General features: G+C 44.2%; 2 protein-coding genes across 2 annotated transcripts; one reads left to right on the top strand and one right to left on the bottom strand.

The window, feature by feature from the left end:
- Positions 1–12,384: 12,384 nt before the first annotated feature.
- On the bottom strand, positions 12,385–19,980 carry FKBP14 (FKBP prolyl isomerase 14). Its single transcript, XM_054384702.1, has 4 exons — positions 19,784–19,980; positions 17,797–17,948; positions 13,200–13,327; positions 12,385–12,759 (listed from the first exon to the last, which is right to left on the bottom strand). Exons 1-4 carry the CDS (start codon positions 19,978–19,980, stop codon positions 12,601–12,603), a joined length of 636 nt encoding a protein of 211 aa, XP_054240677.1. The 3' UTR covers positions 12,385–12,600.
- Positions 19,981–20,794: 814 nt separating this feature from the next.
- PLEKHA8 (pleckstrin homology domain containing A8) lies at positions 20,795–51,905 on the top strand. Its single transcript, XM_054384839.1, has 14 exons — positions 20,795–20,834; positions 31,932–32,048; positions 32,734–32,889; positions 35,912–36,036; positions 37,509–37,667; positions 38,999–39,039; positions 39,764–39,921; positions 41,803–41,962; positions 42,346–42,431; positions 43,032–43,090; positions 44,297–44,427; positions 44,947–45,017; positions 49,390–49,451; positions 51,681–51,905. Exons 1-14 carry the CDS (start codon positions 20,795–20,797, stop codon positions 51,876–51,878), a joined length of 1,563 nt encoding a protein of 520 aa, XP_054240814.1. The 3' UTR covers positions 51,879–51,905.
- Positions 51,906–69,975: the final 18,070 nt, after the last annotated feature.

A 69,975-nucleotide genomic window follows, 5' to 3' on the forward strand; every position in this document is an offset into this window, starting at 1 on the left:
GGCGTCGGTGTGTGTACCCACCCTCAGAGACCGCACCAGGGCAGAGGCTGCAAGGCATGAGGACATGAAAAGTGTCAGGAAGCATCCACGTTTCGCCTGCATGGGTGGAATGCAGTGCACGCAGCCTTGTTTCTCAACCCATTGAGGGACCAAGAGAAGACACATGCTCCCTTCACATAAGGCAGCGCTCAAAGAGGCTCATTTGTTCAGATTTAGTCATAACTGGACAGGTAACTTGTGTTCCTCTGTCTCACACAAAGGATAAGTCACCAAACTTTGCAAATCTGAGGGCATGACCTTGCAACAGGAGACTTTATGGAATCACAGAATCAACCAGGTTCAAAGAGACCTCCAGGATCATCAAGTCCAACCGATCACCTAACCCTATCTAATCGACTAGACCATGGCATTAAGTGCCTCATCCAGTCTCTTCTTAAACACCTTCAGGGACGTCAACCCCACCACCTCCCCAGGCAGCCCATTCCAATGGCCAATCTCTCCTTCTGTGATGAACTTCTTTCCAAGATCAAGCCTAAACTTCCACCTTCACAGTTTGAGACTGTGTCCTCTTGTTCTGGTGCTGGTTGCCTGGGAGAAGAGACCAATTCCCACCTGTCTACAACCTCCCTTCAGGTAGCTGCAGACAGCAATAAGGTCTCCTCTGAGCCTCCTCTTCTCCAGGCTAAACATCCCCAGCTCCCTCAACCTTTCCTCACAGGTCTTCTGGTCCAGACCTCTCACCAGCTTTGTTGCCCTTCTCTGGACATGTTTGAGCATCTCAACATCTTTCTTGAATTGATGGGCCCAGAACTGGACACAAGGTGTGTCCTAATTGGACTCAAGGTGTGGTCTAACCAGTGCTGAGTCCAGGGCAGAATGACTTCCCTGCTCCTGCTGGCCACACTATTCCTGATCCAGGCCAGGATGCCATTTGCCTTCTTGGCCACCTGGGCACACTGCTGGGTGCATGTGAATCATCATGGTGGGCTTCTGCCCTTTCAGCAGCTGACCTTCAGAGGACTTCTCAGCTCTTTGGGTGCACGAGCACCCACACCACCAGGTCCAGAGGAAGACTACATTGACTGTTCCCCTGAGGCCCTCTGCAGAACACAGCATCCCTCAGCCCTGGTGCACGGAGCAGTTGTTATGTTCTGTTTGCCAGACCCACTCAAAGGATAGAATCGTAGAATGGGGCTGTCCTGCATTCCCCATCGTCAACACATAATCTGTGCCTCCACACAGGTGAAAATAGTTTCCCTGTTAGCTGTAATCATGCAGATGTCCTGTTACCTGGTTAAACAGCTCTGGTTTAGGATAACAAGCATGGTTTGCTGGTGTGAGGCAGCATCTTTGTCTGTCTGTGTCTGTGTTTAAGGAGAGGAAGCTTGCTGCATGCTCCACCAATGCTGCCTCAGATCAGACAGTGTGAAGGGACTGACAAGTGTTTAATTGCGAGACAGTAAGGTTAAAAGGAAACTGGAGAGGAGGTCAGAAAGGCAAAGATGAGCCAGTAGGCAGAACAAAGAGCGTTAAAAGCTTGAGCTCTTTGAAAAGACAGAAAATATAAAAATCTATAAAAGAGCTTTTTTACTGAAGTCCAAGGAGTTTATTTGCAAATATTGTCTCATTTAACAGGTTTTAATGCTTTTTGCCAGCAGAACTAATTACTGAAAGTACCCTGTCAGCATGTCCTCCATAGTAGTGCACAACTTGGTGGGCAGAGTTGAGTTCCTTAGAATATTTTTCTTCCTCTCTCTCTTCAGGTGCTCAACTCATTAACATGGGCCAAGCCAGCTTAACATATCTGCAGAATCAATTGCCATAAAAACCACAGAACTGACAGTCACTCCAAATTTCAGTTAGTACTGCATGTCATGCACTCCTACAAGGTAGTAATCAAGGCACTTAAATATCACACTACTTATCAGATCAGCAGATCTAGTTTAGTAATCTGACAAAAGGAGAACTAAAAGCCAGACAGAATCTGCATAAAGGACCCTGCATGAAAAGGAAACTTAGAAGGAAAAATTCTGGAACCATATGCAGCCGAAAGAATTTCCTCTTATCACCACAAGAAGCAGATGAATCCATGGGTCTGTATGTGCTTAGAAATAAGGATAAACTTTGGCCACTTGCTGTCAAATGTAACTGAAAAGCAGTTATTATACAACCGAGAGAAAACAATTTTGCTGTTCCCATTCTAAATCTCAGTGAAGGTGAAATTTTGGCATCTGCACCTTTTGAGAGTTTATCAGTAACCTGAACAGGAATTAATTTAGAAGTCATTATTTAGGCTCAATGCTTTTGGTTAAAAAGCAGGGCTCATCCAGCAGCATGGAGCCCTTTATACCCTAATATCTTCCATTATGTATTTTAAGCAAGACCTTTGTTTTCCTCTACTATTAATTTGCTGTGATCAGAACGACGGTGTATTTTGCAACAGAAAAAAAGGCAAGATATCTCCTTCTTAAAATATCCAGCTGAAAGGTGATTTGATTCACAGAAAAGCTGATGAGTTTATACTAATTTAATGGTAACAACTTCAGCTGAACATAACAACCCAAATTCCTTGCTCCAGAGTTACATCAAGGATGAACTGCGTCATGTGCAGCTTGCTTCTTAGAATCAGAAAGCTAGCGGATGAAAAGAGCAGGTGCAATTTAAAAGGGAGTTTAAATTATATTCTATAACACTCCACTTGCATTACCCATATTATGCTCACTTAGATGACTAAGTCTGTTCTCTAATTACACTGGAGATGATTATGGCTGAGTATAATCTACCTAAGAATTATTACACTGTATACAGGATGATTACACACTGGCAACAGAGAAATCCTTGATGCTTCTCTTCTGTGTAAGCTGTCCTGAACTACATAAAGCAGCAAGGATGAGTGGCTAGAGCATGGCCCTGGGAACATGGAGAGCCTGAGGTGTATGCCATTCTGCCATAAGCTTGCTGCTTGTCTTTGGATACATCTAGTAACCTCACAGCATCTAAATTACCTCATAAATTAAAAGGGGAGAGTATTTACTCACAGCTGCTATCTTTGAATGGAGATTGCTGCATAAACAGAAAGTACAAAATCATAATAATTAGGACAAAGCCACAGTGCTCATCTATTGATTATTTGCTCTTTTTCTTTAATAACAGCAGAATTTATGAATATTTTTGAAGGTTTTTCTCCTGTGAAAGATGAGTTTCCAATGGGATACAACATCAAAGAAAGACAGCAGGAAGGATGTATCTTTAGAAAAGAGAATTTCATAGAACCTTTGTTCCGTGTTTTCTCTGTGAAAGGCAGAGAGCAAAAGGCAAACACAGTATCAACTGGCTTGGCTTAAGTTACAGTTTATTTATTTATGTTTTTTTTCCCCTCCAAACACCTCCATAGTTGCAGATCCAAGCCTATTTAGCAGAACTAGTACCCCAAATCCTCAAGACATTGCTGTACTAATCTTTGATTCATCATTTCCAAAATACTTTCCTCTGTAAGTTCAAGACAGCTGCCATGCAGGCTTACAACCTATGGAATTAGCTTTCACAGCAAATGTAGATGTAAGTGTTGAAATGATATTTTTAAAGTGCACTATGACAGACCTTGGTGAAAGGGGAGTGCAGTCAAGAAAGTTCTTTTATTAGTATTATTTTTTAATTATTATTTCAGGTCACCATCTTAGTCTTGTTCTCTCTGGTTGAGCACTTATTTGGAGTACCTAAAAATGAGATGAACTGGGGTTGTATAGAACATTTGTTGCTGCTAAGTCAGAATTCTAAGCCTATACCCATAAAGTCATTCCACAAATCTTAAATGATTCCTCTTGCCTCTGCCACCAGGGAGTCCCCAGGGTCCTAAAGTGTGGCCAGGGAGCTTCTCAGGCCCCAAAGATCCCACAGGGAGCAAAGTGCCAGACTCCCCCTATCCCAAACGATTCTCCCAACAATCTTGAGACACATATATAATGATTTCCGGTCCCTAACATTGAAAAAACCTTGTGAGATGCTAAGACAATAGTTGTATCTTAGGCCAGTAAGTTTAACTGATACTGTAAAACAAATCTAAAGAGCAAAAAGTATCAACGTACCTGGCTGGTTCATTTTTTGTACAGTCAGGATAGGGGAGCAGGGAGTTGAGAATACTTCTCCCACACTCATCACAAAGAAAGAGCATGGCAGGTGCAGTATTCTGCTGTGAAGTAAAGATGCCACCTGCTGGGTTCAGTGGATGTTCCAGATTAAAAAGATAGGAAAATCCTGCCCACAGCTCCTTTATCCAATTATACCATTGAAGATTAATCCATGGAAATGGCAGCAGCTGTACATAGATGTCATTGCAGACACAATGGCCGGCTTAGATGCTGAGCCCTTATGCACCACAGAAGGTGACTGATTTCTCCATTGCACGAGGGACATAACAGAACACAACCCATCAGCCTGTGCCACAGGCACAGAAGACAGTATGCTGCAAAGACTGAGCATGCTGCAGTTACCCTCAGTGTCTAGAAGCCAATCAGGCACAGCAATGAACCACAAAACAAGCAGCAGCTTCTTTGTTTTAATTTACAGTAACTTGTGGCAGGCAGCATACTTGTTTTCATAACTCTAAGAGGTATCACAGGACAAATTTATTTATTATTCTCATAGAAAATCTGTGAGCCTGGAGCTTTTTTTTTTTTTATTGTGTTAGAACAGCACCTGTAACAATGAGGCTTGACAATAGCTTGAGACTCAATAAATAGTCAAGGCAGGTGGAAGAGGGTAATTTGTCATTCTGAGAAGATGAACCAGTAATGCCAACAAAGAAGCAGAAAATATGGACAACAGCATTACTTCCTTACACAGTGATCCTGTTTAATCTTCATATATGCTTCCATTGTTGCCATGCTGCCTGTACAGAAATGCTTGTAGCACAGCAATGAACTGTAAAAGGCATCTGACTTCTCTCTGCAAGAAATGTGCTATAGAAACCATGTGCTGTATAGTTTACCCTGGGTACAATTATATTAACATTCAAGCATTATTTTTTTTCCAGGCTTAGCAATACTAATGAAATTGCAACAGCCTGAACATCAAAAGATAAGGTGAAACTGTTCTGGTGTTATGCAGGTGATACAGGAGTTAATTAAGAGAGACTGCATATGTGAAGCTGTGTTCTATTTTATGTTAGTGTGTCATATCTATGTGTAGTCTATGTATAAATTGCTGCCAATTAAATCACTGGACTTAGAGAAAAGATCAGCCAGTAATACCACTACATGATTTATCAGCCATGTAGTGCAGCGTAAACAGCCCTCCTTCAGGGGAGGTTATAGTCTGAAAACTAGAATCTAATAAGAATAGTTACCACAGCAACAAGTCTGCTGAGTATGCTTAAAAAGTCATACATGCATCAGCGACCTTTTTTCTCCTCACATACACATCACAGACTGGGAGCTGTGAGCAGTGGTCCATCCTTCCTTGGCTATGGATGGTTTTGCTGCAGCACCATCCACTATTCCATTTTTCAGAAGATGTAAAACTTGGGCACCATTTGCTTTTTAAATATGACTTTAAGGAGTCCTAACTCAACTCCAAAACCCACCCCTTGATGACGAAATCACTTTCCTTATTCATGGCAGTGGTAGGTAGCTCAGATGAGAAAGGACCTCTGCTGGCAGAAATACTTCAAATAAAATAGAGGAAAGAAGTCCTTTTGGCTCCTGTAGTTGCATAAGGATGGGGGGAGGGGGGGGGAAATAACATCCACAACTGAGTATCCCTGTCATAAAAGAACCCACATTTACATAAATGTCCTTGTTCATAATGTACAACTGGGAAACAGTAGTTAAGAAGAGATGGGAACATGAACAAATCTCAAACCGTTGTGTTTCATCCCGGTTGTGTTATTCCTTATGTACATAATAACGAAATGTGAAAAAATAAATTACCCAGGAGTTTTCAAACTTCCTCACATTGTCTGTGGATGTCAGCCAAGATAAACTGGCTGTTACTAAGAGCCATTCCCCCACCTATTTTCTCTACTGTTTCTCCCAGTGCCAGAGCTGTTGGTGTTTGCTCTGAGCTTGCCCTTAGCTTTACCCGCAGGCGGTGATGTGACAGTGGGAGCCTGGCTGGTGCCACTTCTAGTCTGTTCAGAGACACCAACACATCCCTGAGCTGCCCTCCTGCAGCTGCTTGCTCAATAAGCAAGGTGTGAAGGTTCAAAGCCAGTGGGGGTCTGACAGCACATATTAATTGATGTTCTGGAGGCCACCCCATCAGCCTGCCTTCATACAGCCTCTCCACTGCATGAGGCTGGCTGTGGCTGTTTTGGAAGCGTGCCATGTTGAGCTGGACTTGGCTTAGTTAGCAACAGGACATGGTACCAAACAAGAGCATTGGGCCATTTCTGCTCCATATGTGCTCCTACTGCAGTTTATGCTCATTTGTCAGCTGCAAGATGAGCACCACATGGCTGGGAGCTTTGCTTCAGACTGAGTTATGCAGGGGCAGAGCACTGAATTATTAGTCCATTAGCTACAGTCCTATAGATTCCATACCCAGAGATGGGCACAGGGTCAACAAAACCATTTTCCACTGTATTTATGGAATGAAAAACTGTTCCCTAAAACACATCCTGGCAGATTTGAGAAGCTAGACAAACTTTGCTATTTACTCCCAGAGAAACAGCATGCAAGCATGCAAAAGAAATAGGTATTACCTAGTTCTGCAGTCAGGGAAAGAGGCAGAAGAGGAAGCATCAGCTGCTTTAATGACATTTCAATAGCAACAAAATCTAAGAGGACAGGATTGATTTAATGCTTTCAGTCTGACTCCCAGATGAGGAATCAATTATCCTGCATCATTTAATCTCCTTAAACAGGTCATGACAAACTAGAAATTAGAAGCATTTTATCTAGCTCTTCACAGTAGTTAGCACCAGATTTTTTTATAGGAAAACATAATTGGGATTTGGGGACCTCTGAAGAGTTGGCTCCACCTGATTTCTGCTGCCAGATTCTAATATTTTAAAAGTGAGTTTGTTTACTGTTTACCTAATGGAGTTGTAGAACAGTTAAAAGCAGGAAAACAAAACAAATAAAAAACCCCAACCAAACCAAAACCAACCCCCCCCAAAAAAACAAACCCAAGCCCCCACACAATCCTTGTGGACAAACTCCAGCCCTCCAACAGGAACATGACCTTCAGAAATCTTGCAGAAAATACTTACCTGATGTATTTCAACCTATATCTTCATGACAAATTTCTCAGCTAAACCAAGCTCCTCCTCTTTTTACATCACTCAGGAGAACAGAGGGTACTTAACCAAGTACAAACCCCTAGCTAACCAGTCTGCTTTTGGAGCCGAACCTCCTAGAAGAAAGAAATGTGATGCCTGAGGAGGCTGGGAGAGTTGATAATGAAGGTCTTTGACCCTGTATACACAGAAATGCAGCTTCCTACTGAGATTTGCAACTACATTTCTTGTGTGAGACTGTTGACATAATCAAGCACTAGCATGAAAACAGAAGCAGGACAGCTGAAGAGGATCCTTATTTTGCTGGAGTTGTTTTTCCTACGTACCAGGAGAAAACTAGGGCACAGAATGCATGCATTATGATTAACTTCCAGGAGAGGCTAAAATTATCCAGGATTATACAAATATAAGCAGTTTTTGTTTTATTTCCTGTTACCAAAAATCAACTCAGTGTTGAAGACAAATGAAGCGTTTTGGAGTGGTAGGTTTTGTGGGTGGTTAGTTTTTGGGGTTTTGTCTGTTAAGTTTTTGCTTTTTGTAAAAAGCTCTATACTAAGGAGGATGTATTTTTAAGAAGCAAAACTCAACATACCTAACCTATTCCTAATATTCTTTAGTGGAACTTGGAAGTACAAATTTAAACTTTGTCATAAGAGTAAAAATCCATGCAGAAACTGGCTGAAGCAGTAAGCTCTAAGCAAAATCAGACTGGGAACCAACCTTATCTGCAGGACCTGAATCAGTGACTGCCAGTGTTCTTTCTTCCAAGTAAACAGATGGCAAAGAACCCAGGAAACAAAATATACTGCAATTCTCACACCACTCTGTGTGCTTCCACTCCATCTCACCCCATTTCCCCTAACTTTGCTCCTTTGCCCAGAATGCCTAAAGCACTGAGTTCTCCCCGTCCTGCTGATACTCTCCTGCCTTCTGAAACTGGGATTTCTGGGTCAATAAGGAGACCACCTGGTATCTAACAGCAGAAGCAATGGGGTGTGGGGAGCACAAATGACAAAGAAAATTGTTATGTAAAAGCTGATTTGTGCCACCTGTGTTTACACTGAAAGTACTCAGGAAACAGGCTATGGATCGTTTTCATTTTAAATGTCATGAAGAGAGAACTAGGGCAGCATTTTGTTCAACACATACTCAACACTGCAATTTTATTTTATGACTTTGTCACATACGGTACTCACCGAATCACCTCTCTACAGGAGATGCTGCTGGCAGCACAAGGACATAAGGCACTGAAAAGCAAAGATTTGTGACCCGATACAGTGGTTCCTTCATTTTTCAACAGTTGGCCTTGCCAGTTGATCTCCAAGAAGAAAGCATTAAAAAGCATTTCAGACAGTAAGCACCATTCCTGAAGCTTTGCCAAAAGCTTTCTTCTGCCATCGCATTGCATATCAGGAATTTTCAAATAAAAGGAGCTCTGAAGGCTGCTTCTGCACCAACAGAAGCACCAGCTCCCCCTGTAATTCTTAGGCAGTGGCTACAAACACCAAGCTGCAGTTGTAAAGATCAGTGCATATTTTCCTATATCACTGAAAAACAATGAGAAACCTGTGAGGAATGTGCTCTGCTTTGAGCCCTCTCTGCTTTTTCAAGTGCTGCATTTTACAGGCACACAGTGGGTGTTTGTTTCTTCAGAGGATTCAATACACCTTGGACTTCACTGCAAGCCAGCCAAAATGTTGCTGACTGTCACTAACGTGCCAGTATTCCTCCTGTCCTCAGGGGACAGGCAGCTGCCTGCCTTTGATCTCCTGCAGCCAACTAGCTACCTGCTGCTGGCACTGCAGCAGCATGTCCTGTGGATTAACAAGCAGATGCAATGGAAGTTAATACATGCAGTGCTATTTCTACCTGAGAAATCCCTTCATCTTCACAGAAGAACTTTAATGGTAGCAAATAGCAATAAAGCTGAAGAGGATTCTCAAGTATGCTGCTGATCCTACACTTTTGAAATTGTTGTGGTTTTTTTTTTTAGTTCAATTTCAGAACTTTAATACTGCCATCAAGAAAAGCACTAACAACAAAAACTATCCACTCATCATCTGGCATAAACCTACACACACCAAATAAAGCATCTTGGTCCTGCAGCTTTAATACTCTGCTGGCCTTGAACTAACTACATGTTCACCTTAAGTTATTTTTATGAAATGCTTTAGAAAAATCAAGCAGGAAATATGCACAAGTGACAGCATTTGCTGAATCTGCACTCCCATTTAATCCGAAGAAACCAACAGTTGGCCTTTACTGAAGGCGCATACTGGCACCCCACTGTTTAAGCTTAACTTTCTATATATTTGTTCAGTAATCTGGGCCAGGTTTTATTTCATGCTTTTATGCTTTCATTTCCCAGCCAGATGTTCAGAGAAGCAGCTAAACACTGCAAACAACCATCTAAAACCCTGTCAGACCTGATGCAAGTCTCACTTCTGCTCTTCCCAGCAGCACATGCACAGTATTTCCCCTTTGATTGCTTGGGTACCTGCCAGTTCCAGCTTCCTGGGCAAGACTGCCTTAAGAATCAGCTTCATATCCTATCAGCCCTCCTTGGCCTAGGATACGCTAATTTTCTAGGCTTCCTATGTAGTCAATGGAGAAAGACAGGAAAGTTACTTGCTAAGGCATCTATCCCAGTACAACATAAACAATATGCATGTGATGAGTTGCCCCCAAGCTGCCCAGTGCTCTGGTTAATGCAGGGGATATCAAGACACCCAGCACAGAACATGCAAGCACCCTTGGGAAAGATGAATTCACACAAGCTTAATTTTCTTAAGTGAAGGGAAAAAAATTTTGAAACAAAATAAAGCCACCAAAAAACCCCAAACCATCAATATTCAAAATCACAATTGGTAACAACCACTAAAGGGTTAATGATTATTCACCACTTCCTCACAAGAATCAGGACAAGCAACAAGCCAAAAACCAAAAGGGAAGTATTTTCCTATGTCATTCTAACATGAAATGCACTGCTATAGAACATTATGGAAGCAAAAGTATAAATTAGTTCAAGAAAACTAGATGGCATAATTGAGCAAAAACATATAAAGGTTACTGAAAACAAAGTAGCCCTCCTGAGTGACAGGATGAGAGGAAATGGGTTTAAGTTGTGCCAGGGGAAGGTTAGATTGGGTATTAGGAAAAATTTCTTCACTGAAAGTGGTGAGGCATTGGAACAGGCTGCCCAGGGTGCTGGTGGAGTCACCATCCCCAGAAGTGTTCAAAGAGCATGTAGGTGTGGTAGTTCAGAATATATAGTTTAGTAGCCATGGTATTTGGGTTATTGGGTATTGAGTTGGACTCAATCTTAAAGGTCTTTTCCAACCTTAATGAGGGACTTGTTAGGATGTCAGGCAGTGATAGGACTACGGGGGATGGAGCATAACTAGAAATGGGTAGATTCAGATTGGATGTTAGGAAGAAATTCTTCCCCATGAGGGTGGTGAGACACTGGAACAGGTTGCCCAGGGAGGTGGTGGAAGCCCCATCCTTGGAAGCTTTTAAGGCCAGGCTGGATGTGGATCTGAGAAACCTGATGTAGTGTGAGGTTTCCCTGCCCATGGCAGAGGGGCTGGAACTGGATGATCCTTGAGGTCCCTTCCAACCCTGACAATTCTATGAAATATTTTCCTACGTTATTCTAACGTCAAAACTCACTGCTATAGAACATTATGGAAGCAGAAGTATAAATAGGTCCAAGAAAACTAGATGGCATAATTGAGAAAAAACACATAAAGGTTACTGACAACAAAACATGTGGCTACAGTTTCATACCAGAGGCTGTCAGGAACAAAATGCTAGATGCTGGTAGAAAAATAACAAACCAACAACAACAAAAAACCCCAAACAAACAAAAAATCCCACCCACCACAAACCTCTTTTTCTCCCCACTACTTTTTCTCCCCAAGAGAGTCTCTGTTGACAACAATCCACAATACCCATATACAGCTAAACTCTCTTCAATAGAAAGTATCATTCTAATACTTAACTGCAACACCAGGTGGTAGAGAAATGTCTAGCTCATCTACTGCATTGAGAGCCTTGAGCATGAGAGTCCCATCTGACAATAGTTAAGGAGTAGTGCAATGCAATTTTGATTTGCTTTGTGTCCCTGCATAGCCTTGTAAAACACTCTGTGCCAGAATACAGGTGAGTTCCTTCCCTCAGACACCTTGCCCTGTAAGAAACCATGGACAATGGCAAATTTTTTCTTCCTTTCTAGAAACAACTCAAAAAAAACCCAAACAAAAACCCCAACACACAAACGGCACCATAACATTTCCCTTGTGTCTCTATTTTTCTAAAAAGTCATTTCATTATTCAAAATTCATTTAAAATTTCTGAAAAGTCCTTTTATTATTTAAAATTCACATCCCTTGTATGCTACTTGCAAAAATACTGCAAAGGGGCAACGATGAAACAAGTTCTACAAAGGCAGTTGTGAAGCAGGCAATCCAAAGCAATTGTTTATCAGGCCATACTGATCCTCCTGTTGTTAACAGGAAAAAAATTTCAGGCTTCTTTCCTCAAGATCTTCCCCAAAACTTGGGAGGAGAAAAGCATGATCCTTCTTCATAAATGCAAGCTCCTGGTTCAAAACCAAAGTGTATGTGTACATACAGGATACATTCCTGCACTGCAGCACAACTGGCTCTTTTTCACATTACAGACAGTTCCTGGAATGCTGCTGACATGAAAATGAAAGTGACAGGCAGCTCCTACTTTGTTCACATAATTTAAAGAAAAATGCAGATAATTATTTGTATGGTTAGTAAGAGTCTCCCTTCAGAAGTGCAAAACCAGCACAGGCTAGTAATTTTTCTCACTCAGTTTTGTATCAGTTTCTCAGCTGTGGCAAGAGCTGCTGATGCTGCCTAGCACAACCTTCAAAAATCTGCAGAAAAAACCTGCAAGGTACAATTGCTTTTTAAGCAGTGATACACAAGAAAGATGATCAAGTAATTAAGCCATAGGCTGGAAGCTATACATTAAAGAGTCACTGGAAATGATCTGAAGACAAATCACAGAAAGGCACTGAACTGGCTTTTGATTTTTCACAATGTTTGGTAACTGGTAAGTTTGTTCCATTTCTGAAAAATAAGTTAATACAAAATTAAAAAAAAAAACTCACTGATGTGGAAGTCTTTGCTGCACAAAAGGATGTACCTTTTCTTTAGAATAGTTTAAAACATTTGTCCATAATGAACAAAAATTCTCTTTTACATAAACAAACAGTGTTTCTTGGCCAACGGCAGCTGTCAACTCCAAAACACAGAATTAGGATGACAAGACAACCAGGCAGTCTAAGTCACTGCCATTTTATGTCAAAACAATTATTCCACCCTTTTCTACAGCTCATCATGCTTGTATGTAAATTCCCTTGCAGATATAAACCCATCACTGTCTTCATCTTCTTTATCGAATATGTCTTCAACCAAAGCATCGTGCTGGGTGTCATTTACCACTGCTCCATGCTTTTCAAATTCTTTCTTCAAGTAAATTTTCACCTATTAGACAAAAGGTGAGAATTCATGTTTTTAGGTTAATGAAAGAATTGATTACTGTAGCATAAGTGGGGGTGACTATGTAGCATTAGACAATAGACACCTTTCCTATGCCACTGCCAGAATAGTACTTGTAGATTCTGCAGCCCAGCCCTGTTCAGTAATGAAAGACTCTTTAGCAATAGAAACAACAGTTAAACTAGAAGATCAGTTGCCACATCTTTATGGCATGACTGACAAATGAGCCACAAAAACTTGTCATCTGAAGTCTACACAGTGAAGTAGAAATAGCTAGGCAAAAGTCATTACTATCAATTGGTCACAGACACAAACAGCTTTTCTTATGTCCCAGCCCTTCCCTAACAGGATCCAGTTAACCTTGTCTTTCCCTTCCCACTCTCCTATCTTGTTAGATTTGCTCACAAAAAGGGTAACCCACCCACCTCTTGCTTGGACAGCTTCCAGTCATCATTAAGATCCATCTCTTGAAAGGACTCATGAGACCTTGGTCCATTCCTGATTTCTAGAAGGTCAATGTTGAAAATCAGCGTGCTCTCAGGTGGAATTTTTCCTGCCCAAAACAGTGAACAGGGAGAAAGGTTAAAAACAGCTTCATATTCAATGCCATACAAAATCCACATGCATTGGAATAATGTTCCAGTAACCCTACTACTTTCAAAGCACCCTGCAATCTGAGCTAACAAAGAAAAGTATCTGTAACAGTGATAACTAACTATTTCAGACTACAGCCTGGACACTGAGCAGCCCTTACAGCACATATGCAACTAATTTTGATGGATACTTGAATTTTTTATTTTTTTTCCATGGCCAGAGCCAGACGAAGTGACTGTACAACCAGCCAGGTGGCCACTACTGCAACATACAGCTGAGACTGATAGGGTAGCAAGATGGGAGACTTCAGTCCTCCTGACACACCATAACCCCACCAGCCTCCAAACTCCTGGGTACCACCAGCTGACACCTTGCACCTGCTATTCTGCCAATGGAAAAAATTCATCTTGCAGAGAAAGACAAAAGGGCAGCAATGCTGTCAGTATCCCAGAGCTATTTCCAAACACACAGCAGAAATGAAGTATATAGGCCTGCTCAAAAGGCATGTTGGCATCATGCCATTTTTCATGCACATGAACAGACTGACAATTTCCTAACAGTGCCAAAGACCACCTCCCCATGCCACCACTAGGGAAGTATTTCAGTTCATCAAGCATTGGCTTTTACAGTGATGTTATACACCTTCCTGCATCAGCTGCTGCCAAAGACCTTTTAGCACACCACTTTTCTCCTTATATAGGGAGAGGTTGAATAAGAGCAAATCTATTTCTATATTGGATGGCAACACTTCAAAAAATATTCCAGTGCCTTGAGAAGACAGAGAAAAAAATGAATCCACATCTGTTTTGAAGGTGTGGTGTTAAATTAAATATACATTGAGCAGCAGTAACAAACAAGCTTGTAACGCATGAATAAATGTGCAGAAGCTTCTGGAAACGCAGAAGAGCATAGTAAGTAGCCTGCTCAAAGTTTAAAACACAGGTAATATTTCTGAGTGTTACAGAAAAAGGCATTTCAATCATCATTCAAGCAAGCAAGGTGAGAAGCTAGTGATATTATGTACATTCAGTGGATAACATGAAGAAAATGGGAGTGATGCTGTCTTCAAGGGCATCACTTGAAATTAGCATCATAATTGTGTTCATACACTTCAAAGTTTTCCTAAAGCAAGTAATTTCTTATAGCAGTTAGCAGTGTTTACCTGTCCAACCTTCTTGCACTATTCAGAGGTAAGGCTTGCAGGCCTTTGAAGCTCAACTGCAGTGCTTTGCATATTAAATCAAGGCAATTAGGCCAGTGATGACTAAAGAGCTCTGCAGCATTTAATATCTTTGGGGGAAAATCTAGGGTTGTGCCATGCATGCAGTTAACTAACTGAGCACCACAAGTTTTCTGTTCTGTTAGAAACATGATTACACACAAATCCATGCACCTCAAGGGGTGCATCCACCTGTGCTGAGAGAGCTGGCTGGTAACTGTCGCTGAGCCTCTCTCTCCATCATGGTTGAAAAGTCATGGAGAATAGGAGAGGTGCCTGACACCTGGAAGAAAGCCAATGTCACTCCAGTCTTTGAAAAAGGCAAGAAGGAAGACCCAGGCAACTACAGACCTCACCTCCATCCCTGGAAAGATGATGGAGCAGCTCGTTCTGGAGGTCATCTCTAACCACATGGAAGATAAGAGGGTCATCAGAAGTAGCCAACATGGATTTACCAAGGGGACATCTAATCTGCTTGACTAATCCCATTGTCTACCCATGGCTTCATAGAAGGCTAAGGAAGAGCCGTGGATGTCATCTACCTTGACTTCAGTAGGGCTTTTGATACTGTCTCCCATAACATCCTCATAGAAAAGCTCAGGAAATGTGGCATAGAGGGCTGGTCTGTGAGGTGGATTGCAAACTGGCTCGATAACAGTTCAGAGAGTTGTGATCAGTGGGACAGAGTCAACTTGGAGCCTTGTGGCCAGTGGTGTTCCCCAGGGATCAGCACTGGGTCCAGTTTTGTTTAATATCTTTATTAACAACTTGGATGAGGGGTTTGAATGCACCCTGAGCAAGTTTGCTGATGATACAAAACTGGGGTGGGTGGCTGACACCCTTTCTGGATGGGCTGAGAGCTGGGTGCAGGCAAACCTCATAAAGTTCAGTAAGACAAATTCAGGGTCCTGCATCTGGGGGAGGAATAACAACAGGCACCAGTACAGGTTAGGGGGTGTCCTGCTGGAAAGCAGCTCCATGCTCCATGGAGAAAATCCTAGAAGTCCTAGTGGACAGCAAGTTCTCCATGGAATAGCAATGTGCCCTTGTGGCCAAGAGGGCCAATGGGATCCTGGGGTGCATCAGTAAGTCTAGCAGGTCTAGGGAGGTTCTTCTCTTACTCTGCCCTGATGAGATCACACCTGGAATACTGTGTCCAGTTTTGGGCTCCCCAGTCCAAGAGAGACAGACCTGGAGAGAGTCCAACAGAGAGCCACGAGGATGATTAGGGGACTTGAGCATCTCCCCTGTGAAAAGAGACTGAGAGGGGATCTGATCAATGTCTATCAATATCTGAGGGGTGGGTGTCAAGTGGAGGGGGCCAAGCTCTTTTCGGTGGTGCGCAGTGATAAGGCAATAGATACAAACTTGAACATAGAAGGTTTCACTTCAACATGAGGAGAAACTTCATTACAGTGAGGGTGACAGAGCACTGGAACAGGCTGCCCAGAGAGGTTATAGAGTCTCTGTCTCTGGAAACTTTCTAAACCCACCTGGATGCATTCCTGTGTACCTACCCTAAGTGATCCTGCTTTGGCAGGGGGGTTGGACTCGATCTCTGGAGGTCCCTTCCAACCTCTGTGATTCTAATATTCTCTCTCTTGAACCCCAAACCAAGGCTTCTAGATACTGTCGAGAAAGGAGGGTATGCTATATGAATGGAGTGCTACTTAGTATGGAGTAATCCAGAGTACTACTTAGTCCTTGTTCAGCCCTGCTTGCCAGATGATGCAGACATACTAACACTTCTCTTTCCTAAAAGACTCTCAGATTAATGGGAGAGGATAGGAGCAGTAAGGATTTTATGTTCCAAAACATTTGTCCTTTCTGCTTTGAAACATTGCATTACTTTAGCTCATTGGGCTCCTCAATTCAAGAAAGATGTTGAATTGCTGGAACATGTCCAGAGAAGGGCAACAAAGCTGGGGAGGGGTCTGGAGCACAGCCCTGTGAGGAGAGGCTGAGGGAGCTGGGGGTGTTTAGCCTGGAGAAAAGGAGGCTCAGGGGAGACCTTATTGCTACAACTACCTGAAGAGAGGTTGTAGTCAGGAGGGGGTTGGTCTCTTCTCCCAGGCAACCAGCAACAGAACCAGAAGACATGGTCTCAAGCTGCAATAGGGGAGGTTGAGGCTGGATGTTAGGAAGAAATTCTTCCCAGAAAGAGAGATTGGCCATCGGAATGTGCTGCCCAGGGAGGTGGTGGAGTCACTGTCCCTGGAGGTGTTTAAAATAAGACTGGATAAGGCACTTGGTGCCATGGTTTAGTTGATGGCTAGATGGTGTTGGGTAATAGGTTGGACTTCATCTCAAGGTCTTTTCCAATCTGATTAATTCTGTGAAAAAAATTGCGATACCTGTTGTCATGACAAAATATTCCTAATAACTCCTCCAAAAAGGTTAACTAAAGCAAATCCCATAAAGTAAAAAAAGTAATCTTCCTGCATCATTCAAGGTGTCACCCATTTAACTACAAATTCCAGGTCTTAATGGGCTGGTCTCCCCATTAAAATAGGGATCTGGGCACGTTTGAAAGGAAAAACCCCAAACGCCATCAGTAGTAGATGCTTTTATCTGTCTGTACACCATTGAATACATTTTCAGTAGACATCAACATGACCAACCATGTATCTGCGTGTACCTTACTGTGGATAACAGAAATCACTGCCCAAACTGAAAATAGCTAAAAGAGGCAAAGAATTAAGTGCCCTTATATGGAGAACTAAACTATGACTTCTCACTGTATCAGCTAAGAACTAGTTGGGCAGCAGTACAGGGAGTTTCTTTGGGTTCTAAAAGAAACCTTGAAGCAAGAGTGAGGCTTGCACATGCACATTCATGAAGTATTACCACAAACACAGAAGCAACAGCCAGAAAGCCTACTGGTGCCTAAGTGACCATTTCCAGCCTGACTGTAAAAATGGGAAGGGGGAAAAAGGCACTGTGCTTTTGAGAACAGCACTAACAGAAAAGACACTCAGAACATGCAGCACCATCAATTTCTGTTCTCTTCCTGCATTCACCACATAATCATCTAATGGTTATTTCAAACAGCAAACAGATTTGCAACAAAGACCATCTGATCCATCAATTTTTCTTATGTAATGGAATCTACTTCAAAGGCTTGAAAGCTTGCTAACCTCTTAGAACAAGAATAACAGTAAAATGTACACATTAGAATTAAAATAAGTGAAGGACTTTAGGTGTTTTACCTTTCCCTTCTTTCCCATAAGCAAGAGCTGGTGGAATAGTTAGCTTCCGCTTCTCTCCCACACACATGTCCTTCAAACCTCTGTCCCAGCCTTTGATAGCTTCCTTTATGCCAAGTGTAAACCACATAGGTTGACCATTGTTATGCTTGTGACTGGAAAAGAATGGAATAAAACACAGTCTTTAGACAGTAAATTCTATAAAAGGTACAGGGAGTAGATGAAATATGCTTACAGCATAGATACTTCATTGAAAGTTCACCACTATCTGGCACCTTGGCATTCCTTAAATGAAAAGCCTAGACTTTTAAAGTCTTTACAACATATGACTTGCATGACAAGGTTCCTTAAGAAGTGGAAAGGAAAAAAATGGCACCTGCATGGTATGTTTATGACAACACCAAGCAACCTGGATTCCTGCCTTCCTTTCCCTGATCACCTATTTCAACTTTGAAACTGATCAGACTAGAAAGGCATTTCTCCTTAGAGATGTACTTTCAAGGCCCCTGCGCTTTCTTTAGTAGATTGCAAATCAAAACCCAGTTTGGTCATGATTACAATATACCCTTAAAACATGCTTAGACGAATCAGCCACATATTTTCCAAAATGCCACTAGGAAAAAAGAAATAAAGCCTACACAACAGATAGCCTAGAAAAATAGAAACAAGCGCATGCAAAACATTAAAGTTCAAAATAGGCAGGCAAGTCCCATTTTCAATTTAGCCAGGTGGCACTACTTTCACTCTACTGAGACACAGAATTTTAAAAGCTCTACACATTTAGTCACGCAGGGAAGGTGCTTAACAGAAAACAGAGCACTTACAGAAGTTAGTCACCAGCAAAAACTTTAAGAGTGTCACTAGAACTTCTTTTAGAGAGGCAGGTTAACTACAAGAGAAAATTAGCGAGATTTTAGTTTAAGTCATCTGCAAGAGCACAAGCATGCAAAATATTTTCTTATATGTATGTATGTATACATATATATGCTCCACAATTCAGATCTAGGCTACAGATACTTGAGCATTTTGCCGTCTCCCACTATTAACACTTCGTTTAGGTTTTACAGGAAAGGCAACACTATCCAGTCGTCGCAGGCTCTAGCAGACTCCCTCCAATTTCTGGCTGTTCCTCTTATTTGCATTACTGTGGCTCTGGTATGTTGATTTGTCTGGTCAGGGGCAAGCGAAGAACATGCCGTTTCAGTAATGAATAGCCGTCATTGTGCTGCCTGTTGCGGAAAGATTCTCTCTCTACCTCTATATTTTATATATATATTTTTTAAATTAGAGGCAGACTTCTCCCCTAAAAGTTTAAGAAACCAGACGAAAATTCGTGCATATAAGAAAACTTATTAAACCGCTGAGATCATACACCAAAAGGTCTGTCTAAACTGCAGAAGAGGATGCATAGCACCCACACCTTTCAGCAAATGCCACATGGCTTTACTTTTCACAGACTAAGCAGAAAACAGAAACTAAATAAGTTTTACTTTATAGCCTCCATCTGGGAAAGGGGAAGGAGATAAGCTTTACTGTTGGTGTTCATCTTAAACAACGTTGTGAATCGGTGCTTCCTAAACTGTTTAAAGATAACCCAAACTTTCTGAAAATAGGTGGTGGTGGAAAGGGTTCCACTGTCAGGTTTATTTTAATTCAAGAACAAATAAAATCTAGGGTACGCAATCCATAAACATGCATGCACTGCAACTGCTTTTCTTGCACGCATGTAAACCCAAGTTTGGGAAGTTCTACGAGGAGCAATTGCAAAAGTACAAAACCCACCACCTGCCCTCAACAAAACACTCCTCACTCATCAATCAGATGGATTTCGAGCCACTGTGAAGGGTCAAGAGTCAGGAAAGCACTGCCAGAGGAGACCACCCAGGTTAAAATTTACATAAAGATACAGCGAGAGATACAGGTGTGCTTCCCCGCGCGAGCTCACCAGCCAGCCCGCTCGACGGCGACCCGTGAGGAGCCAGCGACTTACGTGGAGTGGAACATGGAGCCGTCCTTCTCCAGGTAGCCCTCGTAATGAACCAGCATCATGTCCCCCCATTTGGTCTTCCTGTGGCACAGGAACGGCTTCTGCAGCACCTCCACCTTCACGTCGACCGCCGGGATCAACGCCGCGGCCGCGCAGCCCAGCGCCGCACTCAGCAGGGCGGTCCGCAGCGCCGCCGCCATCGCCGCCCCACAGCTGGGGCCCCGCCGGTGCCCGCGTCACCACCGCCAGATGGCCATCCCGCACCCCTCGCTTCGACCCTAGCGGGGCAACTCCTCGCCACAGCGGCCAGGGCAGAGCTCGGTGCACGAACCTGAAGCCGGCCCAGCAGACGTGGCAATGACCCTCACACCTGGCAGCGCCCGGCTTCCGACTGTCCAAGCCGGAAGCGCGCCCTCTAATTGGCTCGCTTCAGAGCGAGCCCAGAAAAAAGAGGTCTCCATTGGGACACGGCCCTGTCTATCCCTCAGTTTACCCAATCTACACAGAGCTCTGTGGGAGGGGCCTGGAGTCAATTGGGGGCCGGGCTTTGGCGCTCCAGGAAGCGAATGGTAGCGAGTGGGGGAGCCCGCGGAGCGCTCACACAATAGAGCCGGCTCTTGCCGACCGTCGATTGGGCGGTGTTCTCTCCAAAGGGCGCGTTTCGATTGGCCGCGGAAGCCCTCTTGCTTTGGGCCTTTTTCGCCTTTCTCCGCCTCCTTACTCTGGTCGGTCACGTGGACTGCGATTCCCGGAACTGTTTACGCCTCCGTAGCGCTGCGAAGTCGATCTTTGAGTGCGCGGCGACGGCGCGTTCTACGTTAGGAGCGTGGCAACTGTGGGCAGGCTCGACGGTGGAGGCCGGGCCGGGCCCGGCCAGGCGGGGCGGTGCGGGCGGTGCCCCGCTATGGCCCTGGCTGCTGACGGCACGGTTGAGCGCGGGGGGCGGCGGTGGCGGCTTGCGGTGTGACTCCGCCGGGGGGCGGCCGCGCTGCATGGGGGCGGAGGCCGGCCGTCATGGAGGGGGTGCTGTACAAGTGGACCAACTACCTGAGCGGTGAGTTGCTGCCAGTCCTTAGCGCCTGCACGGGGCGGGCGAGGGGGGGGGGAGCTCCCTGTGGAATGGGTGCCGTCATCTTCTGTAGGTATAGTTTTGTATATACTGACATGTATTTGCTGAGTCTGGATCAGCCCTGCTCCCTGACCCTGCTTTGCTCACCCTGGTTTTCCAGCTGCGCTGCCACATTGTCACAGTCCAGTGCTGGAAGACGTGCTTAACCCACCTCTGGGTGCCAGTGCTTGCCTGGGGCGCCCCTGGCCTTCCCTGGGCTTGTGAGTTGGGGGTTGGGGTTATTTTGAGTGCGTTAGGTCATTCTCGCCAGCGAACTTTGCGGTTCTGTACGGCCCCGTGAAACTTGCGTCGATTTACTCCGTCGCTTCGGGGAGTTGGGGGAATCGCAGACCTGGGAGGCAAAGGTGTCATCATTAAACCACACTTGGGGGTTTTGGGTGAAAAATGTATGGAAAAAAAAAAGGGGGGGGGGGGATGGTGGTGGTGAAAAGGGGGCTATTCTAAGCACTAGGCCCAGATTTAAGTTTATAGGTGTTCCTGTGCCGTGGAAATACTGGTGGGCTCAGAAGCACTGCAGAGGTGGGGAGAGTCCAGTGCCATCCGTGTTCCTGTGGGGTGTCGACTCTTGGACGCAGAAGAGTCACCAGGGTGACGTGTAGTCCAGGGTGCATAGATGAGGTCTTCTTACCCGGGACAGACCTCTGTGGTTTGTTGAAACAATTTCAAAACTTGATGGTCAGAGATAAATAACCACGACCTTGACATTGCCTGATGCAAGTTTTGCTCGGGAATGTTCAGGAGGGCTGCTGTCTTACTTGAATTTTTTTTCAGAGAGGCTGGAACAGCTGCACCTTTCTGGTTAGTTTAGTTGGGAAAGTGTAGAAAGCTGGAGTTAAACAAAGAAAAAGCTGAAGCACAAGCAAGCGATGGATTCATGTGGCAGGAGCTGGTGCTGGATTTGCTGGTGTGCTGGAAGACTGCTGCAGCTTTTCCTCTTTAGGTAGTAGGTGTTCTGAGAGGGGAATCAGGGAATCACAAAATGTTAGGGGCTGGAAGGGACCTTGAAAGATCACCCAGTCCAACCCCCCTGCCAGAACAGGATCACCTAGATCAGATCACACAGGAACACATCCAGGTGGGTTTTGAGTATCTCCAGAGAGGGAGACTCCACAAGCCCCTTGGGGTAGACATGGATTTTTTTTTTTTTAATTGTTTGTGAATGCTCTGGAATTATGGAGTGTGTGACAGTAGGAGTAGCCATGCTTAGCTTTTCTGTTTGGATTGCAGAACTTGGGCTGTGTTATTAGTCCTTTCCCCATAATAAAACTGTCCATGGTTCAGCTGGTCTTAAGTTTTATATGCTTGTTTTCCTTTGCATTGCTTAGATGCTGGAGTGTATTTTAAACTCCTGCACTTGTTTTCATGCTCTGAGATCTGGGGAGTGAGTGCTTGTGGGAACCGGTGTGTATGTAGATGACTGGCTGGTGATTGGCATTGTAGAATTTGACTTGAGTGTGGATGTGGTAGCATCAGCTGGACTTGTCATCTGTTTTGGTGGTACAATGAAGACTAAGAACCAGAAATACGTGAGTTCCATTAGAAGTGTTTTCCCCCTTTTTTGCTAGCCATATTGATAGGCACTTTGAACCTTCATGAAGAAGGATGATGTTTTGCAAACCTCAGTGAATGGAGACCAAAGGCATGCATGTCTTTTCTCTGGATGCCTGGCATTCACCCTAGTTGAAAACTAGATGGGATTTTATTCTCAATAGAGGGAAAATCAGCAAAGGAGGATTGAAGCATCTTTCTGGTTTCCTTGCTGAAACTTGACTCTGCTAGTAAGTGTAGTTGTCAAGGTCACTCCATGCCTTTTCTTAGTTTGTGGAAGGCCTGTATAGTGCGTGTTTAAGTAAATTTGCTGTTCTGCAAGCTAACTATGTTTACATGTGCTTTTTCTTTTGGCATAAAATAAGGACTACCTACCCTGAAACCATTAGGTTACAAGTTTTTGCAACGATGGAAAAAAGACCAAACACCTCATGCTGGAATGTGGCATTTTTCATAGCAATAGCAAAGATGTGGGCAGTGAGAGACAGGAAAGCCTCCTTTTGGGAAGGAAGAAGATTCAACAGGTCATCCATACAAGTATTCTGCTTTTCCTCTTGCTCAAGCTTAAGTAAATCTGGTGTTAATGATGTATGCAAAAAGTAAGGAAAGTGTGTGTCATCTCTATGTGTCAGTGTATGCCTGTGTTAGTAACAGTGTGATGTAAACATACACAGCAGGCATCTCATGCCCTTTCCTCCTCGTAACAAGAAACACACCTTTGTCTCATATAGACAGAGAAGAGATAAGAACACCAAAGAACAATCTTAAAACTGTAGGAAAGGAGAACTGCTTTTCCTTCTGTGAGCGAGAAGCTGGTGGCAGTTTGTTGGTAAATGAGCTTGTTCGGGGAATTTTGGGAATCTTCTGTCATCACCCTCAAGTCCATATCAGCCTATTTCCCCCTGGCCCTTGGACAGGGAGCTAGATCAGTGTTGCAAATTACGTAGTTATTGACAGCAGGCACGTTTGAGAAGTAGGAAACAAGCTTGGCTTTCTGTGAGCAAAGGGCAAAGAAAGCACACTGTGATTGGCAGCCAGTGAAAGGCAGATTAGTTTGCCTGGCTGCTTAAATAAGTTATCTTGTTTTATAGTAAATGCACTTGTTTGCTTTGTATCGATTAGGATACTTGTTTTCTGCTCAGAGATAGGGTTTTTCCTTTATTAATCCTGTACTGATCTCTACATGCAGAGGTTCCAGACAAGAATCTCTTCAGTTTAGAGAACTGAGATTTTAGAGGTTTTTCTCTCCAGTGGCTACCAGGTAGTAATTTTTCTATGTGGATTTTTGTTCATGTTCAGGTATGCGTGCACACAGGTCTAGCCTGTGAAAATGCCCTTGGAATCTTGTGTTTGCAATAAGTGTGTTCTCAGATTACTCTTGTCTATGCTTCCCTCATTAAATTGGTTAAAACCTTCAGGGAGCAGGGAACTTTGCAAGCAGAATTATTGCTGACATATGAAGTGTGATAGAGCTGTTTCACTTGGGTAAATACGTGATGCCTCTGTAAACTTCAAATTATTAATCCTCAAACCCCAGACCTGGGTGACTTAAATCATGCAGGTGTGTAAATTGGCCTCAGCTAAGCCTACAGTCAAAGCATGAAACTTGATCTTTAAAATTTCCTGCATTTCATCCTTTGTCAAAACTCTTCATCAGAGAAGGGCCACGAGGATGATCAGAGGGCTGGAGCAGATCTCCTATGGGGACAGACTGAGAGAGCTGGGGCTGTTCAGTCTGGAGAGGAGAAGGCTCTGAGGTGATCTTCTTGTGGCCTTCCAGTATCTGAAGAGGGCCTACAAGAAAGCTGGGGAGGGACTTTTTAGGGTGTCAGGGAGTGATAGGACTGGGGGGAATGGGACAAAACTAGAAATGGGTAAATTCAGATTGGATGTTAGGAAGAAGTTCTTCACATGAGGGTGGTGAGACACTGGAACAGGTTGCCCAGGGAGGTGGTGGAAGCCTCATCCCTGGAGGTGTTTAAGGCCAGGCTGGATGTGGCTGTGAGCAACCTGATGTCATGTAAGGTGACCCTGGCCATGGCAGGGGGGTTGGAACTGACTGATCCTTGAGGTCCCTTCCAACCCTAAATATTCTATGATTCAATGATCTAATGTTAGCATCTCTTGGTAAAGATTATGGAAGCTAGGAATGTGCTTGTAGTGTGGATAAAGGGAGTGCAACATTCTTCGGTGCTACACAATTTTGTAGTAAGCAGTTGGGATGATAAAAGTGTCACCCTGTACCGTACCTGTAGTTCCTTAGTCTGTTGTGCTGTCACTTCCTGTGGTCCTGGCTGAGCATATAGCTTTCTGGTGTGGATAGATAGCATCAAAGCCAGATCTTGGCTGTGGTGCTGTTACAAAACTGGTCTAGAACCAAGGAATGCTGCTTGCAGGGTAAAGAAAGAAGGGAGCGGAGGTGAACTGCAGGTGAGGGCTACTCTTTGCTATTAGGAAACTGCCTCTTGCAACATGCTCCAACTGAGCTCAAGCTGCAGTTCATGCTCTGTTTTTAAACCTACTGATGAATAAAAGAAAGTTTGCCTTGTAGAAACGATCTGCGATTCTGATTTTTCTACCAGGGAGATGTAGCATGGAGTTGGGGAATACCTTCCTTCAGTGGTGTCTGTGAGAGCTTGGTGCTTTAAAGTGATTTTTTTACTTTTTTTTTTTTCCTGCTGATATTCAATTCACCTCATATCTTCAGCGTAGACATGCCTTACCTGGGATCACTGGCCTCAGGCAGGGTTGCAGCTAGTGGTATGTATTAGCCTTTGGCTTGGGGATCAAAGGCAACTTTGTCATTAGAAAGACAGATGCTGACTGCCTTCACTGACCTGCCTGATACTTGGTTACTTCCTCTGTGAAATGGCTTTGATTGCTTTTTTTTTTTCCTTTTTTCATGGAGCTAATCTTTTACTGCTATTTAATTGTGGCAAGTAACTCTAAGCCTAACCGATTCATCTTCCTCAAGCCACGACACCTTTGCATTCATGTCATCACTTAGTGACGTTGCATCATGCCACATACCATAGTTGTCTCTCTATATATCTTCATGCATGTAATCATCCACCCTCGTTTTATTGCTGTACTCTGTATTATTTTCAGTTTCTCCTCAGATGACAAGAGCCAGCACCCAGCAGTAAATTTCAGCTTTCACACAACTTTTAAGTCACTCTCGTCTCTAATAATTCAGAATTCTTTTACAAACCTGGGAGGCAAGCTCAAGAAAGTGTGAAAGAGCATTAGTTTTTGTAGGTTGGATCCCGATGCACATGATCTTGCTTAGAGTGAGTCTTTGGTTTGGGTAGTCTAAGAAATCTGACCTTTCAGAAGGGGAGAGCTGTATACTTCCAGTTGATACTAGGCTCTGGAAATAAGGTCTTCTGTTTTCAAGGGTGGAGGAAGTAATTGAAAACTTCACACTTGGATAAACATTTAGTTCCAAAAAGCTTTTGTTTATAATTTTTTCCCTTCTTTTTAACATCTGGGCATAGTCGAAGTTCTGACTGTTTAAAATGAGTTAATGGCTTTTGTGGAGGTGGACCTAGACAGCTGAGGTCTGTGTTGCCTTCAGGGCAGTCGTCTGCCCAGTGTTACTGATGGTAGCTGTTCTCAGATTCTAGGCATTGTTTTAGATGGATGACCGAGTTTCACCCAGTCCTGGCTATGCTTCAGGGATGCTTCAGGGGCTAGTTACTTGATTCTGTCTGGATTTTGTATAAATACATTTGTGTGGTTTGACCTTTCTCTGTCTTCCCTTCCCCTTGTTTTTCTTTATGCAGCAGTCTTGCTTTCGTCATACCTTTCTGGAATTGAATAATGTGCTTGCAGCAGCAAAGTTTGAGGCTTCAGGAATGGAAATCAGAGTCCTCTCTCCTCTGTAGGTGTTGGAGCAATGCTGCAGAGCCTACAGGGCACAGTGTTCCCTGCCAGGTATGCTGCAGTACTGGTGCCTCTGCATTCAGTCCTTCTGCACTGAAATAAATAAGTGATCACAGGGAATAGCTGGGTAAGACTGAAGCAAGAGGTGTGGCAGAGTGATGGTGAAGAGATGCCACCGTGTAATGTGTGATGAGTGTTTACATACTTGTTGGCTCAGTCTGGCCTGATAACCACCCCAGGGATCAGAGAGAGGAGCTGCCGGTTTGCTGGGACTGGGAAGTATAAACAGAGGAGAGAAACTCCCCGGAGCTTTGAGTGACTCGAATTAGTGTGTCTGAGCAGTGGCCTGGATTATTGGACTTTTGCCTTCCTCACTCACCACAGTCCCCTCTCTGCCCTTCATCCTTTCACTGTGTCCCCTTCAAAAATGCCTGACTGCTGGTACATTGTGCTCTCTGTGCCTTGGACGGTTACTGGCATAAAATCGTTTGCAAATAAACCCAGTTGCCCTTAGACAGCAGAATGCTTTTTCAGTGCTGCTAGAGCAGCCTTAACAATTGTAATGGAAGTGAGGGTGGATTTTATGAGACCCCTTAGAGAAAAGTAGTTTGGGAGAACCTCACACTGTTAAAGCTGATTCCAGCTGTTGCTTGCTTCGCTTAAACCTCTGGTGTCCCTCAAACAAATGCTTAAAAAAATGATACTGTTGTTGAAGTGCTGAATCTGTTGACTTTGTTACTTTTAGGGGCTTTTGGTATTGATTCCTGCTTTTAATATGCACATCACCAGAGTAAAATTGCAATATGAGCATTTCTAGAAGCCTCTCTCTAAGTGAGAGGATAATGGCTCAGAGGAGAGACATGGATTTTCATACACTCTTACCTATCTTTCTGCCATCCCTCACGGATAAAGACTGGATTTTTATCTGTCAAATTGTTTCACTATAGAATTAAGGCTGCGAAAGGTGTTCCAGTGCCTGGGACTGCTCTTCCCAAAATACTGGATAGCCTTAGGAGGCTGTGTGGAAAAAGCAGGCAGCAGTTTTGGGTGCAAATTGCTTATGTCAAGGTAACCCTTTAACTGTATTACTTCTGTTTGTTGCATAAGAAAGGAGGAAACTTTGGAGTTTGGTATGTGTAAGATGCTCTTTTGCTAAATGCTCTACCTGACTGACAGTGACTGACAGCATGAAACAAGTGGCCACGTGAACTGAACTTAGTCATGCAGTCAGTTGTTAAGAATAGCTGAGATTGGAGGCACATTGGGATTTTGAAAATGAGGCTTCCAGTCATTTGTGACATGGAGATTTCCACGGCCTTAATTCCCCAGGGAAATCCTTGTCTGTTGGAGATTAGTGTATTAAGACCAGCCGTGGTCCTTCTGAGCCAGTATGAAACATTTTATATTGTATGGGTGAGGAGACGCTGGGAGCTGAGTGTAGAAGTCAGGGCTTTTGCTCAGCACAGTTTATGGCAGCTCAGCAGTCTTCTTCCTAAAATGGAAATAAGATCTCTTTGCTTGGGCCTTGTTTTGGCTAAAATGCATCCTACAGCTGGAAACTATGCCTTTCCTCATAACTGGAAGGTAGGTGTTTTACAGTCCTAGTTGCTGGAGGAGACGGTGCTATCTTCTGGCCAACAGCTGCTCTGTGATCAAGCAGGAGCAGGCTGGGTTTTAGCAAAGGTGTGATCCTGATGGCATGCATAGACCTACATCAGCACTGGTGACTGGGGAAAGACATACTGGATTTTTCTCTTGCTTTTTGCAGGAACCAACATTGTTGTGGTCCTGTATGAGCTAAGTTTTGAGCAGCTCTCATCCAGCTACCCGTCACTGACACAGAAGCTTCTGCCCTTGGGTCCTATGAGATAAAGTGCTAGGGGGTGGTATTGTGAACACACAACACAACTTTGCTCAGGGTGGAGTGAGAAGATATATATTGCTTGGTTTTGCTGTGAGGTGTCTCTATCAGAGCAGCCACTCTGGGACTCTCTTTCAACCCTGCCCAGAAAAGCAGGTATCTGCCCCTGCTGTGCCACCAGCAGCTAAGTTTTGGGTCTTGCCTGTAATATTAGCAGTAAGGATGTGATGAAAGCTTTAGTAACTCCTAGTAGATGGAAGTTGCTGTGACATGACAATTATAGAATTCTCTCCTATCTGCACTTAAAATCTAAATTAAGGTCAAAGAAGTCCAAGGACTATCTATTACATAAGTTTTTACAAAGACTTACAGGGAAGCTTAAGCAGTATTACATAATTCTAGTGTAAAGCAAGTGATAATATAAACCTGGGTGTCTGGCCTTTGTGCCTTTTAGAAATGCAACTGGAACTGGCATCTCTTAATTGCAGCTTGTTTTCCAGGTCATGAATTTGACTTCCTGAGTATATAATTCTCCCAGATGGTTTGGCTTTGTGGATGTCTGACATGATCTACATGTCTTCAGATGCTCGTTTGTTTTGGTTTGTTTTCTTCAGGCTTGGCACTTTGAAACAAATGCTGTCTGAAGTCTGAGTTGAGTAACACTAAGTTTGAGTTGTGTCCAAATTTCAACCATGTTATCAAGAAATGTCAAGTTTGCTCAGTGATGAGCTGCATCCAGATTTCCTGAAGTGTGATGGTGGAAGTAGGCAGATCTTTCAGGGGATAGAAACTTCTGGAGAAATACTGAATCCTTAGCAGCTATGCAGTGCTTAAATACCTGCTTCTGTAGTGGACAATATCAGATCATCCAGGTACTCCTCACACAGGACTGCAATATATTAGTATTAGGACCTTAACAAGTGTTTGTGAAGTTATCTGGAATCTCTTCACTTCTCTGTCTGAAACCTTAAGCTACTGCTCAATTTTATTGTGCTTTGTGATTTCTTGTGTGTATATACACACACACACACACACACACATACACACACATCTTTCCCAGCAAGTTCAATTTTTACTGGTAATGGCTCTGTGCCTCTGAAATGAGCTGTGGAAGTATGAGCTATGTTTTGTCCTACCCATATACCACCAGTATAAATGGGCTTAGTAAATTCTTCTTCAATGTTGTGTTAGTGCTGGCCTCAATAAGGCCACAAATTATTCATCTTCAATTTTCTATAGCAGGTGAAGTCTGAATGCTCAGCTCAAATTACAATGTTTCGAGGACAGTTTATGGGAAGAAAACTGAATAAATCCAAGACTTGTGCTCATTAAGTGTCTAAGTGTCTTTTTTGCTGCTTTGGTTTTTGTTTTGTTTGGGTTTTTTTTTGAGGGGGAGAGGGCATGTTGATTGGTTGGGTTTTGTTGTTTGGTTGGTTTTGGTTTTTTTCCCCCTCTTCACTTGTCTGCAAATGTGAAATTCCTGTAGTTGAAGATTGTATCCCTGTTGTATTGCCCATGATTTGTCAACCACATGCTATTTTTAGCTGGTTGTTTAGGGTAACCTTCCCATGGCTGCTGACTCAGTGCCAGTGAGTACCAGGTGGTTAGTGCATCTTCTGACCTTGCTGTGATTTTATTATTTTTTTAAAATCAGTTAAAACTGTATTTTTATTTTTAGTGTGACAATTCTGTTCTGAGAACGTATGCTATCCTATCACAGTCTTTTTAATACGTGTCTAATTATGTGTTAAGTTCTATACTGACAGATAATTGCTAAAGACCCAGTATGGAGAGAGAACAAAAAACAAAACAAAACAAAGAAAAAAGATCCACCCACAAAAAAACCAAAGCAAAGCAAAACAAAACACCACCTACCACCAAAAAAAAGAAAACAAACAAAAAAACAAACCCCAAAACCAAACCAACAAAACCCCCAACGAACCAAATCTCAGCAAAATATATTGACTCATAACATACTCTTAACTAACCTCCAAAGTGATGGAAGCAGAGTTCTTTGTGTGTTGGCTAATTGATTGCACAGCTTTTGATTGATGAGATGCAACTTAGCTGAGCATCAGCTGCAATTGTAAGCTGTAGGACCATGGTTGAAATGATTCATGTTCAGCAGCAGGATCTCCAGGCTGAATTAGAGGCTTGTATTGACTGTGGTGCTGTGCATTTAAAGGATTGGTTCTGTGCTGTTGAGTTTCTGAAGCAATTAAGTGTTTTTCCCTGCTGAACAGTAACCTTTTATTTTTTTTTTTTGCACATCAGTAGTGACTTGTAGGATAGTTTCTTTATTTTGGTGGCAAGACAAATAAAAATCATTCTTGCTGTTTTCTATTTTTAATTCTTCTTCTTGTGATTTTTTTTTTCTTTTCATATAAAGAAGTACTGAGAATGCTTTGGTGTTTATATTGGGCTTATATTCTCCTCAGAAATAGTGGAAGAGCTTTTTGAAGAGTGTGAAAAAGGATTTATGTCTAATTTGTTTTCCAGTCACCTCCAAGGTGGCTGGAAGTCTATAGACCAGGTTGGCTTAAATGCACAGATGTGGTATTGCTTTTTTTTTTTTTTAAAAAAATCAAAGCAAACAACCCAAACCATGCTCTTACCATTAGCCTGTGACTCCAGGGCTTTCTAGCCTTAAACTGAGGTGGGTTTGTCTTCAGCAGTAGCCTAAGGACTCAGTCCCTAGCTGGTGAGGAGCAGTCATTCATCCACCTTGCTATCAGTTCAAGCCTAGCCTGGGCTCCTGCAACACTGTGGTGGTGGGCAGAGTCTCCATCCAGGGGACAGCAGAAGTGAGAGCCCTAGGCCCATGTGTCAAAGGGTTTATCCCAGAGAAGGTTTGCAGGCACAGTGTGGGATCTTAGGTATCTCAGTCTCTTGGTCCTGGCCAGAGAAGCTTGTGGCAGCTCAGTAATGAAAGCTGCTTTCCTCCAGTGACCTCTCTTGTTTCTTCTTAGGTTAATGAGCTTGTGGTTTTTGATTAGACATAAATAACAGCTGTAATGTCTGCTTTGTTTATATCTTCATACAGCTTTAGTACTTCCAGAAGAAGAAAACAAGTGGTACCCAGAACTATTGGTTTTGGTCTAGTCTGGTGTTTTTGTTACTCTTTGGAAAAATACCCAGAAGTGCAAGACATTTATGCAAGATTATTTTTTTTTTCAGTGGGCAGCATGTGAATTTCAAGAGCTGTTGGAAACTGCTTCATTGAAAGATGGTGTTCAAAAAGCAACACACATGCCTCTGTCCCTTCCTTCCCTTTATTTTTTTAGGAGTTTTTTGCCCATAGCTTTTCAAGACAGTTTGGCTAGCCCTTGCCACAGAGGGGGCAGACATGTAAGGCAAGATAACTGGAATGACTTTTGGAAAGAGGGAAGAGATAGGCTGAGGAGTGATGGAAGCATTGAAGGGTGGTGGACTGGAAAGGTGGTTGTGGAAGAGAGAGTGAGTCAGTGATACCACATTAGCAAAACTACTGAAAATGGCATGTGACATCTTGGGAACATACTGCTGAAGTCCAGCTGCCTGCAGAAAGGACATGCCAGCAAGCAGGAGTTGCAGTGTGTGCAGCAGCCAGGCCTGCACTGTTTCAAAGGGCTTAATTTTCTTAGAGGAACTGAGAATCTTTGGGGCCTTATTTGCAGTAAGTCCCAAAGAAGAGAGGTGGTGGAATTGCAGGGAGAGAAGGAACTGAGATATGCACTTTTGTTTTTCAGGCTGGCAGCCTCGATGGTTTCTTCTCTGTGGGGGCATCCTGTCCTACTACGACTCTCAGGAAGATGCCTGGAAGGGTTGTAAGGGAAGCATCCAAATGGCTGTGTGTGAAATTCAAGGTAACTAAGACACAGTTACACCCCAGCTGCATGAAGTTTGTCCAGTAAATGATGTTGTTGTATTCAAGATGAGATTTCAGGTCACAAGAGCTATTTGGCAGCTTGATTTCTTTGCTGTGTATTTGTAGTAACTCAGTAACTTGGTCTAGGTGTAACTTTTTATCCAATAGTGTTTACAAAATGTTAGGAGACCTGCAAATCTTTAATACAGTGAGTATTCTGCATGCAGGTGGGTCACTGTTTTTCATGAGCTGTGGTGGAACGACAGATACCTTCAAATGACTCTTCAAAAGCACAACACTGAAGCTAGAAATATGAATAATAAGCTTCAGTGCTAGGTCTGCTCATTCCTATTATCCTTACACCTACTTGCCACATCTTCAAGGTTCAGTTATGGGCTGGAAACTGGGAAGAGAGACTTGCCAGAAGAGGATTCCCTTTCCATAAAAACTCCCAGATGATAACTGTACTGATTACAATACTGTATTTCATAGCCTTTTGTCCCACAGCCTTTTGTCCTTTCTAGTCCCTAATTTGGAAGAAAAGCCATAAAAGGGCAACAGGGGAAGTCTGGGGCTATGGAATCCTTCTTTCATTAATGTTTGACCTGCCACCTGACATACCTGTTGTTCATTTGGGCTGGGAAGGGCTGAGGGACTGCTCTGACAAATAGTGTTGCTTCCAGTTCATCCTGCAGATAACACACGAATGGACCTCATCATCCCTGGGGAACAATACTTCTATCTGAAGGCAAGAAACGCAGTTGAAAGGCAGAAGTGGCTGGTTGCACTGGGAACTGCCAAAGCCTGTCTGACTGACAGCAGGACACAGAAGGAGAAAGGCAAGAACAGCCTTTTGCTGGCACATGCTGTTTGCTTTTTACTTTCCCTACTTTACCTTAGTAGATGTGCACATGAGGAAGACAAAATTCACAGGATCACAGGATGTTAGGGGTTGGAAGAGACCTCTGGAGATCATAGAACTGTTAGGGTTGGAAAAGGACCTCAAGGATCATCCAGTTCCAACACCCTTGCCGTGGGCAGGGACACCTCACACTACATCAGGTTGCTCACAGCCACATCCAGCCTGGCCTTAAAGACCTTCAGGGATGAGGCTTCCACCACCTCCCTGGGCAACCTGTTCCAGTGTCTCACCACCCTCATCATGAAGAACTTCTCCCTAACATCCAATCTCAGTCTTCCAGTTTTGCTCCATTCCCCCCAGTCCTATCACTACTTGACTCCCTAAAAAGGCCCTCCCCAGCTTTTTTGTAGCCCCCTTCAAATACTGGAAGGCCACAATAAGGTCTCCTCAGAGCCTTCTCTTCTCCAGACTGAATAGTCCCAGCTCTCTCAGTCTGTCCTCATAGGAGAGGTGCTCCTGTTGATACGGAGTCCAACCCCCCTGACAGAGCAGGACCATAGACTCTAGAATCATGCATGTTACACAAGAATGCATCCAGATGGGGCTTGAAAGTCTCCAGAGAAGGAGATTCCCCAACCCCTCTGGGGAGCCTGTTCCAGTGCTCTGGGACCCTCACAGCGAAGAAGTTCCTCCTCATGTTGAGGTAGAACCTCCTGGGCTGCAGTTTCTATCCATTGTCCTATCCCAGGGTGCAACTGAGCAGAGCCTGTCCCCTCCCTCTTGATACCCAGCCTTGAGATACTTAGAAACATTTCTTAAATCCCCTCTCAGTTTTCTCTTCTCCAGACTAAACAGCTGCAGGTCTCTCAGCCTCTCCTCACAGGGCAGTTCTCCAGTCCCTTCATCATCCTGGTAGCCCTCCATTGGACTCTCTCCAGTAGATCCCTGTCCCTCTTGAACTGGGGAGCCCAAAACTGGATGCAATATTCCAGGTGAGGTCTCATCAGAGTAGAGGGGGAGGAGAACCTCCCTGGATCTGCTGGACACACTCCTCTGAATGCACCCCAGGATCCCATTGTCCCTCTTGGCCACCAGGGCACATTGCTGACCCATGCAGAACTTGTTCTCCACCAGCACTCCCAGGTCCTTCTCCACAGGGCTGATCTCTAGCAGATTACCTCCCAACCTGTACATGCCTGACCTCGGTGCCCAACCTGTGCTTCAGGTCTTTGGTGCTGCTACAAGCCAAGCCATGTGGGAGCTCTAGCTAGAAATCTCAAGCGTTAGCTCTCAGTGCAGGATTTTGAACACTTCAGCTTTTCCTTAAAATGCACTATGCACAAATAATTTGAAAGCTGTGTGCTGATGGGTTCTCTACGTGCAAGGACTGAGTAACTCCTGGCTGCAGGTCACTGGGGTGCAAACTGCATGAAGGTTAGACTTCACCTTGTGCAGCCTCTTAGTATGATAACCCAGCCTCTCCTGCCAGCATGTCTTGAACTTTGGAATTCTTCAGACTCCTTCCTTCTGTATTCTAACTGGGCTGGCTCATGGACTTCAAGAATGCCTTGACAATTAAAATAAAAATTTGCAGTTGGTTTTAAATATACATACTAGTATTCAGAAAGGGAAATCCAGTCATGATCAGGCTATGAGAATTAATTCACTTACTTCTTTGCTTTGACCAATAATCTTACTTTTACCCCAGTGAAGACCCCTTGTGCTTACAAGCATGGTGTTCACAAGTCAGTGTGAGGCCTCATGCCTTAACCTTGCATATCCTCCACACAATGACTATGCAGATGATGAGAAAACAGCAAGTTATTGTTAACAAATGAGTGATCCTGAGCAAATGCAGGAGAAGCAGGCACCTCCTTTTCCTGAGATCAGGAGTCTCTTCTCTTCAGCAAGCTTTGCATTTACTGGTTCAAACCAAGTCAGAACTGAGCAGAAGGTGCTGCTGTAGGATCCTACATAGGGTGAGGATCTGATGCATGGTGTCTGGAAGCAGAACCTGTAAAGTGATCTATAGTAGTACAGGGTGAAAATCTACTGATGTGTTTGCAGAAGTAAACCACATTAGTCTTACTAACAGACAATTTATTTTGTAATTCTGGGACTCTAATGTAAACTTCTGAAAAATCTCACATTGACTGTTGGTCATATCTGGATTAGTCTGCTCAGCTCTGCACTCTCCAGTACAAGAGGCATGGGTCTACTGGAATGAGTCCAGCAAAGAGCCACTAAGATGATTAAAGGAAACATCTGATGGGAGAGCATAAAAGATGGAGCCAAATTCCTCTCAGTGAATGGACAGGATGAAATAGGCATAAATACAGATAAAAGCAGCTCTGTTGAGACATAAGCAAAACTATTTCTCCTGTGAGGGTGAGGAAGCACTGAAACATTCTACACAGAAAGGTTGTGGAATCTCCATCCTTCACAATGCTCAAAACCTGAGCAGACATGGCCCTGAGCAGTGTGCTTTGGGTAGCTCTGCTTTGAGCAGGGGAGTAGGACTACCTGGTCTCCAGAGTTCCCTTCCAACCTCAACCATTCTATGGTTCAAGGATATATACTAAATTAATCCCTTTGTATTGGACAGGATGTGTCTCTTCCCTTTGGTGTTTTCTAATCAGAACAGTGATCTTTTAATTCACAGTGTAACTGTTTGCACCTTAAACTACTTAGTGAACACAAAAAGTACAATGTCTAGGGGGGTTGCCCTAGCTCGAAGTGCCCGTTAAGGTCAAGTGTTGTGTGCTTTCTCTTTGTGTCCTTAGACTAGGAACATGCTGTTGCTGTCTATGATGGCAAATAATGAAGCAATATTTTACCTATTAGAGCATAATTTATGGCCAATCCAGCTCATCTTTTTGAGTTGGATAGAAAATGTGTTGTAGTGAATGAATTAGATTGGATAATACCTTTTCAGCAGCTTTCCAAAATCATACCACAAGGTGATGGATGCAATAAATGTAACTCTTCTTAACTTCCAGAGTTCACTGAAAACACAGAAGCCTTGAAGACTAAAATGTCTGAACTTAGATTGTACTGTAACCTCCTTGTTCAGCAAGTGCATAAAACAAAGGAAGCCAGCATTTCTGGTGGATCAGAACCTGAGGTACAGTTCTATTTTTGGCATGGGCCATGTCACTAAAAGCTTGAGCATTGTGAGCTCCCTTGGTTAGCCCATGTCATGCTCACTCAGTTACTTGGTATTGCCCCCTCTTTCTGCAGAGAACCTGGGAGAAATAATGTACCCACACAGCACTTCTTGGTTAAATGGAGTAATGCAATGCTCTGTTGTTGCAAAGAACTTTCCCTCTGTTGGGGCAGCATGTAGTGAGATGAGATATGGTTATCTGTGACCTAGGTAATAACATCTCTGTAGGTGATAATGGGTATGTAGTGGAGCAGAAAAGGATTTTTTTTTCATTAATTTTTTCATTTTTTATTTTTGAATTTATTTTTTACTTTTGAACTTTTTTAATTTTTTTTTTAAATTTTCTCTTTTTTTGGTAAAAAGATACTTGAAAGAAACAGGCATTTGTCTGCCCCTGAGTCATTAATACCCTGCTCAGCAGAACAATCTGTTCTCAGCCAAAACCCTTAAAAAGGTCCAAGAGACAATGCAGACCACAAAAAATAAAAGGCAGAATTGCTAGAAAGAACTGCCTGATTGGTCTCACTTAAGTTAAAGAAGCCTCATTTAAGAGAGGTCCCCTAATGACAGTGATCTGCCCCTTGCTTTGAGAGAGAAATGTATAAAGAGGGATGGTCACTTGCTGGAGAAGGTGGTGTGGAGTTCCAAGATACCTCCCACTGAAGAGGTAGGTCCTCATGTGCAGGACAGGCAGACAAAACACCTGAAGGTTAATTATTTGTGTATCCAAACTGTCTTTGTAAAGGTACCTAATAAACTGTTTGTGGTGAATTAACAGGCAGCAAAGAAACCTGTAGTGTCTAAATGCCTCAAAGGCACTGTTAGAACTTGCAGCTTACAGGTGCTGACAACAGGCAAGTAATGTGATGGTGTTTGTCCAGCTCTCCCTGGTTTTACTGGTGTTTAACTGGAAAGATTTATGGCTAAAAACATTTCAGCATCACTAACTGTGCTTTCCAGAGATGAAGAGTATGGTGTCCTTCTGCATGTTTGTCAGTTGCAGTATTTTGGGTTTTTTGCATGGGATTTTTCAATTATCTGCAGATCATTCTGTGTCTACTTTATTTACTTTTCCTTTCTCCTTTCAGTGGTGTCTTCTGGGATGTCATTGTTGAGTACATCAAGACTTAGTATTTTAATAGATTTTTTTTTTTTTTTAATACAGAGTCAAGTGACTAAGAGGCATTGCTTTTAAAACATAAATATCCTGAAGATGTTTTAGGGAGAGGCTGACAGGAGTGGTAATGCCATGAGGGGGCATATCCCCAGTGATGTGTGATACCAGTTCTCTGAGCAGCTGGCACATTGCATTTTCATTCATATTAAACAGAAATCATGACTGTAGCAGTTGTGGCCTTTCTAGACATTAGTTACTCCACACTGATTTTTCTGTGGCCAGTCCATTTCTTCCACCTGGTTTCTTTCTGCAGAGTGAAATCAATATGGGAGCTCTGTTAAAGTCAACCTGTGACACCTTCCTGAAGACTCTTGAAGAATGTATGCAGATTGCAAATACTGCCTTCTCTTCTGAGTTATTGCATCAGACCCCTCCTGGATCCCCCCATTTAGCAGTTCTCAGAACAAACAAGGTAATGACCTCTTCTCTGCTAAGGCACCCCGTTGTAAAACAGCATTTGTAGAAGGAGGGAATGCAATTTTTACCCATATTACAGGTAGTGGTTCTCTGCTGGACATACTCTGCTATCTCTTACAGTTTACAAGTGAGGTAGCAGTGATCAATTTCTTAGCTTTTAATGACAGGTGAAACTTACTAAGCATTAACTTTTATGGTGTTTAAAAATAACTTGGCTGTATGGCAAGTTGTCTGTTGTGGGGGCTCACAGCAATTATTACACTTCTAAGCTTCTACAGCATTGTATCTGTGGTAAGACACCAGCAGGAGTTGATGAAGTTAGCTTTTTAATGACAAGGGCACTTTCTTAAATCCTGGGTCCTCAACTACATAAGCAAAACTGGACCATCTCTGGCAAATAGTAGTATATGTAAGAAAGTAGATGCAGCACTGCATCAGGGAAGTAAGAATACTTACCATTCCTGATATCTGGCCTCATGTTTCTTATGTTGGGTTTTTTTTTTAAAGTATAGAAAATACCATTGCAAAGAAAATGCACTGCCTTGTTCGTTTTCTGCTTGCTGCATGGTTCAAGAGGGACAGGGATTTACTGGAGGGAGGCCAGCAGAGGGCTACGAGGATGATGAAGGGACTGGAGAACTGCCCTGTGAGAGGCTGAGAGCCCTGGGGCTGTTTAGTCTGAAGAAGAGAAGACTGAGAGGGGATTTAATCAATGTTTCTAAATATCTGAGTGCTGGGGTTCAAGAGGGGAGGGGACAGGCTCTGCTCAGTTGCACCCTGGGATAGGACAAGGGGCAATAGATAGAAACTCCAGCACAGGAGATTCCACCTCAACATGAGGAGGAACTTCTTCACTGTGAGGGTCCCAGAGCACTGGAACAGGCTCCCCAGAAAGGTTGTGGAATCTCCTTCTCTGGAGACTCTCAAGCCCCATCTGGATGCATTCCTGTGTGACCTGTGCTGGATTCTCTGTTCCTGCTCTGGCAGGGGGGTTGGACTCGATGATCTCCAGAGGTCCCTTCCAACCCCTAACATCCTGTGAGCCTGTGATGGTGTCTCATTTGACACTTGCTAGCTAGGTTCTGAAAGAAACCTCCTGGCTTTTTTTTTTGGTCTTTTTCTTTTCAAGATTTTAAAGGTGCCATAATGTAGCACCTCTTTTGTGTTTGTACACTGCTTCCAGGTCAGAGAATTAGTGAGCATATGCTCTCAGTTTCAGCTTTCTTGCTGACTCCCAACTTGTGTTAAATAAAATGTGAAATTTGAGAAGCATGATACAATCTTCTTGCTTTAAAGACTTATTCTCTCTCCCCACTTATCTTTCAGACAAAGCACTCTCTCTTACCCAGTCATGCCTCAACGGAAAGGTACAATAAAAAGTCTTTACTGTCAGTCTCTTCCTAATCTGTGTTTGGTCGTGTCTGTTCTTTCCCTGTTTTTTACTCTAATATTAATAGTACTGAGAGGAGGCAGAACTAGATTGCTCCAGGCTGTGTACTTGGATGCAGACAAAACAAAAGGCACCTGGCTCACCCTGCTTCATGTCTCTTCTGTATCAGTTCTACCCTTCTATTTTTCTCAGCCATCCCTTTGGTGATTTACTGGCTGGTCAGTCACCAACCAGCTCTCTCCCACTTCAGTGCTCTTTCCTGCATCTTGCATTCCCCTCCATAGCCTCCCATCCAACCCTTTTATGAGCTTATGAATTGTAGAGTAATGCAGAGTGATGGCAAGGGTATAGATTTTAAAGTACTAATGAGGGGATATTCTTTCAGTTACAATACCTGTCAGTGATTCTTCTTTTTTGTAATCAGTTGTATTTTTTTTATTATGTCCCTTTTCAGTACAGTTTCTTGTAAATATATTCAAACTTTGTAAACTGAGGTTGAGTCACTAACCTTACTTGCTGCAAAGAGCTGCCTGGGTCCTTTTGTTACTTTGGACAAGTTCTTTTACTCAGAGCAGCCTGTGACAGCCTATAATTTCTGTCAACTATGCTTCTGTTATTGTTATTTGTGTATTTTCACAGGGTGAAGCTTACTTACCAAGCAATGTTTTATATACTAAGCATTATTCTTGCCCTTTCTTCAGGCAGATGGAGTTGAATCCCTGTGAAAATGGCTCTGTGAGAGCAGAAATTAATCATCAAGAACAAACTCTGATTAAGAATCTGAAATGTCTAAACCTGGAAACCAGTGAGGGGAGAGGTGATGTTTCTGTGGAGGATCACATAGCAGAGGATTTGGCAGGTAAATATATGCACTGTTTTTTATCCAAAATCATTACTCTAAGTGCAAATGAAGGAAGGTATAGGCTGCCTGTTACCTTCCTTCTCAGGAGAGGGAATGTCAGTGTATTTTAGTCTGATATCTGCCCATTGTCAGGTCTTCCTAACTTAGCTCCTGCCCTTGTTGATACCTAACTGTGTCACTGCTTAGGGTAATACCTCAAGAATACAGTGTTGAATCAAGGAGATCAAACGAATTCAAGTCAAGTTGTTGGTATCATTTAGCTCTTGAGGTTGTTCCTGTGCAAAACCAGAGAAAGCCTCCCCCCTCTTGGATGTGTGTGTTTGAACTGCAGGTTTTGCTGGCAGTGCAGGGTGGGGTAGGATGTTCAGCATCGTCCATATGGAGTGGGCTGACTCAGCCAGCCTGGGGCTCCAACCTGCTGAGGGCTGTATTTTGGTGCTCCCTGTGAGCCCAGGAACTCTGCCCTGTTTTAGGTACTCTTCCTTCCCTCTCCCCTCTATTAAGAACAGTCAATCCTTAAAAAAAAAAAAAACACTTAAGCACTTAAGTCTCATAAGAAATATCTGTTTGTCATTTAGGGCTTGAAGTGTGGAGTTTGAAATTTCTGGGGGATCTCAGGCTTTGTGCATAGCAGTCCAGTGGGGTCACTGCAGACGTGGGCTGTTTCTCTGCTCACCAGCCAATGTTTCTTGGTGAGGGACAGATCAGAGACATCCCTCAAACTTCAGTTCCTTGGCAGTTTCCTTGTGGATAGAGCATGGTCAGTGCTGGCTAAGGTCATTTTAACTGTCCTGAGGAGAATGGCTGAAGTCTTGTTGCTGTAAGCAGGTGTGAGTGGTGCTTTTTTCCCCCAGCACCAGGCTTTTCAGTGGTTCTGCAAGTAACAGAAACTGCTGCAAGCTTGTTTTCAGATTTGCACTTGGAGGAAGAGAATTTCTTGCAGCTAGATCCATTCAGCAGAAGCTCAGTGCTGCTAAGGTCTGTAATTCTCACTGGCTTTTGCACATATTTCTTTCTTGGAGAGACAGGTTCCCTGGGAAATCTTGGATGCTTGTTTGACAGTGTGACAGCAATATATGCTTGTAGCCATGTCTTGTACACTGCAGATGCTGTGAATATATCATTTTTACTTCTTAACTTGTTCTCTGTAGCTCTCCATGAGGTCAGTAGGTCTTACCACACATGGGATGCATAAGAATTCCTTTGGAGGTCATGTAGTGCTCTCTTTATTTGAAACAGATGCACTTGACCCCAAAGAAGAAATAAAATGGATCACAGCAGGGAAGAGGTGCCTGGATCTTTTTTCTGGGTAACTTTAAAGATATTCATACAAATTGAGGAGAACGTAGAAGCCTTTGATATCATAGGAGTATGCATTTAAGCAGCTAATTTACTTGCTTATCAGAAGGATCAAACAAGTCACTACTTTTCTTTTGCTTTTGAAAATGCACTGTGCCATTTTATCAGCACTGAGAAAGCTACAGCCATGTAAGAAGTAATCTTTGTTTCAAGAGGATGAGTTTCCTCCCTGCTGCACCCAGTTGCATCCTCAACACTCTTCTGTCATGAGGGTGTCCTCAGTGAGGATTTGTGGGCATACCTGCAGTGGAGCCTGGTGCCTGGTCTGTCTGATTAAAATAAATGGGAATGTGACTGTTTGAAATGTGGTCTGAGCACCTGAGAGACCTGTGGTGAGAGTCGTGATGCTATCAGGGAAACCTTTTGAACTTTCATGGTCCAGTGCAAGAGAATTTATGCAAGCAGATCCATCCATGTGCCTTCCTTCAAATAGAAAGCATCTTGATGAACAGGAATAACAATATGGGTAATTGGGTGTTTTTTAATTTGTTTTTTAATTCTGTTCTCTGTAAATGTAAGGCATTGAAGAAGATGGAGAGAACAAGCTGCAAGCTGTAGAAAGCTGTGGTACCCTCAAGCTGCTGCAGTCAGAGACAAATTCTTTAAGTGGATCGACTCTGTGTGAGGAAGACAGAAATGAAAATGATTGTCCTACCTTCTTCAGCGTCATGAGCAATAGGTAGTGTAGCTCTCATTTAAAAAGGTCATGGAAACTTTGTCAAGCCTTTAATTTACTCATTTTTAAGACTCTTCTGTCTGTAAGACTCTATTTGCTGAAATTATTTAACTAGGCTGCATACAGCACAGTAATTGAAGGAGCTGTCCTTTGCAGAATTAGCTGTACAGAGTGGAGTGGGTGGCACTTCTCTTGCTTGTGATTGCAGGCCTTGCTTGCACACCACCAAATGTCTGTTTTCTGTGGACAGTGAAACAAAAGCCATTTTGGTGGTTCCATGTCTATAAATTTTACCTCTGTGCAAATTAAATGGGCATGAAATGTGATTTTTGACTTCAGGAGTTGCACAAAAGATAACAATCTTTTCTGCTTGTCCTGGACTCCAGATTCAGTGATATTGAACTTCGGGAGGAAGAGGGCATACCAACAGAAGAGTTTCTGGAGTCATGCTATGCAATTGTGCCTGTTCTGGGTAAGCAGCTCCTTCTTTCCTTCTGGCTCCTTTTGACTGCTGCCAGCTGTGAAAGAAATGCCCAACAGCTGGTTTGGAGAATTTGTTTCCTTGCAGAAGTAGTGGAAGCAGTTCCTGTCAGCAGAATCAGTTTGACTGGTAGCAGAACATTTTTGCTTTATAGAGGATCCACTCTTACGTAGATGGGACTCCTGTTAAGTTGTGGTTCTATCTAGTCCAGCAGTTTCTTCCCCTCAACAGAGCAGCATGGATGCCTTACACATCCAGTACAGTTGAGAGCATACCATCAGCTATACTAGCTATTTGTTTTTTTTTTCCAAAGACTTATGTCTCCAGCTAGTGCAGACCCCTACCTGCTTGGCCCCTGCATCTACCAGTGGATGTGTGAACCCTGTGAGCATGCACCCTTTTGAAGACTTCCAGGTTGTAGGTTGGTGTGTTTTAACAGTTTGCCAGCTGGAGTGGATTGGTTCTACACCAAGCAAAGACTTCAGTTTATGCCATTATCTTAGAATTCTCCTGCCATTTAGAAGGGTTTTTAAGAGAATGAGTGAAATTAGTGGTTGCTAAGACACAATGTTAACATACTCTCTTTTCTAGACAAGCTGGGACCAACTGTTTTTGCTCCTGTGAAAATGGATTTTGTGGGGAACATCAAGGTAACACCTTATTTCTAGTATTGTTTTGTTTTTTTAAAACAATACCTTTTTTTAGGCAGTAAAGCTCAAGAATCTTTGTAGGAGGCACCAATGGAAGACTCTTTCATATTTGGTGATGTTACCATGTGTCCCTAATTTTGTTCTTACAGTACAGGCTGGTTTTAATAAATCCAGTTGTCTACCAACTTACAAAATACTTGATTGACTGCCAAGTAAAAGTCTGTCACACCTAATGAGTATGACTTTGATTCTGAGCTGAACAAGTTGTCAGTGATGCTATAACGGTAGCAATATTGACTTTAGACTGTAAAACAAATGGAGAGGGGGGAAAAAAAAATACTTCCTTTCCCCAAACCAAGCAGGAACAAGTTGGTGCATTGAGAAGCAGTTTCTTGGCAAGTCAGGGCAGACTCTGTAGCATCATTTCTTGTTCTGTAAGTTCTTCCAGCTTCAAATCTGAAAAAGTTTGAAGTGCTACTTGGGAGACAAGATTTATTCATAGTGAGACTTTTCATAGCTTTTCTTTCAGGTTTAAAAAATAAAAGGTAAAACATCTTGTGAGTATATAGATTAGAAACAGTGCATACATTGAGATTTATTTGGTGCAAAGACATGTATTTGCTTATCTTACTGGAGGTAGTCACTGAAAGACTGAAAATAGTGAGAGAGAAGAATACCATTCCAAAAACCTTGACTATTTGTTGTCAAGTGGTAAGCAGCTATTCCTTTAATCATGGATCTAACTAGAACAATCTGTTTCTCTGCCCCTTATATGTTTTCTCTCTCTCTTTTTTTTTTTTTAATGAGGAGTTGTGTAAAACAAACTTGGGAATAAATTAGAAAGCTTAAGCATACCAATGACTACAAAATGTACTTGAGAATTTGCAGCTTAAGAGTTGTTGGAGGGTAATCTTACTTGTACTTGAAGCTCAGGGCAAATGAGACTTTAAGTGGAGAACAGATTGAGTTAACTCCTTTCCATTAGGGTGGAGGATGCCATGTGAACCTATTGCATTTTGTCAGGTGGGAATGGTAGTTTCCATGTAAATCTTTGCCTGAGATGCTTTCTTTTGTTTGCATTAGCCAGACATGCTCTAGGAAGGCATGCCTGTGCCACAGGGTGTGCATGACATAGGTGGCATTTATATGGCAGGTTACTGCTTGGACTGAAAAGCCTAAAGCTTTGCCTTGTCTTTTGTTCTCCAGAAAATAAACCAGAAATTTATAACCAACAAAGAGGAGTTTGATACCCTTCAGAAGATAGTACTCCATGAAGTGAATGCAGGTGTAGCACAAGTTAGAAACTCTGCTACAGAGGCTCTCCTGTGGCTGAAAAGGTAACAGCCTTGTAACTACTTACGCTATAGGCTGCAAAGATGCAGCGAGGGGTCTTTGGCAGAGCAAGCTTGTGTACATAGGGCAAGCTGGTTACTTTCCACAGGCTGCATCAATCCAGACTGGCTGTGTTCAAGATCAATCTGTTGTCTTGTCTGTGGTTGTATCACTGCAACTCTGCCAACTGGCCTGGAAAAGTGATTTTGGACAACCTTTTTTCACATGAAAGTGAAGTCATGTTGAGTGACTATCCTGCAGGGCCAGAGCATCAGGGAGGTTATCTTGGGCTGCAGCAGGAATGTTTTAGCAAAATGTTTTGCCTTGGGCTGGGAAAGAGGCTGAGGAGATGGCTACATGTTTGGTTTTTGGTTTTTTTTTTTATTCATATTGAAACTAGCTCCTTAATTGTGAGATTTATTGTGTTGCAAGTTTTGGGGGTTTCCTTATATTTCAGATTACTTTGTTATAAATGTGGTTTGCTGTTTGTTTTTTTTTTTTTTCTCTTGGGCTCATCCTGACAGAGGCTTAAAGTTCTTGAAAGGGTTTTTGACAGAAGTGAAGAATGGAGAAAAGAATATCCAAACAGCTCTAAGTAAGTGCCAGTTGCTTTATTCTTTGTATACTTCTGAATTTATGCACTTGGCTATTTTTCTCCTTGTTTTCTTCAGTGACTAATGATGCAAATAAACTTCAAGACATAACTTGCAGGTTTTGAAAATGACCAGGCAGATTACTAGATAAATGGTCAATTTTGATTTAATAGCAGATGGAAGATTCCTTTAGTTGACATACTTTTGACAGGGGAGACAGTCATATCCTGGGAAAAAAAGTAACTTTATCTCATTTCATTTTCCTCTACTGATTTGCAGCCAGAGAGCTCCCAAATTTATAGTTGCTCTTGTGTTATTTACTTAGTTTTCTGCTCCTGTACTCAGCACTGGTTAGGCCACACCTTGAGTACTGTGTCCAATTCTGGGCTCCTCAATTCAAGAACGATGTTGAGTTGCTGGAACATGCCCAGAGAAGGGCAACAAGGCTGGTGAGGGTTCTGGAGCACAGCCCTGTGAGGAGAGGCTGAGGGAGCTGGGGGTGTTTAGCCTGGAGAAGAGGAGGCTCAGGGGGGACCTTACTGCTCTCTACAACTACCTGAAGGGAGGTTGTAGCCAGGTGGGGGTTGGTCTCTTCTCCCAGGCAACCAGCACCAGAAACAGAGGACACAGTCCCAAGCTGCACCAGGGGTAGTTTAGGTTTGATCTTACAAAGAATTTCTTCCCAGAAAGAGAGATTGGCCATGGGAATGTGCTGCCCAGGGAGGTGGTGGGGTTGACATCCCTGAAGGTGTTTAAGAAGAGATTGGATGAGGCACTTAGTGCCATGGTCTGGTTGATTAGATAGGGTTGGGTGATCGTTTGGACTTGATGATCTTGGAGGTGTCTTCCAACCTTATTGATTCTGTGATTCTGTTCCTTGAGAGACTGGCCATCACTTCTTGAAATCATCTCTGGCAGTATGGCTGTGAATTGCTCCTGTCATTTAGAAAGAAGGGGTAACAGAAGAGAAAGAATACATTTATTCTTTTTTTCCCAAGTATACAATTTCTGACACTTAGCAAATCAGGCTAGTGCCCACAGCAAGTGTAAAATGAAATACAGGCCCTCCTCAGACTTGATTTGGTTATTCCTGAGTAAGACTCTCTGTATATGCCTGCAGTCTAATGTTATGATAATCCTTTAAAACAGCTTTGACACAGCTTTTTTTAAAGCTTTGGTTTTTTAAGCTTCTTTTAAATGGCTAAGTAGTTGCCCTATGGGATTAGTAAAAAAAACTACTACACTGAAATGTGTAAGCAGCTCTTGGAAGTGGGACTGTAAATACAGTGCTGCCATATGTGTCTTATCTGACCTTCTGAGTCTGAAGACTTCAGCAGTGAATTACTGCTTGAATTGCTCTGTCTGCAGCAGAGCCACGTTGCTGGGTTTTTTCTCCTCACTCCTTCCTTTCTTTTCTCCTCCTGAAAAGCAATTCCATGTGTGCTATCACCAATGCAGCATTGGTTTGCTGTTCAGAGTTTCTTATTTAAAGTTACTCTGCTATTGGAACCTCAGGTAAATATGGAGTATGTGTTCTGCAGGCTCATGAAATGAAAATAAGAAGTGGAATATCCACCAGTTCTTATGATGTTCTCACTAGCAAACAGCTTTCCAAAGGGACTTGTCTTTACTGGGGATTTAAATCTAAGCAAACCTTTTGCTTTAGAGTGCTTTTCATGTCCCCTATATTTGCTGCTAAGGCAGAGCAGATTTCAGTCTTATTTGCTCTGCAATATTCTCCTCATTTCATTAGTCTTATGCTTTTCTCACAGATTCTCACTCCTCCCCAGTCATTAGACTGATAAATGAGAAGTACTTCACATGACAGCAAAGCTTGTGGCTGTGTTTTACCAACTTTACACTCTTCCAGTAATAACTGTCTGCAGTCTTTTGAACAAATATCCTGAAGTGGCAAAACGTAGAAGTTGTCACTCTTGAAGGTCAACAGCTCAGGGAAAGTGTAATGCAGTGGCAGATACTTAAAAATTCAGCTGAAGGACAAGGATTATAAAATGCCAGCAGTGACAGACTGAGAGTGAGAAAATATGGCTCCAAGATGTCTGGCTTTCACAGAATCTCAGAATACATCTGGTTGAAAGAGACCTTGAAGATCATTCAGTCCAGCCCTTGACCCAGCACTTGAAGGGACAACACTAAACTATGTCCCCAAGTGCCAGGTCCACAGGACAGTGTCAAAGGCTTCACTGAAGTCCAGGTAGACAATGTCCATGGCCCTTCCCTCATCCACTAGGCAGGTCACCTTGTTGTAGAAGGAGATGAGATTAGTCAGACAGGACCTGTCTTTCATACACCCCTGCTGACTGGCCTGATCCCCTGGTTGTCCTGTGAGTGCTGTGTGGTGGCACTCAGGATGAGCTGTTCTGTAACCTTTCCTGGCACCAAGGTCAGACTGACAGAGTGTGTCCAGCAGATCCAGGGAGGTTCTCCTCCCCCTCTACTCTGCCCTGGTGAGACCTCCTCTTGAGTACTGTGTTCAGTTTTGGGCTCCCCAGTTTAAGAGGGACAGGGATCTGCTGGAGAGGGTCCAGCAGAGGGCTACCAGGATGAATAGGGGATGGAGCACTGCCTTGTGAGGAGAGGCTGAGGGATCTGGGGCTTTTTAGTCTGGAGAAGAGAAGACTTAGAGGGGATTTAATCAATGTTTATAAATATCTGAGGGCTGGGTGTCAGGAGGGAGGGGACAGGCTCTGCTCACTTGCTCCCTGTGATAGGACAAGGAGCAATGGATGTAAGCTGCAGCACAGGAGGTTCCACCTCAACACAAGGGGGAACTTCTTTACTCTAAGGGTCACAGACCACTGGAAGAGGCTCCCCAGAGAGGTTGTGGAGTCTCCTTCTCTGGAGACTTTCAAAGCCTGTCTGGATGTGTTCCTCTGTGACCTGAGCTAGATTGTATGGTCCTGCTCTAGCACAGGGGGATTGGACTCGATGATCTCTTTGGGTCCCTTCCAACCCCCAACATCCTGTGATGCTGTAACAGGCTGTAGTTTCCTGCATCATCCTTCCAGCCCTTCTTGTAGATGTGACACCCATTTGCTAGCCTCCAGCCAACTGGGACCTCCTTGATTAGGTAGGACTGTTGACAAATAACGGTGAGTGCCTTGGTGATCACTTCTGCCAGCTCCTTAAGTACCCTTGGGTGGATCCCATCTGGTCCCATGGACTTGTGTACATCTAAGTGGCACAATAGATTGTTCATCATTTCCTTGTGTGGGCTGTTCTCTGCTCCCCATCCTTGTCTGCCAGTTCCAAGGACTGAACCCTCAAGGAGCAAGTGGTGTCCCTGACAAATACTGAGGCAAAGTAGCTGTTCAGCAGCTCAGCCTTTTTTTGTCTTTGGTCACCAGGTTCCCTCCTACATCCAGTAGTGGGAGGATGTTCTCCCATGCTCTCCTTTTACTGATAATGCACTTAGAAAAACTCTTTTTATCATCTGTAATGACACTGGCCAGATTAAGTTCTGTTGAACTTTAGCCTTTCTAATGTTCTCCTTACATGTCCTTGTACTTTTCCTGAGTTGCCTGTCCCTTCTTCCATAGGCAGTAGACTTTTCTTTTCTTCCTGAGTGCTACCCAAAGCTCTCTACTTAGCCAGGACAGTCTTCTGCATGGGGACAGCTTGGGGACAGCTTGTTCTTGTGCCTTGAAGGTTTCTCTCTTGAGGGATGTCCAGCCTTCCTGGACTCTCTTGTCTTTCAGGATTATCTCCCAGAGGATGCCATCAACCAGCTTGCTAAACAAGGTTTGAATATGAAAGTGGAGCTGTCTAGGAGCATAACAAATGTATTCAGCAAAGGCTGCTTTCGAGAGCACTAACAAGAGAGATCCTGAGAATTAATTTCATGGTGGCCCAGTACTTTCTGTTCCAGTGATCTTCAAAACTCAACTCTCAGATATCTAGAGAGAGTGAGTTCTCAGTTAATGCCTGAACTAACTACTTTGAAGCTTGCTAGCCATCAGCTTGCAGGGTTCTTTCACCCCATTTATTATTTTGTCAGCCTTGCGCTGAGCTGTGAACGAGATAGTAGAAGTGTGAGCTGTGAAGCACAGCTAGGCCAATAAAAGTTACATTTGCCCTCCTGTCTGTTAGTTGATGAGGATGAGTTGAAGGAGATTTGACAGCAGAGCTAAGACCCCAGTGCATAAATCCCCAATCTGTCATCTCCTTTCAGTCATAACTGTGGTGCTCAGAAACCACCATCGTTTGCACCTAGTGGCAAGAGTATGTCCTCAAATAGTCGTTTCTGAGTTCCAAGTTGCCTTTGTGATATAAACTTAGAACTGTAGATCTTGATTTTACTTGTTTTTTTTAATTTTTTTGTTTTAATGGTTTTGTTTGTTTGTTTGCTTTAAGACAATGCTTATGGGAAGACTCTGCGGCAGCACCATGGCTGGGTCGTCCGCGGGGTCTTTGCGGTAAGTATTTACATCCTGGTTGCTGATGGAGCTGAGGCTCTTCTTCAGGTGATCTTATGGTGTGTGTAATTAATAAACTGTGTTAAAATTCTGAGCATTAGAATGAATAGGTTCCTTTGTCAGACCTGTTTTTTTTTTTTTTTTCCAAGGTGTTCAGTATTGGGCTTTGAGGGTGGAACCTGTTTTCTGGAGCCAAAATGGAACAACCCCATGCAGTGCTACAGGTTGGGGTCGGAGTGGCTGGAGAGCAGCCAGGCTGAAAGAGACCTGGGGGTGCTGATTGACAGCAGGTGAACATGAGCCAGCAGTGTGCCCAGGTGGCCAAGAGAGCCAATGGCATCCTGGCCTGCATCAAGAATAGTGTGGCCAGCAGGAGCAGGGAAGTCGTTCTGCCCTGTACTCAGCACTGCTTAGGCCACACCTTGAGTGCTGTGTCCAGTTCTGGGCCCCTCAATTTAAGAAGGACATTGAGACACTTGAATGTGTCCAGAGAAGGGCAATGAGGCTTGGGGAGAGGCCTCAAACACAAACCCTGCGAGGAGAGGCTGAGGGAGCTGGGATTGTCTAGCCTGGAGAAGAGGAGGCTCAGGGGAGACCTCATTGCTGTCTACAACTACCTGAAGGGAGGTTGTAGCCTGGAGGGGGTTGGTCTCTTCTCCCAGGCAATCAGCACCAGAACAAGAGGACACAGTCTCAAGCTGTGCAGGGGGAAGTTTAGGCTCGAGGTGAGGAGAAAGTTCTTCATGGAGAGAGTTGTTAGTCACTGGAATGTGCTGCCCAGGGAGGTGGTGGTGGAGTCACCATCCCTGGAGGTGTTCAAGAGGGGATTGCATGTGGCACTTGCTGCCATGGTTTGGTGGTCATGAGGTCTTGGGTGACAGGTTGGACTTGATGATCCTTGAGGTCTTTTCCAACCTTATTGATTCTGTGATTCTGTGACTTTGCATGAACACTTTTTTTCCCCCCACTGTGTGTTTTTTTTCAGCACAGTCTTGCATGGCTATTAAATGAGGAAATGAGGGCTTGAGGTTGCTTTTATGAGGATTGATCTGTCTTTGGATGTGGGCATTCAAGAAGGGTTAGCACAGAGCATGTCAGGCAGTTAAGTAGGATGGGTTAGCAGGAGGAAATGGCTTATTTTTTTGTCCAGTCTGGCAGCTCCCCCTTGTGTCTATCACTGGAAATTGTCATTGCAATTACAGAAGGAAAAAGGAAAGCCTCGTCCAGGCAGTCATGACAGAGACTTTGACTGGGAGAAACAGAAATATTAGAGAGAGCTTCCTGCAGAGCGTTTCAGTGCTGAAGTGTGTGACACTGAGTTGGGAGCTCTCCTAAATGACTCCACTATTTTTGGGGGGCTGGCATTTAATTAATTTCTAGTGTATGGTATTTATTTCTGCAAAATATGATATACAGACACTGCCTAAAAATCAGAATTCTCTGAAGATGTCTTAAACTGAGAATCTACACAGAGATAATAGGGAAGCTAACATGGCTTTATTACTTGCCCTCCCAGTTAAAAAATTTAAATGCATTAAAACCATGCAATCTAAGTGCAAAGAAAGATGCATCAAGAGAAGCACAGCCAGCAGGTTGAGGGAGGTGATTCTCCCCCTCTACTCCACTCTGGTGAAGACCCCACCTGCAGTACTGCATCCAGTTCTGGAAGCCCCTATTACAAGAAGGATCTGGGGGTGCTGGAATGTGTCCAGAGAAGGGCCACCAGGATGACCAGAGGGCTGGAGCACCTCTCCTGTGAAGACAGACTGAGAGAGTTGGGGCTGTTCAGTCTGGGGAGAGAATGCTCCAAGGAGACCTTCTTGTGGCCTTCCAGTATCTGAAGAGGGCTACAAGAAAGCTGGGGAGGGACTTTTTAGGGTGTCAGGGAGTGATAGGACTGGGGGGAATGGAGCAAAACTAGAAATGGGTAGATTCAGATTGGATGTTAGGAAGAAATTCTTCACTTGAGGGTGGTGAGACACTGGAACAGGTTGCCCAGGGAGGTGGTAGAAGCCTCATCCCTGGAGGTTTTTGCAGCCAGGCTGGATGTGGCTGTGAGCAACCTGATGTAGTGTGAGGTGTCCCTGCCCAATGGCAGGAGGGTTGGAACTGGCTGATCCTGGAGGTCCCTTCCAACCTTAACGATTCTATGTCTTAGAAGTTTTCCAAGGCTTTGGTTTATTTTCCTGTTCTATTTTGCGAATCCTAAAGCTTTGTTTCCTCTTCCAGTTAGCTTTAAGGGCAGCTCCAACGTATGAAGACTTTGTGGCAGCTTTGTCTGTAGAAGAGTGTGATCCTCAGGAAGAAACATTTTACAAAGGAATGCAGAGGGACCTCAACATTTACTTACCAGCCATGGAAAAGCAGCTAAATATCTTGGACACTCTCTATGAAGTACATGGTTTGGAATCAGATGAAGTGGTATGACTACAGCAAGATTGTGTCTTAAAAATTCAGGGACTGTGTCTGTTAACAAAGATATTTTTTTTTTGAGTGTTTTTTTTGACATTGTTTCTGTTCATTGTATCTTTTTAGGTGGGAAGGGCATTGTGAGTGTTTTTAGGGAACGGTGTGTATGATTTTTTCGGGGTGGTTTGGGTTTTTTTGGCTATACTTATTTTGTGTTTAAATGCAGAGGTACTGTTTCTCTTTGGGTCATAACTATGCCCACGCTGAATGTTTTTGACTGCTTCTCTCCTGCCTGTGCACATCCTTTTTCTCTTCACCTCATAGAAGTAGCAGAGCAAAATTTGGCCTTTTGCTCCTGTACCTTAGGAGAGAGCTGCATGTGCAGTGGAGCCATTGGGATGTCAAGATGGTGCCCAGGCAGTGCTGCTGCCTCTGGCTCTTCCCATGTCCTGTGCCCTCTCCCTGTGATGGTATAAGAGGACAGAGGTAATGAAGTTAGTGCTGCCCTGGCAGCAAGGGTAGCTAAATGCCAGCATTTAAGTTACATGGGGAGTTTGTCCCTTTGATTTGAAGCTTTTTAATGCAACACCTCCCCACATATTAGAGATCTTTACCACAGGTGTATGTGGCTGGTGGTCTGAGCTTCCCCAGGAAACCAGCCTTTGAAACTGGGTGTTATGTTCCCTTACCAGTTCCCAGACTGTGCCACAGTCTCCCTGTCAATTCCTGCCAGTGGAGACAGGAAAATTTGCTGGCACAGGCTGGCAGCACTCCTCTAATTTCAACAGTGCTTTACTGTTGAAGGATGTGAAGATCATGTCCATCATCCTGGTTTATGAAGATTTTGGTGGTGTTTTTTGTTGGTTTGGTTTTTTTTTATGTTTTGGGGGGTTAGGTTTTTCTTAAATCAAATTCACACACACAAAAAGACAAGATTTGCTTTTAAGCTGAATACAGCTAGCAGTTTGAAAAGCAGATTTCATTAAAATACTTTCAAAGCTGCCATTATGAGCAAAGACTTAATGAAAATGGACCTGAAATAAGTCAAGTGTAGGGGAAGCTAGAATTTGTCAAGGAGCCATGACACCTTAGGCCAATTACAAACTTCAAAATCTGAAATTATGTAAAAGTGACTGGAAATAAAGAAAGTTAGATTTGCCCTTTGCCCCATTTTGGTGCTGCAGATATAAATGTGCTCCTTACACCCATTGCTGTTCAATAATGAAGTCCTTTTAGCTCCTGAGATGGTTAAGGACAAACTTCCTACTTGTGTTGATGACTAAAAGGCTGCCTTGAGAGTTGCTGACTGCCCTTTCGAGGCATAAACAGCTCTGTCAGTGATGGCCTGGGGCTTCACATGGCTTTGAGCAAAAAGTTTAACTCAGTGTTAGGAGGAGAGAAGACTCTGCTAGTGAGATGCTTAGAAGGAGTAAATCTTCAGCAATACAGGAGAAGTCAGTGTTGTCATAGTCACAGGAGAAGCAGTGACTTCTGCTAGGCTGAAAAGTGTGTTGTCAGTGAAGGGAATGTGCTGCAGGCCTGCTGCCCTGCATCGCTCTCCCACTCCAGTCTCTCTGCACATCAATTCCTTCATCCTTTCCAAACAGCCTAACGTTGTGAGCTTTTAGAAAGGCATATGAAGCTTGGAAGAAAAGACCAAACATCACACTTGCTGTGTAAAGCAGGATACCAGGGCTCTAATTTGGCATTAAACAATCTGACTTCCTTGTTCCTGTGATTCTTGCCAGAGTTGTGCCTATCTTGTAGTTCCTACATACTTCAAGAGGAATCAGAAGGATGTGGGGGGTGTTATTTTTTTTTTATTGTCTTCATTTAAGTAGTATAGATTCTTGTTTGAGTACAAAGTCAAGACTTATGGTCAAAGCTCCAGTCAGTTATTTCACTACTTGCACTGCTAAAAGGAAGCAGAGGGCTTCTTCTAAGCATGAATGCAGAGAAACCACCCCTGTAATAGAATAACCAACTCTCCACCCACTTTCTTTCCTCAAGGTTTTTAGCTATTATGTGGGAAAATTTGCTGTAATAGTTTTAAGCTGAGTGGTCTGGCAAGGTAAGGGAGACCACATTTTCACAGAACATTGTCTGGGGCAGGAAGAGATTCCTTCTTCTGTAGAAATTAGTTGTCAGATCATGATGAAAACTGACTTCCCTTTTTGCTCTAAGCTTTTCCAGTAGCAGGAAAGCATATTCAGCACTTGGTCGTGGAAGTTTTCTACTTGTTTTGTTTGGTGTAGTTTGTGGTGAGGTTTTTTTTTTGATACCTAGCAGGAGAACCACTAGTTTGTTAGTACTGCCTCAGACCCAGTGCTTGGTGCAAAGAGTCAGGAGGCTTTGTTTCATAGGCAGAGAACTTAACAACTGCCTTGGGCCTTTAGCTTCAGCATTACTAACTTCTACCATTCTTCTTTCTCTGACAAATGAAGAGTGCTCCACACTGCATATCCTCTAATCAGCATGGCATCCTGCCTCAGAGCAGGTCTTCTCTTCTGTGGAAAGTTGGTCTTTCTAAACTCTGAATGTTCTCAAGCACCAGTTTTAGGAGACTGGCTTCAACAGACCTCTGTGTGCTTGTGATTAAACAGGTGACTTGTAGAGAGGGAACTGAGGAAGGTCTCCTTGCCTTCAAAACTTGTACTTCACCATGCACTGCTCTTGCAGGGCATTGAGCACTTCTGAGGCTTAGGAATGCTCTCTTTCCAGGAAAACCACCACTGACAAAGAAACTCATGCAGCATGCTGCAAAGCTGAACTCTGGGTTATACCTCTAAGAACAGATCAGATGACCAAGTGGAAGCAAATATACTGCTAGAAAACTCAGCTTGGGTTTTATTTTCTCTGTAATGTCAGCTTGGCAAGCAGAGAGGATTGCTTTTGATTTTTAATAATTGTAGAGAGCAAGCAGCTAACTTTTGGCCTTCAAATTTAGCACTGGAGAGAAACTTGGTGTGTTCTGTTTTGTTTAGTGTATTGATTGGTTAGGGTTGTTTGGGGTTTTTTGTACTGGCTGACATTTATGAATGAGTGAGCCAGCACTGGTGCAGAGGTCCACATGATAACAGCACCCTTGCTCTGCACTGGTTCAGAGGTCCCAGATAACAGCACCCTTGCTCTGTGTACTTTACATGAACTGCTTCGGTTTCTTAAACTGCACTGGCCTAAAGTTTTGCATCCCTTTCCTTTAGAAATGCTTTTGGCTGTTTCCTTCAATGTCTAACAGTTGCTTATTCTCAGGGATTTTACATAGCCATGGCAAAATAAAAGAGTAATCACAGCCTTACACCAGGGGAATAAGGCTGCTTTTTTGTGTGAAATTAGTATAGCTGAGGGCAGAACTCTGGCACAGTGTATGCCACTGACAGGGTCTGTCCAGTGCACATCCTTGCTGAGACATGGTAAATCCCAAGCAATCTGATAGAAGTGCTATCCAGGACTGAATAATGGCAGTCAGCATCTTTCCATAGAGATCAGGCACACATCTTTGTAACACAGTGCTGCTGGCATTACAGCAGAGCTCTTCAGCAATTCCAGTCGAGTCCTGCTTAGCAATGGGAGGCTTTTATTTATTTTATTTATTTTGTTCTTTTAAAAAATAATTAAAAACAAACACCAACCCCCAAAGCCTATGTTTTGGAGCCTCCTCTGCTATTTTAAGACACCATACTTGGTTGCATGTAGAAATTCTGTTCTAGAATTGCAGAATATGAACTGGATATTGGAGTGCAAACTTAAGGAGTCATTGGAACAGCCCATCCTGACACTATTGTGATGTGGATCTGCCTGTAGCAGATGCACTTAAAGCTAAGGGCCATATACCTTCACTTACAAGCTTTCTTTAAAGCATCATCAAGATTCAGGTTGCAACTGCTTGCTTTAAAAATGTTTCATGGCTTGCAAAGTTGTCGCTTGGTTAGCTGGATGTATAAAAAGTATGCCCAAAATGTGCTCCAGTGTTTGCAGCATGCTTTGGCAACAGGCTGTGGGCCATTATAGAAAGCAGAGTTAGGAGTATCTGTGTGCTGGGCCTTCTAAATCTTTCTTTTCATTATCACTTCAGCTTTTGGGAAAAACTTTGGGGAACTTTGACCTGCCTTCCAGACACAGGAAAGATGATTAACATGCTCCTACCTGGCTATCTTTCCCTCTTTTCCCATCTTGTCCCCACCCCTTCCTTTTTTTCCACTGTCATCTGCTTTGCTACCAGAGATGCTGCTGTCAAGTCAAAGCATCTCTCCATCAGAGTGCAAAGCAGGACGTTTCATAAGTGATGCAAATGTAAACTTGGAAAGTCAGACCTGAAGTCTTTGGCAGGCAACCAAATGTACAATCAGGTGGAGAATGTGCTGCTTTTCTCTGAAGTTTCTCCCTGGTTTGATGGATTTTTGCCAGGAAAACCATACTACTTTGAACTTTTAACTTCACCAATGAAGTTTTAATTGGGGCACTTCAAACTTGGCAGCTCTGCCTCTTATGAGTGAAAGCACAGGGATTATTTTCTTTTGTACCTGAGTTTTTCTCTCTTCTCTTGCCTGCATAGTACAGATAAGAAAACAAAAGCAGAAGAGGTGTCAGAATAACTGAATTCATGCCTCTCTGCTACCTTCTGTAGCCCCTTGCCAGACAAACCTTGCAAACTATTGCATATTCCAAGCAATATGAAATCACCCTCATGCAGAAAGGAGTATCATAGCATACTTACTGTCTCTGAGCAAGCCCAGGCAGTAGCTGACCCAGCTCACAGGTCACACAAGGATTTAAGCACTGCCTTTGAGGTTAGAACATAGGCATATGCTTCACTTAAGGCATGTGCACCCTCCCACTGGCATGCAGTTCTTCAAAATGTGGTCTTTGACTGTCATCTTTAATAGCCCTTTCTTGGTATAGAATTTCTCCCCTCAGATGCTCCAAATGTGCTAGAGGTGGAATTATTTATTTATTTATTTATTGAATATATTCAACCTCCTTGTTTTCATATCCTGATTTCTCCTTAACACTGTTTAACTACATTTTGCATTGCAGCATCCAAGAGGCCCAAAACTTACTAATTCCTTTATCTAAAAGCCATCTTGAAAGTTGGAGATTTGTGTCTGTTTTAACCTGAACAAGTAACTTGCATTCCAGAGTACAATGACTAAACTGAAGACCAAAGCAGATTGGTTTTTGTGGTTCCCTTTCCTTTTTTTTTTTAAGCAAATTTTGGGTATACATTTTACCACTGTCAAGCTGACCTTGCTGCAAGCATTGCTTACACATCCCAAAATACATGACATACACCTGAAGTCCATTTAAAGATTTAAAGAAGGTATATTGCCCCACACTTTCAATTTACTGAATTCTAAGGGCTTGTTGGTGGCCCCCAAATCACCCCTCCTGCTGTAAGCATCGCACAAATTGTGCTGTTCCTAAGCAGCTTGGTCCAAAATACCTTGGAGTTTCCAGTCTGTATCACCTTTCAAAAGAGACATCATCTGTCCCTCCTTTGGAAGTATTGTTAAGACCTTTGTCAGACTTTTATATTATTTCATTATAATAAACTTATTTTAAATAAGCATGTTTTAAAATCTCGCTTTCTCCTCGCATGGATTGTGTTTCTTTCAGGACAAAAAAGGGCCTGAAGTGCTCTTCAGGATTGCCTCTGTTCTAGGTACTGTGTGAACAGTCAGAAACACTCTGGGGTTTGGTTCACAGCTGCTGCCTGTATGTACCTTTGTATGAATGTTGACACACATGGAGCCTGCTTTGGTTACGAGAATAAAAGCTGTGTCAGGCATATGCTTGTGGGTCCTTGGACAGTGTAAACAGGTGAAGGCTGTAGTTGCACAAGCCTGGCAGTGTGAGAGGAATTTATAATTGCATGTATTGTTTGTCCTTCTCTTGCCTGGGCTTGAATCTCCTCCACAGAGCTCTCAGTGCCTGTAGGAACTCCTGTGTGGTCACAGTGTCACAGTATGTTAGAGCTTGGAAGGGACCTCCAGAGATCGTCGGGTCCAACCCTCCTGCTAAAGCAGGAACACCCAGGGTAGTCCACACAGGAATGCATCCAGGTGGGTTTGGAAAGTTTCCAGAGAAGGAGAGTCCACATCCTCCCTGGGCAGCCTGCTCCAGTACTCTGTCACCCTCACTGAAAAGTTTCTCCACACCTTGAGATGCAGAGGAAGACTAGTGCTCCTTAACTAATGTGGGTGTAACATCTCCCTTTTCCCCCTGCCCTCTCTCTCTCCCTGTATAAACACAACCTCTGTTTGAAGGCCCATACCTGATCTGTGACACCTGATTCTCTCTCTCTACCAAGGGCAAGTTGTTCAAGACAACATCCACATGGAGATCTGTGAAGTGGCAGAGTAATTTTCTCAGCTGGAGGAGAACAGATGAGATTGAGCCCCTGCCTGTGCCTGCCCAGCCCTGGGGCAGCAGGAAGGGTGCATTTTTTTCTTGTTGCAGCAAACTGCAGCAGTGCTCAGCTACAGCTCACTTGTTTATGTGGGTTACAGGAGACTCTAAACCCTTCTAATTGCAGTAAGCCCCAGAGCAGCAGCTCTGTAATGGCTGAGAGTTGCATTTGCATCAGTAAGGGCTGAGCTCTGCCGGAAGCCCCAAACTGTCTCCCTCTGGATCCCTTCAGGATCCCTCTGTCTCACCTGCTGGGGGTTAGCTGGCATCTTGGTGATGGACAAAGAGTTTAGAAGGCCTCCCAGGGCAGACATCGCATCCCTCTTCTTTTACCACTCCAGGGTTTTGTTCATCTTCTTCCTAAGGAAATGAGCAAGTCATCAGGGCTGTGGGACCCTGGCCCTTCCAGCTAAATAACAATAGTTGTGTCACTAACACTTAGAGGTCTCCCTAAGACATTGTCTTGGCCCTGCCTTGTGGGCATGTGGAAACAACTTGGTGTAGGGGTGAGCCTGGCATGAACTGTCGTTGCAAATGGCATTGGTGGCTCTCCTGAAGTGTCAGCTGTGCCACAGCTAACAGCTGAGCCCAGCTTTCCCTGTGTTACCTGGCAGCTCCTCTGGAGGCTGCTGTGAATGTCAGGGTTAGGTGGAGCTGCTGTTGGGCACAGCTCTGTTCCACACAGGGGCAACACTTCTGGTGTTGGTACCTACACTAGACAGTGGTAGCTCTTCACAGCAAAACAAAGAGGATCTATAGAGACAGACATTGAAAGCAATACAGAGTCTATCAAACTTAGAATCATAGAATCAGTCAGGGTTGGAAGGGACCTCAAGGATCATCCAGTTCCAACCCCCCTGCCATGCCCAGGGACACCTCACACTACATTGGGCTGGCCAGAGCCTCATCCAGCCTGGCCTTAAACACCTCCAGGGATGGGGCCTCAACCACCTCCCTGGGCAGCCCATTCCAGGCTCTCACCACTCTCATGATGAAGAACTTCTTCCTCACATCCAGTCTGAATCTCCCCCCTTCTAGCTTTATTCCATTCCCCCTAGTCCTATCGCTACCTGATAGCCTATTCTCTTAGCATGTAATGCTCTAATGAACTGCTTCCTTTTCTCATTTGAAGTCACAAGGTGCTGTTCTAGCTGGAAGATCAGGTTTCAGCTTTCCACATGCAATGAATGAATTGAACAGATGCCTATTGTCACCAGAGGAGCAGTGACTTGTCACTTGCTGCAGCCACGCAGATAATTTCTTTCCATTGGCATTTTTGGACTGGAGGAGGAGTGATGATCATGAATTGGTGTCCACAGGCCTTCCCCATACATGTGTACTTTGGCAGGACCCACAAGCTAGTACCTCTAGCTGGGCCAGAAGCCCAGCTTTTACCTGTGAGCTGTGATATTGGTTTGCCAACCAGCACTGCAGAGTTCTATTTCAGCTGAAAGAGGCCCACAAGCAAAGGAGAGCAGAACATGGTGGCTGCACAGAGGAACCGTTTGCCAGTGTCACAGAATCACGGAATTAACCAGGTTGGAAAAGACCTTTGAGGTCATTGAGTCCAACCTATCACCCAACACCTTCTAATCAACTAAACCATGGCACCAAGTGCCTCATCCAGGCTTATTTTAAACACTTCCAGGGACAGTGACTCCACCACCTCCCTGGGCAGAACATTCCAATGGCCAACCTCTCTTTCTGGGAAGAATTTCTTCCTGACATCCAGCCTAAACCTCCCCTGGCATAGCTGGAGACTGTGTCCTCTCTTTCTGTCACTGGTTGCCTGGGAGAAGAGACCAACCCCCACCTGGCTGCAGCCTCCCTTCAGGTAATTGTGGAGAGCAATAAGGTCTGCCCTGAGCCTCCTCTTCTCCAGGCAAGCAGGCAGTAAGTCACCTCTGTAAACTGTAAACTCTGTAAACTTCTCCTAAGGAGCTGGGCACAGAGCAGCAGCACTGCACAGACATCTTCTAGTAGAAATCCCATGCTCAAAATGCTACCTGCCAGGTAAGCTCCTCACTACAGCTTCCACTGGTGAAGAAAAGCAAATCAGTTGCCATTTGTGATGGTTTGAAACTGTCTTTTAAATTTTTCTTCTCAAAGTTCAAGCAGAGAAAGCGAAACAGTGTAAATAAGTCACTATTGGGTGTAAGAAAGCAAAATAATGATTGTTCTAAACACTTGCATTGGACAGATAGAAATGTTTAAGAACCACTACTCAAAACAAAGTAGGCACAGTCAGGGCAACTTGCTGGGCTGTCTGGCTGCTGTTTCTTCTCTTCTGGCTGGAGATAACACACTGACCTTGGCAAGCTTAGTTAACAGCCTCTTTGCTTTTAACTAACTGCTTTCTGCCAGGGGGGGTCAGGGGGGAGGCCCCTTGGAAAAGGCCCCCTTTGGGGGGAAGCAAAGGGAGCTTGGTTGTGCTTTTATGTTGATTATATACATTTGTAAATGTTGTGAATTTTGTCTATTTGTACATACTCATTGCATTTCATCACAGATTGTAGATCTGCTTGTAAATACAGCTTGCATTCACTGCCAGACTGAGCTAGCCTGGTTATTGGTATGGGGGGCAATTTCAGCTCACACTGGCACACCATTACAGGATCCCAGATGAACTGCAGAAAGAGCCTCAGCTAAAACTTGTGGCAGACTTTGTGATGTTTGTTAGCAAAGGTCAGGGGTTGTGGTGTGATGGCTGCTAAGTTTCTGTTCCCAGAAGAATCTTGATCCATGGCTCAGAGTGAAAAACGGAGTGCAGAACATGTTGGGCACATAGGAGCACACACAGGTGCTGCTGTTAGCGTTGGAAGCTTGAAAAGGATGGATTAGACATCCATAAATACTTATTGTTGCTGTTCTCCATATAGAAGGCTGCTTTCTGAATGCCAGGGTGAAAGGCAATACAAGCTCACAGCACCAAAGGTTTGCCCAGCCTGGCCAGGCACAACAAAACCTTCTCTGGGTTGGTTTCTTTTGTGCCCAGCTGGAAGCTGCTATGCTAGAAGTGGTGTGGGACTGATGTGTCCTACAGGAAGTGTAAAGCTATTGAAATGCAGAGTGTAGGACCATAACTCAGTGCTACAGCCTGGATGGGGCACAGGGATTTGAACACAAGATTAAGGTGTTCAAGCAAAGCTGTTCCTCAATTTAAGAAGGACATTTTGATACTTGATCCAGTGAAGAGCAATGAGGCTGGTGAGAGGTCTGGAGCACAGCCCTAGGAGGAGAGGCTGAGGGAGCCTGGAGAAGAGGAGGCTCAGGGGAGACCTTATTGCTGCCTATAACTACCTGAAAGGAGTTTGTAGCCAGGAGGGGGTTGGTCTCTTCTCCCAGGCAACCAGCACCAGAACAAGAGGACACAGTCTCAAGCTGTGCCAGGGGAAGTTTAGGCTCGAGATGAGGAGAAAGTTCTTCACAGAGAGAGTGGTTGGCTATTGGAATGTGCTGCCCAGGGAGGTGGTGGAGTCAACATCCCTGGAGGTGCTCAAAAAAAGATTGGATGTGGCACTTGGAGCCATGGTTCAGTTGTCAGGAGGTGTTAGGTTGGACTTGATGATCTCTGAGGTCTTTTCCAACCTGGTTGGTTCTGTGATTCTGTAATAGCAGCCATGAAGAGAAGTTTTCTTTATCGTTTGGGAGCTGCTAGAGTAAGCACCAAGCACAAATACTAGAACTGAGAAAAGGAAGTGCAGGAGATGCTGCAGCACCCCAGGCATTGGTGCAGCCAAGCTAAGTGTCTCTCCATCTCAAAGTTTTTGTCCAAGATGTTACCATATATTTTTTCCTAATATTTCAATACATTGACTCAAATGTATTTATTAATTAACAGGTATTTATTCCTCCCCCGTGTCTGAAATAGACTTTAGATTTATTTCTTGTGGGTTGCCATTAAAAATCCCAACCAAACCAAACCAAACAAACCACATCAGCCTTAGAAAGCTTCCAGCTTTCCTTCCCTTGCCCCTTGGGATAATTCCCAGAAGAGCTGCAGTGACAACAGTGCAGGCTCAACCTCCAGCTCTGGGTGTTAGGGGAAAGGGCACTTCCAAATTTCATTGTGTCCCTGCATTCCCCTAACCTTCACTTTTTACCAGCCTGTATTACTTGGCTGTGTTCTGGCTTGCAAGGTCTGATAAAACCTCTCCAGGGTCTTTTGCTGTTTTTACCCATTGTGCCATTACACCATCAGTGCCTGAGTTTCACCTGCAGCAGGAGCAGCTAAAAGGGGTGATACTTGTGTCCTTCCAGAGCTGTCAGTCGAGGAGTCACTGAGATGCTGAGTCCCTGCCAGGGCCCCCAGAGGTCCTGGTGCCAACCAGACTTGTTTAGCCACTTTCTAAGTGTGTACATCCCTGCTTTCAGCGGATGCAGTGGTGTGGGGCCTGTGCAAAGTCCTGCAGTGGTGCCAGAGAGATCAAGGCACTGTTCACTCAAAATCAAACACATCTGACATGTCAAAAGATGTTTTGCATCGATTTGTCTCAATTTGGAGCTCCTGCTCCAGCTATGGCTGTCTGCCAAAATAATTTCTAATCAATTGAGCATCTGTTTCCAGTGTTGGTACTGCCAGCTCATCTGTAGTCTTCAGAGCACAGACATGCCTCACATAGTTTCCTATAGGTCATAATTTTCCACTTGCTTTCTTGCTTAGCAGCTGGTTCCCAACCTCCTTCCTGCAAGTGAGAGGAAGCTGTGTGCTGTAGAGCCTCTGCTGCCTTTCCCCTGCTTGCCTGCCCTGCTTTCTCCCTAATGTGACATCTGAGCCCTGCTCTCAGGTATTCAACACCCTCTGGGCCCAGCACTCCACGTCCCACACACTTCATGCTGACCACAGCTTTCCTGAAACCACCAAAACAAGAAGCTTCCCCCCGTGGGCAGGGCACACCACCATGTGCAGCAGGGGGTTAGGAATGGCTCTGTGAAACCCCTGCCCCTCTGTGCCAGCCAGGAGAGCTTTCTTGTCAAAGCCACCATGAGAGACCCTTATCAAGAGCAAGATCAATGCTCTGTCACACACGCAGCTTCAGTCTGCTGCCTTTTGTCCTTGTGTGGAGGACTCCAGCAGTCCTGCCTCAGCAGATTTGCCAGCCAGGCACAGGGACCTTCTTGCAGGTGCTTGTAAAGAATCGAGCATCTCCCCTATGCAGGTGCTTGTCAGTAGGGAGCTTGAGCATCTCCCCTAGGAAGAGAGACTGAGAGCCCTGGGGTTGTTCAGTCTTGAGAAGACTGAGAGGGATCTGATCAATGTCTGTCAATATCTGAAGGGTGGGTGTCAAGTGGAGGGGGCCAGGCTCTTTTTGGTGGTGTGCAGTGATAAGCCAAGGGACAACAGGTACAAGCTGGAACACTGAAGATTTCACCTCAACATGAGGAGAAACTTCTTTACAGTGAGGGTGACAGAGCCCTGGAACAGGCTGCCCGGAGAGGTTGTGGAGTCTCCTTCTCTGGAGACTTTCAAAACCCACCTGGATGCATTCCTGTGCAGACTACCCTGGGTAGATCTTGCTTTAGCAGGTGGGTTGGACCCAATGATCTCTGGAGGTCCCTTCCAACCTCTAATGTACTGTGATACTGTGATATTGTGATCCTGTGAGTTGTCTCCTTCTCAGGGATGTGCTGAATGTCACAGCTGCACAGTGGATTGCCAGGACATTTTGCAATTTATTTCCTTCAGTCTGGCTTCCCCTTCCCACCCTGTCTTTTAAGGACACTCATTCTCTCACCTTTTAATTTCCAGCACACTTGCAGGATGTGAAAGTCAATGCTATTTTGCCCCTGCCTCACGCTTCACCAGTCCCTTCGAGCAGGGTGCTCTCCTCAGGTGCTCAAACCAGCCTCTGGGTGGGAACTAAACCAAACCCTGGGCTGTTTCAAAGAACTTACCTTGATATGCTTCTTGCCAGCCAGCACTAAGGTTGCTTCATGTGGCATGAAACTGAAATTCAGAAGTTTTCACACATGAATGTGCTCACCAAAGAGACCACCCTGCTGTGAAACCTGGGCTGAAGCATTACAGGTGTGGAGAGAAACCCAGGCCACCTGCAGCCATGCTGCATGGCACTGCAGAAACCACTGCTGTGACATTGCTCACAGCCTTTGCATTTTGAGGGAAGCTTTGCTGCTCTTGGCACTGCAGCTGGAGTCCAGCCATCCTCAGGGCTGTGAAATACAGGGGCAGCACTGGGAAACAGAGCATCAGTTTCCCCTAACAGATACTTTGCTGAAGGCAGGAGGAATAATCAAGTTATCCAGATGCCCTTGGGGCTTGGTTCTTCCTTGCCTATACTCAGTACAAACTCTCTTATGTCAGCATATTTGCCCCAAGGGTCAGTCACAGCCATTCAGTTCTCCTTGCCCTGTCCTTACTCCCTGGAAAACCTGCAGGACATTGTTGCTCATCAAATAATGGGATGGTGTGGAGCAGAGAACACATATGTGGAGCATACAACTCAGCCTCAGCCAGCTTAGGCCAGAGCCTGCTGACCCCAGGCAACAACAGGTACAGCTTCTCAGCTTTATTTAGAAGCTATAATCCTGCAGCATTTCACACCAGATGTTGTCTTGCTCAAAAAGTCCTGGCAGGGAGCAAATCTCTTTGCCCTTCACTGTGCCCACCAAGTCCACTAAGATGACCAGCTTCACCCCAGTGGTCCCACACTGCTGCTTTGGGGTTGCTACAGGGTTTGACAACTGGTCAAATGACAGCAAACCAGGAACTTGTCTCGGTGGCCTCAGTATGGTCTATGATGGTTTTATCTGAATGCCCTGGAATAGAACAGCTTAAATCTGGCCTTTTATTGTACTTCACAGGCTGCCTCTCTGTGGGTTTTGACCTGTCACACACCCACTCCAACAGGACACTTCTGAATGGCTCATTTACCTGAAATACTCTGTTTCTTACCCCTAATCACTCAGCCTCCCCTTTAAACCTGGTTAGCAACTCAAAACCCAAGCAGTCCTTGATATTGTCTTGCTTGGCATATCCTGTCCTCAGAGCAGTGGTGCCAGGTAGGGAAAACGACAAACCCAATGGAAATGTGTAAAAGAAACTGTATTGCTAGAAAGTGTCGGGGGGGGTGGGTTCCTCTCCAGGTTGGTCCATCAAATAACCTCTGAGAGGAAGGTATGGGAAGCATGAAACATAACTTGCCCAAATGTCTGACTGGCTCAGTGCAGCCTCCCCCAGCTCCTGCATGGTAAATTTCATGGAGAAACACAGCAGATGGAAATGAGAGGGCCAGGGAGCAACGTGAGTTCTCTTCTAAACAGAATGAATCAATAAGAGGTTTCTGGCCTCCCCATGATGGTGGGGACAGTATGGGGACCCCAAGGTATTCCCTTCTTACTCCACCAAACTGGACATGCTCTGGTTAAGAGGCCAAAGGAAAATGAGTCTAACACATCTGTATTTCCATGTCTTAAGTCAGCACTCAGTCAGTGGGAAATGGAGTTGGGAGCCACTTCTCCTGGGAGGGTAATGATGAGCAACTGTCACCCCAGCCTGCTCACCCCACACAGGGGATGCTGGGGACTCTGAGGTCTCTGTCTCCTTGCCAAGATGAATCCTGAGAGCTTCTCCCCATGCCTGGCACGAGGGCTAAACACATACATCTTGTCACAGGCTTGAATTTAACACTGATGTCAGTTTGGTCATTTATTAAATGGTGACACTTTAGACTTGGCTCAGAGGGGAATCAGTTGCCAAGTTTCTAAATATACTGAAGACACTGCTGTGTGAGGAGATTAATGTTACCTCCTCTTCCTCCTGGCTGATTTACCTCAGATTCCTGCTCTCTTGAGGCTCTATATTTGTGTTGTCACACACCAGCCAGATAGGCTTCCAACCACACCTGCAAAACAGCTCAGGCAGTGCTTTGCCCTTCCCTGTGTCCTGCAGGAGATGCCACTGGTGGCACTGGGCCTGTGGCCAGCCTGGCAGAAGGCCTTTCCTGAAGAGTGTAAGATGCTACAGTGCACCTGTGGCATGAGGTCCCTTCCTGCATGATGGCCAGAGAGGCTCCAGCTCCATGGTTCTCCTTCTTTCTCCTTTCCCAGAGGGAATGCCAGGCAGCAGCCTGTGCAGGGAGAGCTGCTTGTTCAGTAGTGGGTGGGAAATCTGCAGCAGATAGGCATTTGTTTAAAATCTCTTCTCTCTCACTGAAGAACATCATGCACTGAAATGGGACCCTTCATCAGAGGCACAGGAAACTCACAGAGAGAATTAAAAGCCCTAAGAGGCCAGAGCTATAACTCAGTGAAAGTTAAGTGCCAAGATTTTGCTGGGGGCAGAGGGAGGGAAGTAGCCACTAATGTAATTTCCAGCAGGAGTACACTCATCTAATATAATTTGGCCTGGCTACCCTTTCAAATACAGCCCTTCCTCAGCTGGGCTGGTTCAGGGCCATCCTCCTAAATGCCCCAGTAATTACCAGTGCAATGAAAGCATGTGCCCAGGCTCTGCACTGGCCTCTTCAGACCTGCAGTGGCACCAGCCTTCAGCACAGAGATCCCAGTTTGCAGCAAAGAGCACAGTTTGGGGCAGGTAACTGAATGCATCAATACAGAAGGGTTTGTCACTGACTGTGTTAAGGGGGCTACAAGAAAGCTGGGGAGGGGCTTTTTAGGGTGTCAGGAAGTGATAGGACTGAGGGGGAGTGGAGTAAAATTAGAAATGGGTAGATTCAGAGTGGATGTTAGGAAGAAATTCTTCCCCATGAGGGTGGTGAGACACTGGCACAGGTTGCCCAGGGAGGTGGTGGAAGCCTCATCCCTGGAGGTTTTTGCAGCCAGGCTGGATGTGGCTGTGAGCAACCTGATGTAGTGTGAGGTGTCCCTGCCCATGGCAGAGGTGTTGGAACTGGCTGATCCTTGAAGTCCCTTCCAACCCTTGACAATTCTAAGATTCTGTGTTCAATAAAGACATAAAACTACTCATTTGCTTATGCTCTGTTCCTTTTCTTCTCTGTGATTAAGGTTGGATGCTGCTGAGATGGCCTGCAAGTTGCACAAGTCTCTTACCAGCTCAACAAGCAGCAGTTCCTCTGAACCAAATTCCTTCTCTCAATTTTACATTCACCAGTTGCCTGCTTTAGTTTGTCTTTTTGCCAGCATCTTCTGTTGCCTGTAGCAGAATTCAAGAGCCCATGACTCAGTGGTTTCCTTCCAAGAGAATGGATTCCAGGGACGGGACACTTGCTGTGCTCAGGTAAAAACTGTTAGAAAAAGGACTTGAAAGCCTATCACAAAGTGCTCTCTGCTGCCTCACCCTTTGCCAATTAAAACCTGATTTTTCCAATGACTCTTTAAAGATGTTCTTCCAGCATTGACTTGCTTGCCAGCATGATACACTTGAGTGCCACCAAAGGACCATAGCACAGCACTGGTTTACTTCTCTAGGGCTTATTTTGGTCCTCTTTTTTAATGCCTGCTCTGATTGTATGTGACAGCAAGAGTGCCAAAGCTCTTGAATTGTCCCCCAAAGCAGCTAACAGGGGACTTATTCCTGTTACTAGTCATAAATGGCTGATGCTCAAGGACAGTGCCTGTTCTGGGGGACATCCATTTTAAGGATAATCACCAATCTCTTCTCTCCTTGTCCCAGTCAGTGGCACTGAAACAGGAATTGTGCCATGTGGCTTTAAGAGACATTGAACTTGGGTCCTTTAAGAAGCCAGCCTTTAAAAAGGTACAAACTGTGGCCAAGGGGCTTTGCTGTGATGTTTGCAGGGCTGAGACATGCAGAAGATGTTAGAAAATGAATGGAGTGAGAAGCTGAAAAAGACATTGACAAAACCCAGAGCCACAAAAGCATTGCAGGGGTTTGGGGAGGCTGAAAGGGGCTTGTGAACATTGATGCCATTGAAGGAAACCACAAGGACAAAGAAAGGAGATGGGCTGCATGGCCAGATTCATGAGTGAGAAGGGGGTTGGCAGCTACAGTTCTGAGTTATGTGAAATGAAGTGAGACATGACATAGGCATTTGGGAAGCCAGACAGCTGAATGGCACAGAAGCTGAGCTTTTAGAAAGGACAGGCAGGAAATACACCACTCCAAAGACTCATTCATCCTCTGGCTGTCAGCACACCTCCATTTACCCTGGGCACAGGCAGCACTACCTTCCTCTGGGATGTCCTGTAGTACACAGAACCCTCAGGAGGACAAAATTGCTGACTGCTACTGTAAGGCAGAGAACCTCTTCCCAAAGCCTGGGTACCAGCTGCCAGGAATGACTGAACCCAAGGTGAACACATTGCCATTCCCACCACCCATCAACACCCAATACTATTGCTTTCTGGTTTGCAGCCTCTGGTAGGAGTTCCAAACCAATCAGTACAATAGGAGGGAGCTGGAGGAGACAATCCCTCAAAGTGCAGCCCAAAGCATTATTAAAATTAGTCCTTGTGGTGTGGATTATGACCAGAAATCAAAGAAAGAAGCCTGGTTCTGCACACAGTGTGTGGCATGGCTCTGAGATCAGGCTTGGGGATACGCTCCCAGGCTGTGCCCGCTGGTGTGCCTGGACAGAGACAGATCCAGTGGCAGCAGGGAGAGAGTCAGCAGATCTGGGAGAGAAGGCACTGGGTTTTTTTTTGTTTCCCCAGCATCTTAAACCAGGTAATTACACTTTAAAACTGTGCTGTTAAACCCAAAGTGAAACAGGCAGAAGTGAGGACACAGCAGAACTAAGGTAACCTGATTTATTGACAGGAGCTGCTCATACATGCAGTAGGTAACTACATATATTTAATTATAGATTAAGTGCAAGCTGGATTTTAAATATACATTTAATGCAGTGCCTGGCACAAGATCATGTGGAGTTTGCATTTGTCTAGAGCTGCATACTAACCTTTAGAAAACTCTCCCCAAAGCATTGCCTGCCACAAAAGGCCAAGGGACTGACATACCCCCATTCACTTCTGAATCAGTCTTGGCACAGTGTGTTAAAGACACTCAGAGAAGGAGGGAGGAGAATTCACAGCAGAGCAGGTACCACCCAGCTGAAGAAGCCCCAGCTAATGATAAAGCAGGTATGCCAGGAACAAGGAGGAAGGATTTCTTCTGAGGCCTGGGAAATCATGGATGTTTACTACTTTCCAGAGGTCTTTCTCATGCTTTACCATCTGAGGGGAGCAAGGCAGTAATGACAGTAAGACACTTGCTTCATGTCTCTTTTTTGTTGCTTTCTTTTAAGCTTTTAAAGCTGTTTTCCTTCAAGCTGCTGAAGGGTTTGTGCTGTATTAATGAAGTCCATTTCAAATCAATACTTTGTGAATGTTTTCTGACTAGGTTGATATGCTGCTTCCTGAACGTGTGCAGCACAGTACAATTTTGCTTCACAACTCCTCTTCACATTTCCTACCCTCATGCATTTAGCTTTGCAACTTCAATGTCTTTTGAAGGTAGGAGCTTTTAAAAATGAAATGACTTAAAACTGAAGGTGAAAGGTCACTGGCATTACCAAATTCCCAGTCTTTTGGGGTGTAGAGACCAACTCCTTAGGGAAGGTGAGGATTGAAATGAAGCTTCTCCAAGTCCAGGATGGCAGCACCCAGCAGATGCTGGCAGAGGTTCAAGCCAAAGGATTAGCCAACAGGCCATGCTGCTGGGAGTGTGGCTGTCCTTTGGGAGCCTCCCACTGGGATGTGTGCTCTGGCATGGTGTGACACTGCTGACCTACTGCTTGCACAAGCACAG

Source organism: Indicator indicator, chromosome 11 (genome assembly GCF_027791375.1).
Source record: "Indicator indicator isolate 239-I01 chromosome 11, UM_Iind_1.1, whole genome shotgun sequence".
NCBI lineage: Eukaryota > Metazoa > Chordata > Aves > Piciformes > Indicatoridae > Indicator > Indicator indicator.

Excerpts from the sequence above, each read along its gene's own strand:
- FKBP14 (XM_054384702.1), bottom strand. The coding sequence starts at position 19,980 with ATGGCGGCGGCGCTGCGGACCGCCCTGCTGAGTGCGGCGCTGGGCTGC. Across the intron at positions 13,328-17,796 it reads TTATGGGAAAGAAGGGAAAG|GAAAAATTCCACCTGAGAGC; the intron begins GTAAAACACCTA and ends TGTTTTGGGCAG. Across the intron at positions 12,760-13,199 it reads GGAAGCTGTCCAAGCAAGAG|GTGAAAATTTACTTGAAGAA; the intron begins GTGGGTGGGTTA and ends TTTGTCTAATAG.
- PLEKHA8 (XM_054384839.1), top strand. The coding sequence starts at position 20,795 with ATGGAGGGGGTGCTGTACAAGTGGACCAACTACCTGAGCG. Across the intron at positions 41,963-42,345 it reads TTCAGCGTCATGAGCAATAG|ATTCAGTGATATTGAACTTC; the intron begins GTAGTGTAGCTC and ends CCTGGACTCCAG. Across the intron at positions 49,452-51,680 it reads TCGTCCGCGGGGTCTTTGCG|TTAGCTTTAAGGGCAGCTCC; the intron begins GTAAGTATTTAC and ends TTCCTCTTCCAG.